This window comes from Notolabrus celidotus, chromosome 5, assembly GCF_009762535.1.
Source record: "Notolabrus celidotus isolate fNotCel1 chromosome 5, fNotCel1.pri, whole genome shotgun sequence".
In the NCBI taxonomy this organism is placed as follows: Eukaryota; Metazoa; Chordata; class Actinopteri; order Labriformes; family Labridae; genus Notolabrus; species Notolabrus celidotus.
The window spans coordinates 23,783,377-23,855,465 of NC_048276.1; the positions used below are offsets into that span (position 1 = coordinate 23,783,377).

A 72,089-nucleotide genomic window follows, 5' to 3' on the forward strand; every position below is an offset into this window, starting at 1 on the left:
TTATTACATAAAATATTTTATGATTACATTCATCCACTAAAATTTGCACTCTGGCTTAGGCTAAGTTAACTTATTCATGTCTTAAAAGTACTTCTACACCTTTCTTTGTACAGATAGTATTTTTACATTTACTTAGAATTTTTAAGGTTAGTTTTTAGGTTTCTATATTTATTGTCCTTACTGTCTTGTTGTGTCCTTACTGTCTTGTTGTTAAGTACCAGTATTCCATTCAACATGTCAAATTCCTTGTGTGTGCAAGCTCTGGCAATAAAGATTTCTTGAATCTTGATTCTTGATAAATACATTTCATACATATATAATAAAGATTCATTTATCTCATTATTACACAAGTAAAAGTGTTAAGAGACATGTTGCTTCAAGATTCAAACACTTGGTTCAACCTGGACACTAGTCACTGATGGGCTAGATGAGTTTAAAGAGAGAGAAATGTTTGGACTGAAATGTGATGACCTATTTGACTTAAACTAGACTAAAACTAAGAAAGACTAAAATGTGACAAAACCTAACAGGAAGACAAAGACTGACTCCAAAATTATCACTGACTTTTTACAGTAAGAGGTCATGTGTATCCGTTAGTTTTCGCACACTTGCAGGTGAGTCATACTCAACAGCAGCACTGAAATGATTCAGTGATTAATCATGTCACAAGTAGGAAAAGATGCTCATATAATAGGACTCACAGCTGTCCCATTGTTAGGTTTTAAAGGATCAGTAATTCTAGAGAACTGTTGATGACTTGCATTTATAAAAGTCAACATTTAATGTGTTTGAAATCTTTTTTGCTCTGACTACTTGAATCAGAGTTGGTGAGGATGTGCATCCGGGTTTTTGTCACATACAAAGAACTATGTCTTTCTTTTTCATTGTTTTTTTTCTTTAGTGACTGATTTATGATTTATTCGAACAGTGGTGTAATATCAGGAATCAGCCTGAAAGTTGCCTGGAGCAGGTTTCTGCAAGCAGATGTTACCAGAACATCAGAGAAAACAGATTTATCATCAGTTTATTGGAACAATGATAAGGTTAATTTATCAAAATAATGTAAATTTAAAAAGTAAAAAAATGAGAAATCAGTATGAAACAATGCAAACATTTTGAAAAAAGGGCAGCATACAGAATAAGAGAGGATCAACTTTAAACAAAGGTTGTCTGGTGGGAGAAATGATTAAGCACTGTTTTTAACAGAGGCATCGCCTCTGTCTCCTGCCTAGGGACTACAGATGTAAATTAGCTGCTAGCTAACTCTGGTACAATTAAATGGCTGTACACTGTCCCTGTTGAAATAAACAAATAAATAAATAAAGTGTGGATAAAATCTGAAAATACAAAAAAGCTTTTCCATAAGAATACATTTAAAAAATAAAATAAAGATCAGAACAAGTCTTGTAAGGTGCTTCATAAAAGATGTAATAAAGATTAAATTTAATACCTTTTTCATTATTTCTAGCATCCTCCGAAAACCAAACACCTGTACAGGCGTCTTAAAAGTACGATTAAACAATGGTGGAAAATGTATGCAATAAAGATCTTTTAATATATGATATGATACATTTTAAAGCCTGTGATGTCTATATTTCAAATCACACAACTTCTTTTCCACTTAATTGGAAATTAGAAATCATTGTTCTCTTGTTTTCTATTTATTGAGCAGATACATTTCAAAAGCAGCGGTTTAAGAAGCCAGCATTGAAGTGCTGAAAGCTGCAGTTTCCTTAGTGGCCACTAGTTGGCGAATCCCCATAGATTGCGGAGACAGCAGTAGCTGCCTACCAGCCCACTTATTCCCTCATGCCTGCTTCTGATAGGTTTCTAAACCCCACAATGGTCCGAGTGACCCTCGTTGCTTGTCATTGCTGGTGACAGAGGAGGTGGAGATTTTCCAGCACAAGGACTCATAATGAGTTGCACATTTAACATTCTAAATATAGAATGATGAGATTGTTCATTGGAGCACCATAAACATGTACAGTACAAGGTCAACAGAGAGAGAAGATTCACTGTTTTGTCCACAGGGGGTGCCATATTCATCCATCCATTATCTTTTGTTGCTTATCCCATTCACCGTCACAGGGGCAGGAACCCAAGCCAGCCGTCTTTTGGCAAACGGTGAAGTACACCCTGAACAGGTAGCCTGTGCAATGTAGTGAAAAAGTTAAGCACTTATCCTTGCAGGGAAAATGAGATGTCTGGTTTTTTTTCAATCAAAGTATGTGCTGTTCACCAAGACCAGTTAAAGTCTTCAGTCCGATAAATAAACAACTCTGATCCACTTTCACTACAAGTAGAGCCTCCTTGTGTGGGAAACACTGTCATCAACTCTTTAGTTATTGCGTTCAATCTATTGTTCACATTGTTGTAACAGTGTGTTCTTTGAGTGCAGTGATCTAATCTTTGTCTGTTTTAATTATCTTTTGATGATGTTGTTTTTCTAAACTGTTGCTGCTCAAAGATTAGAGTGCATCGGACGCAGATTAATGACTGGCATTCTTGGAATTCAACTCAATAAACTGTTCTCATTGCAGGTCAGCGCAACCTCAGAGGGATGTGAAAACAACAGTGAAGTAGCTCTTTGGCTCCCTGTGAGTTCTGGTGCACAGGTCATTCTTGTGTTTACCCTTTCTCTCACCTCCCTGTGAGATCAGATAAGCACTCTTTTGGGGTCTAATGTTGTGAGTTTACTCTAAATCCTACCTCAGATTTGGTTTCCTGCAACACCTCTTCCTGGTGGGGTACAGAACACAACCTGCTTACGTAAATAAGCTGGGGGAGAAGGCACAAGGAGCCAAAGGTGAGACCCTGCTGCCATATTTCACAAGAGGAACCATTGTTTAGCTGCAGACTTATTCCTTGCCATGCAAAGTAGTTTCCGCTCTTGCAAATGGCCTGAGCCAATAAATTTGTTTTTTTTTTGAGTGGTAGGATCTAACTACTTGCTGCAGTGATCATGACGAAACAATGCGGGGGAGGCTTCTTGACAGAGCTGCTTTTCGCTGGACAAACAGTGCTCACCTTTGTTCAAAAGCACAAACAAACATGGTTTCATCAGGAAACATCCAAGGACATTTACGACATGTCTTTGGTTCACAGTTTGACTGATCGACTCCTGAATTCATGGTTTTAAGATATGAGGGAGGCTAAATATTGATATTATTATTGTAATTAATTAAATGAGATGCTGTTAATAGACTTTGCTTATTTGAATCGCTACTTAATGACTCCATAGGGTGGTGCTGATGACATGGATGAGGGGAATGTGAACGGCCGTTTCTTGACCGGAGAAGAAGTTGACAGCTAATTATAAGAAAGAGGCAGCGGGATGTTAGATACCGGTGGATAAGAGCTAAGAGATGTTGTAGCAGCTCTTAAAAAAAAATTAGAGCTAAAAAGCTATTGCAGCTCTTGATGCAGACAAGAGAAGGAAAGAGGATGCACTCAACCCCATAGGCTGTATAAAATATGGACATAGTATCCGTGACGTCACCCATCTGTTTCTGAAGGGCTGCTTTGAGGCCAATCGTCGGCGGCAGCCATACTGTTGCTGTCGAGCGATTATGGCATAAAGAGGCAGGCTTTTAGACTCCTAGCCAACAGCTTCAGTGTTCCCGCCTGCAAATCAAGCCAGCTGTGCCTCTGATTGGAAGACTCATAATCTCAATATCTTCAATATTGCCGGGGTTTGAAAAAAATCACCACCCGTACAGTGTGAGCCGATCAAGAAAATGAGCTATCCAGACTACACTTGTCTTTGTATCAGCCTGTAAACATGTTTATTTCTGCTTTAAAGATCGGCTTTTTTGAATTGGTGTGTATGTGGTTTCCGGTACTTCTGGAGCCAGTCTCAAGCGGATCCTCGATGAATTGTAGTTTTTAGCACACTCATATTTTTAGACCGGAGGTTGCCACTTGCTCAACCCCAATTTGTACAGGATGCGCAGTGTCGTGTTACGTCTGCGCCGCGCACTGTGCAGCGGATACGTTCCCATTCGAGTCAATGCTCACGTTCACATAGGGAGCGTCGCAGCGCGTCTCAGCTCCATCTAGGGAGTATACCCTCGCACCTCTCTGCTAAAGATACCAGCATGTCTAATTTCGTTGTTGACAGCTACAAAACAACCACGTATCAGTGATCCATGTTGACCATAACAGGACAACTTTGTCGGAAGGAAACAGGACAACAAAGTAGAGCACAATTATTCATATTAAACTCGTCTAAACCTGCAAAAACTCAACTTCATAGTTATGCAGTATACTCAGCAATAATAAAAGCACCAAAGTAATGGAATACTATCCATCCTAAATGAGCAGTAACCACAGAGTTGCTCTGTAACCTGTTGTTTTTATGTTGTTCTTTCTATACTGGACCCAGCTGATCATTGCTGCACTGAGCTGGCGCTACGCTTCAAACACGCATCCAGTGTTGCAGGGTGCGCGTCGTTGGATGGAGCAAACCCATCTGACACAATGCAGGAGACTTGCAGCAGTGCTCATGTGGCAGCAGATTGACTGAAGGTTAGGCCTGGCTATAGTTACTGACGTCACGGTGAATTAGGCTGTAGCTGTCATACAGGTTACTATAACAATACATTTATGTTTTAGAGTTTGTGCATAAAATGTGAACATTTTACAAGCTGGTTATTTTTGTTCAAGCACTTAGTGTTCGTTTTTAAATATGCCATCTCTTAAGTAATCAGTTCAGGAGAAAGAATAACTTTTAACATCAAATATCTGTTTTTCATTTGCCCCTCAAGGGCAAAGACGTCCGTATATTAGAAAAAAACAGCAGAAGAAGACAGACTTTCTCATCCAAACTGTCATTTTCCACATGTGATAACACGCACTGGGCTAAGCATATCAAAACATCAGCTCCTGACACTTTGTCTGTTAGCGGCTGCTAAGACCGTCTTTGTGTTTGAGGTTACAACAACAGTTTCCTTCAGGAGAGAGTAAAGGTGAGGCCTCTCGGATGGACAGGCCATGGACTTCCCTCACAAATACCCAGCCTTCAAGGATGTCCGTTTGTCCACCCTGTTTTTTCCATGAAAAGATCTGACAGCACAGTCACCCACTGTCATCCCCACTCTCTCCTCTGGTCTTCTGCCTCTCATCTATTATTAAACACTTGTTTTTGTGGTGTTACTGTGGGAGCCATGGAGAACGCAGCTCTGCATCATTAACAAAACAAAGTGTTAAACTTATTCTAATCATGGATCAAGTTACTCTGTGAAGTAGTGAGGTCTTTATCTGTCTTTTTTTCCTTCACTAATGCAAGCTAAGGAACAAACTGACAATGACACTGCATGTAAATGTTTGTTATTCAAAGGTAGGATTTAAAAGCTACTCTATTCCCTCAAGAGGAATCACTTGTGCAGATCAGAGGAACTGAGGAATACAACAAGTTTTAAGGCCACCAAAGGATGCTGAGGAAATACCATGAATTCTTTATAAAAACATGGATACTGTGCTACCTCTCAGCCAAGCTTGTTAAATTGCCATGTTGTTGATCATGAAAAATTGAAAAAGCATTCTCCCTAGGTACCGAAAATACAGTGAAACGTCTTTAAATAGGCTGACCGGACTCCTTGTTCCCCCAAACAAAGTGAATTATGACTCTCTCATGAAAAAGTCATTCTTTGAGGTTTTCCTGTTTGTCAGGATGGTCCATTTAAAAGTCTTGATCTCATCATTATGTAACATCAGAGTCCAGCCTGAGAAACACGTAATCAAAAGTAAAAAAAGGGTGAACCTACGTTGAACATATGTTGATGTTGCAAAAATGTATGGGCGGCAGTAGCTCAGTCCATAGTGACTTGGCTTGGGAACCGGTCGCTGGTTCGAGTCCCAGTATGGACAGAGTCTGGCAAGTGGACTGGTGGCTGGAAAGGTGCTGGTTCACTTGCCTGGGCACTGCCGAGGTGCCCTTGAGCAAGGCACCAAACCCCAATCTGCTCTGGGTGCGCTGGTTGACGGCAGTATTCTCACTCTGGCATCTAAGCATGTTCACTGCATGTGTGTGCATTGGTATGGATATACCAAAAAAAAACTGTATGCGTAGCTTGTCCAAAAATAGCATGAGTGAAAAAATTTAATTTCTCCCCTGGGGATCAATAAAGTACATTTCTTCTTATTATTCTAAAAAGTAGACATCTTTTAGTGTACAGGTCTTAACATTAGGAGGATGGATGCTTTTATTTAAACTACTGACTAGTGATGTGTCGGTCGCGAACGATCCGGCTCTAAGAGCCGGCTCTTTGAAGTGAACGAAGGGAGTCTTTTTTATTTTTCTCGTCTTTTTCTGTTAAAGCCTCACGTGATTGGTCAAGACATGGTGGCGTCTTGACCAATCACGTGTCTACATTGAGCAGAACGGGGAGGGGAGGGGTTACAGACACACAGCAGTGAGCACACCAACAGGAGGGAGACGAGAGGGAGAACATGCGCGACACAGAGAGAACACTGGAAAGGTGAAAAAACGAGTGACTGCTGTCTGTGAAGGTTCTCAGTCATCCAGGTCATGGACATTAGAACTGTTTATCCATCAGTGCAGTTAGAAGAATAAAGACAGTGAAGGGAACCTGCTGTTAATGAAGGTATTTCAAAGTTTATAAATAATATACAGACATCAGAGATTGGACCTTTTTGTTTAATTGAGATGAGTCTTGTTTTTTGTACTTTATAATTTAATTTCAGTGGAACTCTGCTCCATGTTGAGTATATAAATAAAGCCTTTAAAATGATACACATTTGATATAATGTATGTTTGTTACATTAGTAATTCATTTGACATATAAATTAACATTATTTTAGGTAATACATTCATTCAAACATGAAAAAATCTTGGGAGCCGAAAGAGCCGGCTCTTTGTTGTGAGCCGAGCCAAAAGAATCGGCTCTCTAAAAAGAGCCGCAATTCCCATCACTACTACTGACTGTCTGAACCTGGACTGACTGTGTGAAGATTTTGGATGTTTACAAAATATATTCATTTTATTTAAATTAGATTCTATTAAAATCCTGTGTGTGCTCCTGGAAATTCAGATTATCAGTGAAATGTCATATGCCAAAAAGCGCACTGCACTTCTTGTAGTCAAGGGACGTACTCATCGATTCTGCAGTGGGATGACTGCAGGCATATATTAAACTAAAAAATACCTGCAGCCAGACCGCAATTAATCAGGATTTTAACCAACCAAACATCTTGGACCCAGTGATTGAGTCACTTAAGTTGCTAACATTACACAGTAACGTAATCAATAGTCTCAAATGACTATCATCTCTCTTACTTTTCTGGGTTCATGCTAGACAAATGTCTGTTAAAGTTTGAGTTTGTCCCGATTTTCTACTCCATAGTTCTTTTACATATCCAACATGTTGCTCTGCTCTTGCTTGAGTTACTGTAAAATCTTTGAAAGAAAAACGCATGATTCATAACATCTCTTTCTCCTGGCAGGAATTGTAGCTGAACAAGATGGTGTGTGAATGCACATGCAGGTGGACTCGAAGTTGAGTTCTAATAGTTTTTAGTATTTACATTTGGTCTAAAATATAATAAGTAGAACGTTTTTGTTGATTTGGGTTACCAGAGGCTTCAATTGACTTGCTGCGACTGACACTGTCATCTCAGGGTTCATGTGGCAACAAAGAAAAGAAGAAAACTGATGAAACATTTTTTATTTTTATGTTTTTTTTAATTATTTTGAATTTGTTGTTTTTTGAAGGGCATCTTGCAACTCCCTCATGGGTGTCTAACAAACCCCCTGGGGGTCACACCCCTTCTTTGGGAACTACTGTTCTAGTGTATGGGAGCAGTACACTTGGAAATAGGACTGTAGGCTCTGTTGCTCATCAATTTAATGGAAGCCCGCAGGAAAATGCTCTTTTCAGTCATAATGCATAAAACAAATTTAGATAGGACAAAATACTTAGGTCAGTATTTGTATGGTCAACAGACTATTTTTATTTCTGTTAGAATTAGGCCTGAAGGTGAGGAAATTTTCCATCATACCGTGTACTTCTGTGTCATTGGTTGATTGGCAGAGATGCTGAGAGTGCTGCTGTTATGTTGCCGGGTCGAAGAGGCCGGGGGATGTGCTCAAATAAATACAGACATTCAGGACAGACGAAACCTCCCCTGTTTTTTTCTCACTATTATATGGACGTCAAAATGGTTTAAACAAAGGAAAACAAATAACCCCACAGGTTGGGATGTTTACAGTCTCAGTGGCATCAGGCCAGCAAAGACCTGAGCAAAATATTTATATCAGTGTCTCCACCCAGGGCAGCATTCAGCACAAATCAAATGTCTCAATATTTAAAGAAAAAGAACAGCAGGATGCAAGCTTTCTGATAACTCTGAGAAAAGACAAATTATTTAAGAATTTGTGAACGTTTATTTGAAATGATAGTCTCAGAAATAAACAATATTGAACTTCCTGCGCTGCAGCTCGAGACAGATGATTAAATATGACCGTTGATAACGAAACAAACAGGTTGGCGTGTCTGCCTGGTCTTCTGGGGAGCTGAGCGGGCACCGGCATGCAGGGCCACGCACCTCCTCAAGGCTAAATAAAGATCCACTTGCTGGATAAACTGGGATAACATAAATCAGGATATCCCATCAGGAGTGACGAAGTGCACCATTGTTTTGGTTCAAGTGGGCAGCCATCCTGACAGACAGTGTACAGTGGACATGGGAGAGGACAGGAGGTTCTCTATTTATTCTTGTCCTGATGGGTCATGTCAGAACAGGTCGTCAGTAAGTGGTTATGCAATGTGACGGCTGAGAGGGACACACCTTGACCAAAAACATCTAGATGAACCTTCACGTTCACGTGTCCCTCGAATGGTGAACAATAGAGCCCGAAACGATGAGAAGTCAACCCAGAGTTACCGTGAGCGTGTTCGCGTGAAAGGACACATTAACCAGCAGTCAATGGGCAAATTATGACTTCAAATGTCACTTTTCTATCATGGCTGCACAACAGATTAGACTATAATAACGTTATACTCTTTAACTGATGTTTTTTTCAGATGAATTCTTCTAAAGGCTCTGAGGTTAGACTGTTTCATTCCCTGGTGAAGTATGATGTGGAGAAAGCATAATTAATAACCTTCGTATGTTGAATCATGCAGGTTGGAGATTTGTGCTCCTGGTGTCTCTCAGCCCTCCCCTCTCAATGAGCTCACAGTTTTCTATAAACCAATCTCCCCTCCTGGAAATAATCTTCCCCAGAGCAGGTAAGGGAACCACCTTCGTAGGACTGAAAACCCAGAATTTACCCTGAAGTTACCTCGACTAACCACAAATCCTGCTTCATAATCCCCTGCCCTCCTGAGTCCACCATAGGACAAATATATCTGATCTTGATGGGACTGCAACAGCAGAAACAAAATAGGTACACAAGTTCCCAAAGTTTGACCAACAAGGTCAAAGGTTTGGAGGATTAAAATATGTTTGGAGGTAAATGTTTAACTTCCATCTTGTCTTCCAAAGCTAAGCATTAAAACAAAATAGACATCCAAGCTACTCAGATTAGCATGCCTACACCACCAGTCTTTATTGCAAGTCGAGATGCTCTGAAGCAGCTATTTCTAGTCTAGGTTGGTAAGCTTTTTGAGTCCCAAATAAGGGATGAAATATTTAATTTGGAGCTAAGTGCCACAGCAAAGTAGGTATGATATGATATTATTATGTAACTTTAAATCAGTAAACCCCTCCTTTTCCCAGAAAGGACCCCTAAACGGACAACTTATACCTCAAAAGTGAATGAATTAAAACATCATATTCTGTCACTGTGTTACTTCAAGATGAAATTATTACAGTGGAAATAAATTATTCCACTCTTAACTTGGGACCCCTTGCAACCTTCTTATTGAACTCAGATTGACCTGTGATTGAGAGGTGTCACTTGATGGACATGATCAATGCATGATGGGGGGCTGTCTGTGAGATCTGATCTTGGATCAGTGAATTGTCATCTGGATTTCAGATACAGATCCTGTTCAGGGACATAAATCAAACAAAACAGATACATGAGATTCCCAAAATTTGGATGTTTCAGCTAATAAGGGACAGTTGGCAACCCTGTTCAAGTAATTCTGTTGCTGACTGGGGATGATGAGGTTTCATTGCCAAGTTGGCACAACCCTACAGGTAGGTTAAACCAATTGTCAGCCTGCATCATCCATGCACCACCCTACCTGGTGCACAAGTCTAATACAAAGCCAGATGTGTTGACTGTTTGGTCAGCCTGTATATAACGTAACCAGGTGGATCAAGGTACAGTTATCTGCTCTTATAGAAATGACATACGGTGGCATAGTTCTGAGAGTTTTAAAGTGCAAGATAAGGAAAAAGACACATCATCTGAAGCAAGATGAAAAAAAAAACATTTGGGAAGTCCAAGCCAGACTAAACAAGCCCTAGTGCCCAAAGCTGACCTGACACATGTGCCCCCTCTCAGCCACAACACTCAGTCTCTTTATTGAGATCCCTGAGATATAAAGATCTCGGCATGAGAAGCAAACAAACAGAAGAGAGTGAACCATGAGAGTGCATGTCAGTGTGAACAAAGACAGGGCACGGCGAGCTTCCGAAAACAAACAGCGAATGCAGCCAGATGGATTTTCCATTGCAGCTCTGTGTTAATGAGAGGAAGCAGGGGAGTGCTTCCCAGGGATTGTATTGTGATACTGCCGACCATTCCATCTCGAACAGCTTGATCGAGGGAAACCTCCAAGAGTTTGGCCCCTCAGTCCTACCTGCCCTCCTCAGCCACAGATGGTAATCCCTGCTTGAGCTACCTGGAAAACAGCAGTCCAACATCCGCCTTCAGCTGCTGTAAGAAAGGATGTCTGATTCATCTCAGATATACTTATGACTCAGAAGTCACCCTGCCAAACTTAACATTAAGCTGATGCCAACTTCACTTCATGTTCTTCCTGCTCTTCCCTCAAATTCTTGGAACTTAAAAATAAAAACAAGTGCAGCCCAAGGTCAGAGATAACTACAATCTATTGTTGGTAACAGAGACACAACTCAAAGAAATATAGGCTATAGGATGTTGGACATTTTTCCGAAATTGCTCATCCCGTGTTTTATTTCAAGTATTCTAGTTTATTTAACCTTACATCAAAACACGTCAGCAAGTTTGAAGGCAACGATTGTGGAAGGAATAAACGGAAATGTGCAATAATATTGTTCTGTATTACGTAGACAGAATGACGTGGGCAAATATTTTTTATTAGCAGTAACTGATATTGCTTCCTTTTTCTGCTGTGCAGCACATTTGCACAGTACCTGCATTCGTAACTTGTTGTCTGTCTTGAATGCCAAACAGAACAGCAGAATATATAATGCTTTTTATCACATCATCTTCATCAACAACAGTTTTAGCTCTAGTTCAAACTAGCTGAAATGGCAGTCACCACTAAATTTACACCATATGAACACTGTGGAGGACTGGAGTCAGCTTGAAGTAATTCACATCGCATCTAATGACTGCACAATATGAATTGTACGATGGCCGACAAGGCAGCAGATCTGCAAGGGCAGTAGAAACACCAGGAGAAACAAGCTTGTCAGCAGCACCCACATAGGCCTGGAGCACTTCCATTTTCAAAAAAAAATTTGAACCGCTCTGTTTTTTAGCAGATGTTTTATGATCAACCACCTTAGAACTGACCTCTAGAGAAACCACTGTAACCAAGATAATTGGATTCCCAAATCAAGACTCTGGTAAGAATTTCTTCACATTGCTCATATTGACTGAAAAACTGCAATTAATCACAAAAAATTTTTTTATTTGCCCCAACAGTATTAAATATTATTATAGGACATTCTGCATTGTAGGGTAATTGTCTTCTGGTTAATCCATATTTGATATTACACTTGTACAAAGCTGTGCGTAGGCGTCAGAGTTCTAACTGTGATTTGTTGAATTTTTGTTCAGTCGTTCCTAAATGTAATTGGTTACGTCGCTGTGAATCAAAGTATTAGATGAGTGGTTTCCTGCAGCGCTTAAGACCCGCCCCTGCAGACGGGAGACGATCACCGATTGCTAGTTGTGTGTTTTCCTAGAGTCAGAAGTTTTAGTACTCATCATCTTGTGCCTTTTGGTATGCGTCCCTTGGTATAAAAACAAACACACACCTGTACAGACCTACCCACAGATGATGAAATTTCCTGCCCGTTGATGTTCCTGTACCTTCAATAAAACAAGTTAACCTAATTCCTGCCAGCGTGTCCTGACCGACACCCCACAGAGACAGCCAATCTCATCTAGCCTCCTTTTATCTCCTACAATACTATTATTTCAATATGGTTAAAGTACAGAAATCACTTGTAACATGAAGCTACATCTCTACACTAGCTGATACAACTACTTTTTTAAGTAATTTATGATTATTTATTGTGATGTTCTCACTTTCTGAAGACTCACTCAAGTCTGACCTTATGAACTGGATGCTGCATTACTTTCATGTTAAAACATTTTACAAAATGGTTGATGCTTCGCTAAACGCTTCAGCAACATGGTGAGACGCACTGCTACCTTATGCTTGAATGTCTGTGACTTTTACATGCCGTTCGGAAACTATCTCACAGCTTATTTTGGATGAAACAATTTCAGAGAGAGGGAGTGTTTGCACATGTTGCACTGAAATATGATTATTAATTTGTGGATATCATGAAAATTATGTTATTAAAATAAAATCAAAGTGGAAAAACCCCTGTCATGTTAAAAAACATTGAATGGGCATGACGCACCAGCTGATGGTGGTCCAAAGGGGAAGGCGTGCCATAAGTGCATTCCATGTACCATTCTACACAAAGGCAGTCTAATTAGGATAAAAGTTTTACTAACAAGAAAGGCATCCAAGGGTCAAACCCAGGAAGCCAGTGAAACTTATCCAAAGGGGTCAATCATAAGTCTGTGGATCAAGCAGAAGGTCAGGCAGGCAAACAAAGGCTGGAAAGCTAGGGCGGATATAATCCAGACATTCTGGCACTGAGTGGAGAAGAGAGGCTGGTAGAAGAACTGATGGGGTGATAGGAGACTGAGATGTAGGTAGGAAGATCAGGTGTTGGGTATGGCGGGAAAGAGGTAACTTCAGGGCAGAGGGGGAGTGGCTGGATGTCAGACTGTTTGAGCAGTTTGAGAGCCCCGCAGTGGACAGGTAGAGAATAGCAATAAGAGGAATCCTGGAATGGATTGGATTGGAAAGTCTTTATTTTTCCCAAGAGGCATTGTGGCAATTATATGATTTAAATACATAACTCCCATCATTATGAGATCATAGTTGTGCAGTGAGATATAACACCAAGTCCAACATTCTTTAAAAAGTCCTACAGTTTGTTTAATAATCTGGCTGCCGATGGAACAAATGATCAAAGGTATCTGTTTGATTTGTCCTTCCTAGTGTAAGTGAACCTCCTCTCTGTTGGCTGAAGTCTAAACTCGGCGTAAAGAAGGTGGTGAGGGTCTTCAAGGACGACGTTTGTCTTCAGAGTGGCTCTGACTTTACAGAGATCATTAAGGTTAATGCAAACTATCTTTTGACAAAATTTGAAGTAGGTAACATTTTGTGAATAAACCTTATCATATGTGAAATTAAAAAGGGTTTCTGCCTGAAGGAGATATTGTTTGTTGAAAGCTTCTCTCTCTTTGTGGTAAATCTTAATAGACCTTCATGTCTTTAAAAGTACTTCTATACTTTTCTTTGAACAGATAGTATTTATATTTTTATTTAGAATTTTTAGATTAGATTTTAGGTTTCTATTTTTATTGTCCTTTCTGACTTATTGTCATCTACCTGTGTAATCACCACGTCAAATTCCTTGTGTGTGCAAGCTCACTTGGCAATACAGCTTGATTGATTCTTTGAAAAAGGTCTGATTTGAGACCATATTTATGAAGCCGATGTTATTGTATTGGCTTTTTTGAATAATATTTTGAAGGTTCAGTTTGGCGTTTTGTTAGTTTTTTTTTTTTTTTGGAGTCTATTTGTTTTGAAATGACCATCAGTGGTTGAGGAGATAGATCACACGTCTGCATCTTGTTTTCTGGTTGACAGGTCAAAACAGCAGAAACTTTTCAATCGCCCCCAGTGTTTTTTTAAAAGTACCATAATTTAGAAAACAATCATGTTTTTTTGAAGAAGACTTGACTAGCAATTGAGACCATAAATTTTTCAACGCCATAGGTTGCCACTTGTTAAGCACCCGTTTTTTGCCCCTGCTGATCATTTGAATAAATAAAGGTTTAAGGTACGTATGCACTGGCCTTTGGAGACAAAGATGCTGCGGTATGTATAACAACACTAAAAGTGAACCAATTTAATACTGAATCTTGCTTAAACTTACTGTTTCGTAACTGTAAAGAATATATTACATTTCCTTGGGAACAGAGATAGGCTGCGTGGTGACAATGAGATGTGCAAATACATGACTCAGCCTTAACCTTGGTGAAGAGACATGGAAAACTGCTGGTGATACAGGTCAGGAGAAGATAACCTTATTCATATTCCATGTCTGTGTGACAAAGTTGAAGAATTTGGGACAAGATGGTCCGGCCCTCAGTCTAGATGAGAGCTGACAGGAGGAGCATCATCTAGACAAATATTTTTAAACTGGTTTTCTCTACCCACATGGAGTGCTATTGAACTGTGATGTGCAAAATATGTGTGAATGGAATAATATATTTTTTGTTTCTTCTGGTTTTGCAGCAATATATTTGTTGAGCTATGATATGATAAGATATCTGTGCCCACTGCTTATGATATACGGTATTGATGACCTTTTGATGCAGGTTGTAGGTGGGTTTTGAGTTGGGGGTTTGAATACTTTGTGACACCTTTGATCAAGATTCCAGTTATTTCCAGATTTTCAGAAAACTTGCTCAACATGTCTTTAAAATCCAACAACCTGACAGCAGACTCTTCAGAGATATTTTTACATTTTGGAAGCAGCCAACTGGTCCTTCAGTCCAAGTCCATGGACTCTGAGAGATCATTGGGCAGAATGAACCCCCACTGAGGCCGGCTGACTTTGTTTTGAGAAGCCCACGAGCAGCTCTGACATGAAAAAGCGCCGCTCCTGCTGCACCTTCACTGAGAACAGCAGAGGGGAAGTTCCCTCCTACTGCACAACGTAAACTTGGCTCCAATAAAAGCATCCGTTGGCACCTCGCTGGACAACAGGAAATCTTTGTTTATCGAAAAACATCCCGTTGTTGGCCTCGGGGTGTATGACCTCTCTCCTTGTGAAGCTACACAGCCTCACATAGCAGCCTTGGTGGAGCCTCGTATTTCACTCTCAGAGCTTACTGAACAAAGCTGCCATATCCTTAAGATAAACAACCACTTCATAATGTATGTGTGTATATGTACTAGCTGCAGTAGTTCTGCGTCAGACTCTCAGACCCTCGTCGGTTTGTTAAAGTGTCTTTTGGTATGTATTGTTTAACTGTCACTCCCATGTCCAGGGGCCCAAGCATCTAAAGTTAGAAGAAAGCACTTTACAATAACATTTCCATTCTCTCAAGAATGGACATTACCTGTGACAGCATGTATTTCCCCCTGACAAAACCAACACTGTATACATACCCAGAATAACAGAGCAGCTGAATCTCTTTAGTCGACCCAGTCAATGGGCTTTTATTACGTTTCCAGCAACAGATCCATTTCATTCACAGTAAGAGTTCAACACATTTACATTTCCAAACAGTATATCCCTACATACATATGGACTATATACCAGAGAATGGGTTTATATGGTTGGGTAAATACAGTTTAAAAAGAAATACTTCTTAAATCATATTGAACTGTCTGTGGAAATTGATTTCTGCAAAGATGATGAGGAGGAAAGGGCTGGAGAGAAAGAAAAGTTACATTTGGTAGATACCATTGCTTTGGAGGGGACTGGAGAAACATGTAAGATGAGATGAATTACAGAAACAGAGGGCAGCATGACGGTTGATAGCTGGAGGCACAACACTATGGGCGACTACAACTCTCTAATAATCGCAGATCCTGCATAAGGATGAGATTTTAATGCCAGGATATGATTTCCATCAGTATAATTATTTTCTTTATCCAAGGTGTTCTAGCAGGCATTTGTTGGGTGCAGGAAAACAGATAGGTGAACACATTAATTGTAATGCGATCCATGAAGCCATCAGCAGGCATGGGAAGTAGACTTTATAATACATCTGTAATGCCAGTGCAGCTAAAACCTGCTTTTAAATATCATTTCTGAACACAAACTCAATCCTCACCCTTCAAGTGGCTTATTGGACTATAAACAAATATACTGCAGCCTTAGAGCCCACCTCCTCCATTATAACAGATACAACATGGGTTTAAAAAAATAAAATAAACAAATGGTTTCTGTCAAGAGAGTTGTTTTTTATTATACTGATTTATGTGTAAGCGCTCATTTTTGTAAAGGATTAGTTTTATTTAGTTATTTGATGTTAAAAAAGGGGAGATGACACCATGATTGACAGCTCTGTTGAACAATGAGGCTCCTGCAGCATTCTCAACTGGATTATCAGACTAGAGGAGGAACAGCAAGAGAAATAATAACAAACAAAAACTCAAGTGTTATTGAACTTTCCAAAGCCATAAGTGTCTGCTTCAAACCAACTCAAGAATCTATTCACCTGATGGATCTATGTCATCTTATCAGTAAGTTAAATGTGTTTTTTGATTGGTGTGACTCCATACCAGACCTGGCTTGAACAGCCTGATCCCTTCTGTGCACCCGCACAATTTGTTAGCACCCATCAGGTGGTATTTTGGCTTCATGTCTTACAATGGGAGGAGAGGGAGGTGCTGTCTCTATCATTATATAGTCAGTGGCCCTGATTGTTCCAGGAAAGATGGATGAACAATTTTTTGATTATACTGGTCAAACTGATACACTGAACTGTGCTGCTAATTTCTGAATGAGTACAGCCAGGATGCAGACTTCCTCTTGTTTGATAATGCAAAACCCAAAATCAATACCAGCCTTCGTTAATCGACGGCAGAGCGCATTTATTTCTGTCATTATACAGAAATTAAGCATTGTGTTAGTTCACGCAGGACACAGAAGTCATACGCCCCAACTGTAATCAGCCAACAGCCTGATGATGGATTCATCATTTCTACCAAGCAACACGCCAATTCCAACACATTCACACCACAAGGCAGTCCCTCTAAATCAACTTCCTTCTCACTCAGCCCTGCTGCACCAATTCTCCACACACAATGCTGCTCCTACTGCTGGCAAAGCTTTGCCTCTACCACTTCAGCCTAGTCTGAAACTTTTGGTCACTCTGTAGATGTGGGGTGGGGGTCATTATGCTCCCCAGAGATCAGTACATTTATTTCAGCTCTAGTTGCTTTTGGTTGCACTTCAATGTATTTCACATATGCCACCGTAGTGTGTGCAGAGCCAGGAGTCTGATCAGACACATGTGAACTAGTTTTTTAAAACTCTTTTTAATGTCTATTTGCACTCAGATTTTTGCAGATGCTCGATAAGATTCCCAACTTTGTTGTATATGCATCTGTACTACCTCTTGCCACATTTCTACAGGCCTCAAAGTGTGAGTCACAGGTAAATGAATATAAAATTAAACGATATCTTCATATTCATGAAATATTCCTGAAAATGAATGTAAGAGGAGCAATGATAGAGCAAAGACTGGGATTACCTTGTGAGTCCTAGTTATGGACACTAGCTTCGCCAGTTTGCCATCAATTTATTTTACACCACTTGTCTACTTCTAAAGATCAACATTAACATACTAAAGCTTGTGGTGAGCTATTAAAACACACAGCCTGTTTCACATTTCTGTTAAAGATGCATATCTGGAGATGGAGAAGGATCAGTAAGTCAGAGAGCGTGTACAGTACGTGCAGTACCTGAGGTCAAGTCTCTTTAAGTGGCTGGTAGCAATATTTGGTACAATCAGTCTTTGATCAAGGTGCATGTACATCTCATCAGTATCTTCACTCTGAACAGCACAGCTAGTCTTCTCTGTGCAGTTTATTCATGTCCTCCATATTCTGACACTCAGCAGGATGAGGTGCTGCATTTCTGGCGTTGGCCCTCCGGTTAATCCTAAGACGTTGCTCTGAGAACCAGTTGGTGATGGTCATTGCGAGGCGAAGAAGACCCAAGCTGATGCAGTGAACCTCCGAGGTGATGGGGATGTCAGAAAAGAGGGCGTGGTCCCGGCACATGAGGGCACTGCGGCACTCAAAGTCTTTGACGATGTTGAGGATCTCTTGGCGCTCCGCCTGCCGCATCATGCCCCGTATGTTGAGCAGGGTGGAGACATGCTTCTTCCTGTGGGGAGGAAGGATGCAAAGAGGAAGAGGGGCAGACTGGTGTTAATGGAAATCAGGTCTGTTTGGTGTCGTCAGAGGCTGCCATGACTCTGAGTAAGAGTTACATTTGAGTCAGAGCAACTGTTTCTGGGAAACAGAGGAAAATTTAGTTCCACTTTCTAAACCACAAACCAGGGTTTTTTTTTATTGTAATCATATAAACGGTTAATAAGACAGAGTTTGAAGCCTGTAATAACAAATTCATGTATAATAATACTTGTGAATACACTTTAAATGTGTTACATCTTTCTGTCTGTATTTTCTCTTTTTCTATGTTTCACTTGAGCCTTTGATAAAACTTAAGGATGATCTCACAATGCTTTACTCTGCATGTGTTATAACTCTGCAAGTGGAGTATACTATCTGAGTCCAAAATCCCCCAACACTCCCCATAAAGGACACTAAACACTGGTTTTAGGGCTGTCATAATACACCCATATTGATGAAAACTGTCTTTTAAATAAAGAAACATAGATATTGTGCTAAAAGTAAGCATACTGTAATACTGTGTAACTAACTGCTTCATAGTGGGGGGGATAGTGGCTCTTCAGCCGCCATTAAACATAGCAAGACTCTGTAACCAGCTATCTAGCTAAGCTTTACAGCAATGTGTGGCTTCTACTACAGAACAAATCATGTCAAAGAGATGATAGACGAAAGCAAGGTACTCTACCAGCATTATGTTTTTCTGCTAGTTTGAGAAGGGTTTTTTTGCGTATAAAAACAGGGTGTTTGTGTTTGTCTAAATAAATCAGATGAGAAGTAAACTCATTTCCATGTAGGTTTGCATTTTGTCCGACTCCATCTCTTTCCTCCAAACTCTTTTTTTATTTTGATTTCAATTTTCTCTTTTTTTCATTTGTAAAGCACTTTGTAATCATGTTTTGAAAATGGCTATATAAATAAATTGTATTATTATTATTATTATTATTATTATTATTATTATTATTATTATTATTATTATAGTTAATATCATGGTTAATGTTACTGGTATACACAATAAATAGGCCGCTCAATGTGCTGTTAAATTCATCGTACTTAGGCAATTGACTAAGATCTTTGGGGTCACCAAAGATGAGAATAAACTACTAAAACGTGAGTCCATCTCCTTTAAAATTGCTGAACAAGTTGTGAAAATTTAAGACTGTAACAGAGGCAGGAAATTATAGTATAAGACTGAAAATGTTGCTCCAGATTGAACCCAATGGGAAGGATTAGGTTCAATTCAGCAGTAGCTAGTCTTGATACATTATTGCTAACTCAGGAAACAAAACCTAGATTAAGAGAAATCCCCTCATGAGTGTGTGACCTGATTCTTTCAATGTTACATGACTTCTAACTTTTCAACAAAGCTCTGGCAGAGCTGTGTGTTTTGAGGATTGATTGAATGCCCATGTGTAGGTACAGTCATGTGTTCATGAATGGACTCAAGGAAGGTCAGCAGCCTTTGATCTCCTAAAATACCAGCAGGGGATGCCATACAGTAAACAAAAGGGGGTGAGCCAAGCAGTGAGTTAGCATGTCTGCAGGTCTGAACTACTATGTTTTGCTCTCCTCTCTACACCTCTCCCCCTTTGATTCCAAGTGTGGCACCAGTCTGTCTCCTGCAGGGTGGCAGGAACAGGAAGTACTCGGCAGCAGCTTCCTGTCTGCTCCGCGGAGGGTAATGCGTCACACACGGTCGTAGGTTGCCGACCGTCACCTGAGTCTTAATCTTTAACACAAACAGCCCAAGCGGCTGGGACTCCCCCCTCGAGGCCTCTCAGCCTCATCTATTCTCAAAACAGACCCGCACTCCTCTCCAAAAATAGCAAAGTTAATGTAGATATGTTTCCGTGCTTCTTTTCCTTGTTTTGATCCATTGTGACAAAAAAAAACATCCACGGTCTTACATTTTTCTTCACTCTGGCTATCGGCCAAAAACAGCACTATGAATGTGTGGCAGTAAGCAGAAAAGAAAATGGGACCTTCGGGGCAACAGTGCAGTGAATATCTGTTTTTATAGACGCATCCTGGTTGCAATAAATATGTCCCAACACTGATAATTTGTGTTAAAGCCCTCACCGAATATCTGGAAACTCTTTCACCAACACAGCCACCTCCATCTGGATGGAAGGAGTGTCCTCCAGCAGGATGATGTCAGCCAGGTGGATTATGACGCTGTCCAGCCAGGATGAACTTGATTCCTGTAGACAAACACAAGACAGAAAGCACAAACAATGACTATTTATTATAAACACACTTTAAACCTGCCATTGAATTTGATTTTCTATTGAAATGTATGTAACTCATACATCTGGCCACCATGTCACCTACAGTTGTCAGGTATTATTAGGACCCTGAAGACCAAGACTACAAGATGCCACCAATTTTGTCTGACACGTATGCTAAATAAGTTCATAGCTTCAGGTTTTACTTCCAGGAAATGTAGCTCTCTAAAAAAAAATCACAGTTGTTTTGTTTGGCACAAAGTCTTTATATCATGATGATGTTGAGGAAGTCTAAGTTACGTTTCTGGGCCTGAGGAAAAATTTACAAATTTGAAACCTCCAGGGACCATGGGTTCATTAGAGAAAGGGTCTTACAGCTCAAGATGTCCTGTTAACAGTTTTCAAATCTGTTTGAAAGAGGAAAATCCTCTTGGACTGTAAGCAGTGTTTTAAGAGGGTCGGGCCACTTCTATATTCAACAACTTGGAGTATCGCTTTTTTTTTTTTTGCGTAAAAAGATTTATCACCAACTGCCAGCACCCTTTCCTGCCTTCTTCATGTTACAGTCTCTCTCTGTGATTCATAACAGCACCTAAAATACATTTCCTATGGCGCACTACCTGATGCTCACATCCTTTAGCGGACGTCAACATGACCCTCAATCATCTGTTTTTGCTGAAGAGCAACTTTAAATAAACACTGAGTCCCAGATCTCTACAGAGTTTGATATATGAGAAAAAGACAGTAATGATGGCTTGGCTCCAAAAAAAATAAAAACTGGACAGGATCATGGTGGTGCAGAGGTGCAGAGGCTGGAGTAGTTATTTTCAACAAATGCATTTTTGTGAATATTAGCATTATCTTGTGGTATCTGTTTTTAACCATAGAAATATATAATGCAATTGTAATGCTTCACTGATACAGGTCACACAATACACACTCCAATGAGGGAATAAGGGGAAAGCTGGAACTTCTTTTTCCACTTAAAGCGCTGGATGTGAGAAATGTATTTATTTAAATACAGTGAGTGGCTGCAGGTCAAAGTTGTAAGCAATGCCGGGCTGCAGCATTGTATTTTGGTCCTAATGTAAAATTAATGCCATCAAAATTCTGAAGCCCATTGTTTGTTGTTTTGACTGACACCATGTTGTCTTTTAGAGCGCACAGTCACCATATTTAGACTATTAGGAAAATACCCATTGTTATGTCCCTATCCTGGTTGGCAGAGCACTGTGGAAGCAACATGTCAATCATAGGTAGCTGTGCCCTAACGCATAACCTGCTTCATGTGACGGACAACATCCTGAGAGAAAATCTCACTTTAATAAGAATGTGATGTTAATGTGTTGCTGTTTGAAACAAGACCAGAGCAGGTCAAGAGAAAACAGACATGATGCTTGTGCAAGGTCGCCTAGGGAATGTGCCTTTAAAGAGGTGACAAAGGTAGAAACCATGGGTCTGTCCAGTAACCGGAGTCAGAGAGAAGAGCTGAAAAAGTGTGACTGATTTGAAGAACATGAAGAGACAGGAGCTGGGGAAATCCCCTGCTGTCTGTTACTTATTTGTGTTAAAGAATTCACCACATGTATCTACTATTTTACTCTAAATGGGACCCAAGTTACAAAAGTAACATCCTTCTGTAGTAAAGAAGACTTGAAACTATTATGAAACTACAAGCTCATACAGAAAATGTTGACTGAGATAAAAAATCAAACGAGAAGCAGGCTCAGTTTCTGGTAGACTTACATTACATTTTAGTACAACCTGAGGAGTCGCCCCCTGCTGACCGTTTGATAGATTAAAGGTAAAATAAAATTTTAGAAACAATAAGGCTATATACATCCTTTACATATAGTCAATGTTTGTGCAAAAAAGGAAGATCACTGATCATATTATATATCATTACACATCTTTCAGATCAGTTCTTCTGCTGATAAAGGCGATTTTAAGATGAGCCAGGACTAACAGTGAACAATCAAAACTTCAGGGGAGGCACAGATTAACGCCTCTCCAGGCCAGAGGCCAAACACTAAGGTAGTTTTCTAAGTGAAAAACAAACCCCACCTCTGTTTTTCTAGGTCCTGTTGTTCCTTCACACACAGCAGAAGAAAGCAGGATTCTTTGGCCTGGCATTCTCTAAAAATAACGACGACTTTTTTAGAGAGCCATTAAAAACTCAACCCCACCCCCCCACCCACAAGCTTCCAGTTTCCAGAGACACTTCTTCCCTCTCCTCTGCAGAAAAAAGGCCATCAAGGCCATCCCAGAGCCAGATCAAAGCCAGCCAGCTGACAGGAACAGGAAGTTCCTTCTGAACACAGCGGCTTCCTGTTGTCAGCCGAGGTGACGGACACTTGTTTGAACTCCTTGCAGAAAAGGGGGCAAATGCCAGGCTGTCAGGCCTGGATGTTTTACAAACTCTTCCCCTCCTCTGGCAAGTGCTAACGTAAGCGTACTCCATCCATCTTCATCTCACTGACGGCAGCCATTTTTCAGAGCTCACTGTATCAACACTGTCGGAGTTACTCCTGACCTGGGAAGTTTGAGGGTCAGGCTCCATTCACAGCCTTCACACTCTGCATCCCCGGCACCAGCTTTCAAGGAGCAGTCATTTGAAATAAGTGATAAAGCTTTGGTTTACCTAAATGTGCGAAAAATACTTAATCTAGCTGAAGAAACTAACTGTGTCCTCTTAATGACGACACCTGCTCCAAGAGAAGAGACTCACCAGATCCTTAAAGAGTCCTTTCAGCTGTTTGGCCTCATCTTGCAGGCGGATTGCCATCCTCTTCCTCATCTTGGAAGATGTGCAGATGACCCGTCCTCGCATTATGGCCCTGACGTACTCCACCAGGACCCTGCGGTGCACCTCGCCCACTAGAGTCTGTCAGTCATAGAAAAAGAAATCACTGAGTGAGAAAGTGCTGAAAAATGTTTGAAAATTTAAATCAGAACATCTGCTCTGATGTACCTGATACGGTGGACAGTCCATCCGTCTGAACTTCTTGAAGTGCTGTTTGATGCTGGCTTCAATGGCCTCAAACGCCTCCGTGTTGTTCAACCATTTTCTCTTGATCAGTTTGTCAAAGAAGGGCTGCAATGAAAAAAGACCAACCACTGATGAACTTCGGCACTACACTAACAAAGTACATTCATTCACTTACTGTGCTGTAATGTTAAGATACCTGATCATTTTACTTATTGCACTGGTCACTATTTTTACTGAAGAAATTTGTTTAAAGACCCTTTTAGACTATTGAAGACAGGACTGTTAGGCCCATGTTGTGCCTCACAGAGACAGGTTATGGTGTGACAAAGTCATCTCAGTGTTCAGACAGCATCAGAGGTAGTAAGGCGTGAATGCAAACAGCTAAAATGATCACCCTGACTTTGTCTGCAATCTTTTCTGCCAACCTTAAAGTAAAATTCCTGCAAGAAGTTGAGGTTTAGTCTTGTGGTTGTTTCACACAGAGGCTATACTTAGATTCAAGTATCCGGCCCGGGTTCGATTAAAACCTTTGGCCCCTTTATCCTCATGTCATCCCCTGATTTCTCTCCTGTTTCCTGCTCCTTCCACTGACCAATCCTCTCTGAATAAAGGTAAAAAAGCCCCAAAATATTGCTTTAAAAGAAAAGAAGGTGGGATTAGCCACTGTGAAAAAAACAGCATGAAATATTGGGCAGAGGTGAAGTTGTTTACATCGTACGATGGAGAGGAGTGTTACCTAACAGGATGCGTAAAACCATCTGCAGTTGAAGAATGAGGATCATTTTTTTAGTTAAAACAGTGAAGATGTCTGCACAACTGTACGCAAAATCTGTCGACATAGAATTGCTCTCTGTTGCTTCATCTGTCATCATGCTGTAAAAATGAGCGTGCATGAGAAAGCTCACTGCTGTGACATGTGTGAATAAGCAACATTGGAAAAGAGCTCCTGAAAACTTCAGGTGTGCATGTGTGAAAGAGGCTCCAGTATGTGTAAGTTAGTTTACATGTCATACCTCACGTCCTTCCTAAACCCTTAGGGCCAGATCTACTAAAGGTTTGCGTGTATCAAAACAAGCACAAACTTGATAGCGCACGCAAAGCTGGTGTACTAACCGGGAGCACCGAGGATTGCGTCTGTCAAATGAGCAAAATAGCACGCGCAATCCATTTAGCGTGTTTGCCATCATGAATATGCAGAATACAGGCAGATTATCAGAACGTGCAAAACTGGGAAGAGGAGATTCAAATGTAATCGTTTAGCACCCGCAATGGGATTTTTCAAACCTGCAACCGATTGTAGTCTGTGTTTTAATGTCTTTTTTTAGCACGTTTGAAAGGCAGGTGCAAACTGGCACAGCGTTACGCACAAATGGCTGCGGCCATTGTGGCGAGAAGGAGGCATAAATCCAAGGACAGACGACCGAGAGAAGGAATCTTCTGTGTGCGTGTCAACATATTTGGAGTGTCAGAAACAAAAATAGTAGAGACAAATCGTCTATCCAGCAATGCCATTTTTTAGCTCCTTGCAACACTGCTTTTTCTTGCGTCTGGATTATTCCAGCACGCCATTGCAGTCCGCTGCTCTCCCAAACTATCCATGGTGACAGCCGGTAGCACACGCAAAATCCTCATTTAAGGGCGGACTGCACCACTTTTGCACCTGTTATCAATTGCGCATGCAATCATAGTAGATCACCTGCAACATGCCCCTAAATAGCACGTGCAATTGTTTTGTTGGCACACGCAATTTAGCGCTCTTTATTTAGGATCTGGCCCTTAGAGTCTTAAAAAAGGCCTTCATTGAATATAGTCCAAGAAAACTCTCTGAATGATCCTGCGTACAATTTGAGTCTAGTTAAAGGATGGCTGCATTAAGGCCTGAGATGAGGCCTACTCACCCTGATGTGCTCAAACAGCCGGTCACACAGCACCCGCACTGACTGGTTGATGATCCTGTCCAGGGACGAGTTAGCTCTCTGGGCCGACTCCTCACTGGCCTGTGGGTCACACTGCCTGCAGCGCTCTACCAAGGACCTAATGGATGCACATGAATTATTAAGCTAAACTTTCAGCAAATCCCTGCAGGACATTAAAATAAACAATATGTTAATTAATCCAGTTGTATAATTGTTTGTTGACCTAAGAGGAGGGCAACAGTTGACAAGAGCGATGGTCCTGGAAACATATCCGTCCCCTCGATCTCCAAATTCTGCCTGAGTCTCATGAAACATCTCAGCCTTCCTCTGGAAACTGAAAACACACAATTTTTATGAGAACAAGCGGTTTGTAAAGAGATTGTTTACAAGCAAGACTAAAATCCCTTGATTAGTAGTGCTTCCTGCAAATCACATAACTAACTACATTCATTTTTTGTGAAATTTCCAGTTATTTCAACGAAGATATCCTCTCATGCAGCAAATACTTACTTGTAAAGAAAATCTGCTAGCCCAATGAGACTGCAACGAGCCACTCTCGCTCCCAGAAATTGGTTCACAGATGTAGATCTGTCCAAGTCCACCTTTATTCTCTGGAATCATAACAAGCATGATGGAATTGACGGCTGCATCCTCTAATAAGTTATTTGAAAGGTGAGTTTCTGAGAACATGAGGTGACCATGTACCTGGATGACTGAGCGTGCCAAATGGGTCTGAAACTCTTCTATGTGCAGAGTTTGGGCCCATCGCCTCTCTTCTTCATCCAGAAGCTGAGTCAGCTCCACCGTCACCTTCTCCTGAAAGTCACAGCAGAAAATTTTAATTTTCATCGTATAGACTTTGTAAAGAAGTGGACGAGCCAAAAGTGTAGAAATATCCTAAACATGAATTCCTTCTAGTGGACAGCAGGGGTGACTCTCCTTGTTGCCAAGAAAATCACTTCAATCAGAGCTATGTTTCCACCACAGGATCTTCCCTCAGAGACTGAAACCTTTAAGGGGTACTAAGTGCATTGCTACTGTAGGGACCAGGGTCTAGATATAGTCTCAGGAACTAACTTTTACCAATGAAGAAGCCACTACCAGCGGGCGGTACTTTCTGAAAGTTCAGGGACTTTTAGGTTTGGGTCTCATCATTTTTTGATTTGTCGATGTCTCGTTTTAGTCAGAAGACTCTCTGATATGGCAGTGGACCATTTTGCCTTGATCTATAGACCTCGGTAAAAACACAGGCAACAACAGGCAAGAGGAATGGGAGTAATTGTGTCTGTTATTTTTCTAGAAGAAACACAGATTAAGTCTACCAGAAAAAGATCTAACTTTTAGGAGGTCATCCTGCAAATCAGGACAGATGCATAGAAATGCATATTCATACTAGATTAAATTTATTTTGGGTTAAAAATAAATAAATTTAGCTAAAAAGTCATACCTGTTGCTTGAATTTAGTCCACAAACTAATGGATGATATCTCAGGTACATTATCTTGTTATACATTTAAACATGTTGCCGAGCGCAGCCACCGTCCCCCTCAAACCGGCCACAGTCCTTGCACTAGCACATTTTAATTTATTATGGTCATATCAACTTTTTTACCCTACCTGTGCCATAGTATTGTGTTTTATGTCGTTTTTTTAATGTTTTATCTTTGCTGCCGCTGCCAAAGAGCTTCAAAACTGCCTTTTGTTGTATGCACATTTTCCTAAAGAACCCTTTTGAGAAATCTCACCCGAACAATACTGATGCAGTCTTGCTCCAGCCGCCCCACCGTGTTTTGTAGAAGAATAGGCTCCAATGAAGAGTAACTGATGGGTGTTGTTGTGCTAATGGTTCCAAGGACATCCCTGGTAGAGAATTATGAGTCATTATTTAAGAAGTTCAGATTTCAGGTTTGTTGGACACAGCATAGAAATAAAAGTATACCTTACCTGTTGTAGATGTTGTAGAACCAATCCAGTAGTGAGTAGACGTCTGTGATCTGCAGCGGGCCACTGGTGATGGTCCGAAGACGTTTGCCTACAGCTCGATGGTAACTTTCCACATACACCTGGAAGGCAGCAAACTCCTCTGGGTAAATGGACACAGCATTCCTCCTTGCTGCATCCAGGTCATCCACCATCCGACTCCTCAGGCGCTCCAAGTACGAAGCCAGCTGGCCTGCCTGGGTGTCAACCTGATGGGGTAAGCTCCAGTCTGCAGCCTCCGCCACAGCCTGCCTCCACTTCATCTTCAGTCGCCTGGGACGATTGCTGGGCTGGATCTGCGGCCCCTCTAGCTCTGGTTTTGTCTCCTCTCTCAGAGCCCAGGCAGCGTCAGCATGCTCCTCCTGTTGGATTACCAGCACCACCAGCCCAAGGTTGGGACCAGCGCTTGGTTGGCGGAGAGATTCCCGCACTACATCCCACATCTCCCTCTGCAGGGCCTCATACAGGAGCTCCACATCCTTGGCCTTGCGTCTGCTTGAATCCAGAGTTGCATTTGAGCTGAGGGATTCTTCTAAGGATAGGGACGATAAGGGAATGATGCCGGGAGAGGGGCTTGGACAAAGGGTAGGAGTGATGCTTGGAGTAGATGTATTTGGCAGGAGAGACAGCAGCTCACACTCTCGCTCCAGCTCCTGAATGTGTGTGTCAGCCAGTAGAAGGTCTCTGTGATTGACCAGCTGCAGAATCTCCAGTACTGTGGATAGAAAGTTGAGAAAATTGGTGATTTTTGTCATGAATGGCTCACAAGTATCCATTTGGATGTGTATTAAACTGCTGACATGTGCCTGATGGATAAACTGTGTTATTTGTTGCTCGTTCTTCTATTCTCAGCGAGCTTCCCCGTGGAGTCTGTGAACAGTAGCTTGGTTGAACTTCTATCTAGAGGAACCTCATAGGCTGGAGGAAGTGCGGTCATTTCCTGATTTCACAGTCTGGTGGTGATTGAACCCAGTGACTCAGGGACCTGGGGACCTCTCAGCCTCATCAGAGAGTTGTCTAGGATTGAGAGGAAGTGCTACCAAAGCTTAATCAGGAGGCACACGTTTCCCTAATGTAATTGAAACTCCTTGCAAAAGAGGTTTTCACATCATGTGGTGTTTCAGAGGTACCTTGATTTGGTTGCCAATGTTGCTTTGAAAAAAGTATTACAGATCAGCTGACTGAAAAACATAAGATTTCAAATGTTAGTGGCTTTCTGGAAGTCTCTGTACTTCACTTAAGTTTGTATACTTCTGTCACCTTCCACCTTTCCACTACATATCCAAATTAACACGTGCAAGTTTACTTTGACACATTTCCCCTGAGAATCTCCCAAGGAAAAATGTTGTGGTCAAATGATCTTGGAGTTTTCTGAAAATACAGCTTCATGTGAATGAGACGATAAAAACTAAGGGGGCAGTAATGCAACATTAAGGGTGCCAACTGATGTGAACATTTTGAAGAAGAAGAAGAAGAAGAAGAAGAAGGTAGGCCTAAATCAAGTGCAAACTTGTTTCTGGAGAGACATTTTGAAGCCCAACTCTTTAGTATCTCAAAGAATACCTAATTAAAATTCACCACCACTCCCCTCATAAGGTGTGTATGAATACATAATGAATATATTTAATTCTGATGTATTAACTGTCATTTTAATATGGACTCCAATTGGGATTACTTGGTTTGTGGAGGCAGCCTCTAGTGGATGCATAAGGAACTGCAGTTTATTTCACTTCCACTTTTGCTAAATTTTTCAATTTCCAGATTTCACTTCTTAAATAAATAACTGGTTACACTGTTACCTGAGAGGGGCTCTCTGGTTTTCACCACTGGCTCCTCCTCCATTGTGTCCTCTTCAGTCTCCTGGGAGGACGCCTTATCTGACATTGACTCCCTCTTCAGCTTGCCCAGATTGACCATCCTGAGGAAGGAGGGCCGCCTTGATGCCTCCACCTCGTTGTCGATGCTCAAGTTTCCACAGGGCAGGCTCTCTCTGCGCTCCTCTTTACGTCGACCTGTAAACCTGCCCAGCAGAAAGAAAGGACATGAACAACTGCAGCCAGTAAGATTCACCATGGACTTCATGTTATGCATTCATTCTTAAACTCACAATAGGACTTGAGGTTTGCATTGTACCAGACAGTATGGCTTGTTAGCAGCTATGATTGGAATGCAACACATTCACACATCTGTTTAACTGTGCCTAAATATAGTCCCATTCAGCAAGTACACAACACGTCAACGAATAACAAAAGAGGTTCCGTAAGTCAACAAGTTACTATAACACATTACATAACTCTGCAGGAAATAAGCACACTATAGGCTGTTCTATTATGGACCAAGAGTGAGGTTGTCCCCTCCTGTACTCAGAGGTTGACTCCTCACATTCACAGATTCCAGCTTTACTAACAGCTCTCCATTCTCTTATTTATATAGCACTTTTTCAGTAATTGTAACCTAACTGAACTTTTGATTTCAGTGGATGTATTTTTTGTATTCATTGTCTATGGATTCTAAAAATGTGCTTTTGTGCATCAAGAAGATACATTTTTTATCTTTAATGCAAACTTTTTCAATTTAATTTAATTGCTTCTTTATGATCAAAGATAGGTTACAGAAATACAGTTAAGAAGGCATTTGAACGAATCATGGTTCTTTAAAAAAGTAATCATGCAAAAATAATGAAATCACATGGTTCTGTGGGCTCTAACTATATACTGCAGAGTAAGATTAAACTGTTCATTCATTTTGTGATCTTCTGCACTTGTGTACTTGATGCATGAGTGCAAATTGAAGTGGCAATTGTTCTAAGCGTCATGCACTTTAAGTGCCTGAATGATGTAATCAAAACTGTTTAAGGCTGGGTGAGGTAACTAGACAATTTTTACTCCAATACAGCCAAGCAAAAACCTTAGTGTTGAAAAATAAGGCTAATGCAAAGGGGAAAAAATGCAGTTCCTCGACTGTCCACTAAGGTCTGGCTGCAAAAGCCAAGGACACACTGTTGGACCTTCTGTCAAAAAGCCTGGATTTAAAGTCTGGATATGGAGTTTACAGCCTGGTACAAAAGCAGTATAGCTTCTGTTGCTCATTTAGTTGTAACGATTTCACAAGGAATGATTTTTATTACTCTGTTCTTATTATATTGAGTCTGAAAGCTCTGCATAATTTAACCTCCTCGCCAACAGCAACAATGAGCCCTCCTCTATACACGTCTTAGTGTGCAAACCTTGAAAAATGAGTCCCATAAAATTGACCCTGTATAGTGCATACAAATTAAGACCCAAACAGTTCCATGTAGCAGGTTGTTATAATGTTTAAACCTGCTCTAAGGATGAGCAACATGGGTGTTCATGGGGATTTCTTGATTTTTGTAGCCAGCCACTAACGAGCACTTTTGCATTGTCTTCATTTTTCGGAGGTTGCCATTTGGTTGGAGTCGGTATTTTCAATATGGCTGCTACCATCTTTTGCCTTCATGAAGCCTCCTCAGAGACCAATTGGAGATATCATACCTCTATTTATTCTACAGTCTATGAATGTTAGACTACAGCCTGTAACTGAATAACAGTCTGGACTACACAAGTAAGTACAAAGTGTGCACAAATGGCAGTGTTCTCATTAAAGAAAGTGAACCGAGACTTATAAAGTCTACGAGAATACCATCAAACTGAGAAGCCTCTAAAATATTCACTCTTCAGAAATCACAATCTCTCACAACTCATGAGACAATTTTTCTCCTTTCCTCCTCAGTCTTCCTTACCGTAGTAAGGTCATAATTCCTTCAGAGCCCCTGCGTAGTCCTTTCTTTTTCTCCTTCTCATGTGGAAGCGTGTTTGAGTCTCCTGGACTGTAGTGGGGAGAGTTATTCCCCCATACATTTCGTCCTGATATGCGAAGCCCCTTCCCAAGTTTTCCGAGGGTTTTTAGAGGTGACGATCCACAGATCCGCTCCAGAGTTCCCCTCAGCGGCTTCCCTTTAGGATTCCCGGCCCCATGCCTCTCTGCGTTCACCTCATTTTCCTCCTCTTCACCATCACGGGAGGACCTGAGCTGGAGGGTACCCCTGACCTCCCCCATGATGAGGCCCATGTCACCTGCATTCCTCTCATCCTCATCAAGATCCACATCATCAAATGGGTTCAGGCTCTTGTTCAGGTCCTTCAGCTCCTTCAGCTCCTTCAGATCATTCAGGTCATTCAGGTCATTCAAGTCCTTTAGGTCCAGGTCCAGCCGGGGGAGGATCAGTTCTCCATTTACTCTGGGGAACTCGTGGCAGCTCTTAGACCTTCCCGGGAGTTTCTTCAGAATGGGCATGGTTGCAATTGATTCTTTAACAAGCTGTAACACAAGAACAATATCACATTAAGCAAATTATCCAATCAGATAACAGCTACTAAAAGGTCAAACACATCAGCACCTGATTATCAAAACTATTTTAGACTTAGACATATAACAGACAGGACTCAATCCTCTCAGTGCAAAGGTCTGAAATGTGACACAGAAATATGAACTTTTTTTTTTCTTTCTGGTGGCTCATCATCCATCAGAAAGTTTATATAACCAGAATCTAAAACATCCTCTCACATGGTTATGTAACGCACTTCACTACGCAAATAGGAAACATGTGTTCAAAATATTATTGTGTTTACACGTGCTGAGATATGTACAAGAATTACATAAAGCTTGTATCAACAATGGAGAGACTCTTCAACAGTTTACTCAACAAAAAATGAATCTCTTTGACGACCTGAACTTTAGATTTATAGGATAGGAAAGTAGTCTGCTTCTCCGACCACCATGTATCATGTTTGTAAAGTCCAGGACGTCTGGTTGATGTTTTTTCTTCTCTTATTGGGCAACCAGTCTTATAAGCAAATTATAACTAACATGTTACTTACTTTGCATAATCTAAGGAAGGATATTTCTGATCATTTTTTTTTTCAGTTTTGGCAAAAATGGGCAAAATGCACACGCATAATAACTTCTTATTTTGTTTACCTCCATCTTAAAAATGTCTGATGTGCTACCAAACATTTTTAATAAGGACTTTAGGGGAATTAAATGGTGAACCCAGTGTTTGTTTCAAAATATTTAAGATGGAAGATCTTCTTTGTTTCATAATTGTCCTAAAAATCCTAAAAGCATGTCCTCTGAGTGAAAAAAAAATCTGCTGTAATAATTTATATCTGCAGAAGCCTTTCTTCAATTACCTCTATGACAATGAGCCCACTGTGTCTCTCTTCCCTGCAGCTCAGCAGAGCAACATTCTCTGAGGAAATGCAAGAGGAGGGTTTTTCACAAGTTTGGATGCTGAAATCTTACATTTACTCCACATCTAGCACAAGAATAAATTGCTGAGTTATTTCTACATTAGACACTAATGTTTGGTACACTCATCATTGCTGCCAACAGTCAGTAAAATCTGAGCATGGATTTGAATGATTTGAACTTATCATCCCATTTGTGACACATCCCCTCTCCCCTTTTAAGGCAGTTCCTTTAGTTTTGATCCAGTGAGCAGGGTAATGGTCTCTCTAGCAGACCCTCAAAGAAGAACGGATTGAAACCTTCACCTCGTATACGGGACAGGATTTGTTACATAATTTCAGGCTTTGTACACAGGACACGGTAATAACTGTACTGCGGCACAGTACAGTTATTACCACGTCCTGTTAGGCACAGCGTACAGTCTTTACATCTACACCAAAGTATTCCAGCTAATCTTACATTTTGAACTTGAAATAAACATGAGGTACGTGTGCTCAGTGAGGAAGCCCAGGATGACCTCTGTCTTGCACCAGCAATGTGACTTGTTTAATGCCTAAGTTTGCTTTCCTCTGTTACTATGTACTATGTCTGCAGGTGAAAACACTCCTTTCTGAAGACTAAATCACCATGAGCATTATTCAAAAAAGAAAAGGGACACCCTGCCCCTACAAGGGCTCTACACACAGAGAGAGGACAGTCAGTGGTGGACTCGGGATGCTGCCTAGGTCAGTACAGATTGCAGACTTAAAACCTTTTCTGCAGAGAAGATGTGCTCTTATGGACACAGCTTTAATTTTAGAATACTCTGTGCTTTTGTTCAAATGTTCATGTTCTTACTTTTCTCATATTTCTATTAATTAACTTCTATGTTCATTATAAGAGCAGCTGGGAGGCCAATATGCTCTTGACTTGTCGATCAAAAGAGAATCTCTCCTCTAAACCTCTCCTCTCTCAAACAGAATTCACATACTCTAACACAGAATAAAGTATAGATAATGTTAATTATTAAATTGTCTTACTGGGTGATTCAGTGATTAAGACTCTCATTGTAAATCACTGCACTTGAATAACTTTCACACTCAAGCTCTGTATCTTTCAGCATCCGTGAAAGTTAATTTAATTTAATGCAACCTTCATATTACTACCAGTTTCTATTTCCCAGTCAATTTTAGGTTTGTGTTCTTTCCTCCCTGTGTAGTAACATTTGCACAACTCTGTGTTTCCTGGTATCAGTACAGTGTCCTGCTGCTACCTGCTGAGCAGACTGAGTCTGGATAGTTAAGATAACTGACTGATTTCAAGTGTTACGCTGAAATAAAAATATAGACTCTGCTTTCTTCTACTGATCTCATAAAAACACTGTAATATCATGGCATTAAGATTATTTTGTCACCATATAAAAAGGTAGACAAATCATAAGAAAAATCTGATCTAAAATCAGATCTTTTCTAAAGAAACTCAAAGTGATTTCCAAGTTCACATGCCTGGTTTCCGTAGTTCTGGTATACATTTTTTGGTGATTCTTTCATTTTTTTCTTAATCAACACTTGAGTTTGTGTGTAGTAACTGTAACCCTCCAAAACTAGATGAGTATGTGCATCACACATTCATGAAATTATCTCTACCTCTTACATTTACAGTTCCATGCAGTGATTTATCAATAAAGCATGGTCTATGTGCTTTTTGTGTTTCTCTATGCTTTTATGCATGAAACTTGTGTTTCATGCATTTTTAACCTCTCTCCCTCTGACATCTGAATGTCAGTCTTAGACATTGTGTGTGGAGCTGAGACTTCTTGTTAACTCCACTTTTACTGTCGATCAGATATCTCAGAAGAGTGCACGGCAGGAAAACATTTGCAAATGGCTGTGAAGGAGTTTACGACCCCTCCAAAGTAAAACATCTTCATGAGCAAACAATAGGTGATATGAAGAGAGCAGACATCATTAAGAGGTCTTTACACAACAGGATGCTGAGAAAGTCCCACAATAAGCTGAGTTTGATTTCCCTGCATTGCAAAATCAACACGATTACACAATATTCCCAAATTCTTTCAGTGACAAAAACATTTCAAAAATCAGTTTGAGGAACAAAACAAATGTCCAGGCCACCGATCTCTGTAGCTTTAAAGAAAAAATGTGCAAACACAACCACTTTTGCAGACAAATATAAAAATAGATAAACACTGCTGTTAATTCAGAAGGTAGCCACAAGTATTAAGAAACACATTAAAGCATTTGAACCCAGAGTCAGAGATATTTTCTGGATTCAGGGACTGAGACTTACCTGATGAGATTTCCTTGCAGTGTGTCAGTACAATGTCATCCTGGAGTGTGCTGTCTGTGCGGGCTGCCAGGCTGTGAAGTGTGTGCATGTGTGTGTGTGTGACTGATGAGTGTGAGAGCGTGTCTGAAAGTACTCGGTGACTCAAGAGAGCAATGTGGCTGCCTGTGGTTTCCTGACGGGCTCTATTGTGGTGGAAGGTGATATGTTTTCCTGAGGAAAGGCCCGTCCCGTCCTCTCTACCCCATCCTACGCCACTGACCCCCCCAAAACCCTCCCACCAACACACACACACAAACACACACAAACACACACACACACACCCGCACTCTGGGGACCTTTGTAATTGCACTAATTGCACTGTACCAGAGGAGGACAGAGCATTCCCCTGCAGTGTTCACATTTTTATCTGCTATTAAACCTTACTCTGTGTCTACATGGGTGTGTATGTGTGACTTATATTATAAGAAAAATGACTACAAGGATGATTCAGTGTCCGTGGCCTTGAGTCCAGATTCCATTCATACAGCAGCAGCAGTGGATTTTTCCTCAGCGGAAGACTTAAGGTGCTTTGACCTGAGCTGAAATGACGATCCACGCTGCTGCTGCCGCTATATTGTCTTTGCTTTACAGTGGCTCCAAGGTCAGTGCAGCCATGCAGGACTTTAATGGCACACAAACAACAGATAAAACAACTGACGGATATATGAGGGCAGTGTGTGTGTGTGTGTGTGTGTGTCTGTGTGTGTGTGTGTGTGTGTGTGTGTGTGTGTGTGTGTGTGTGTGTGTGTGTGTGTGTGTGTGTGTGTGTGTGTGTGTGTGTGTGCAATGTGTGTGTGTTACATACAGTTAGAAAATAACCAAGCAGAGCAGTGTGTCTATAAGATAAGGGGCCTTTTGGTTAAACATCCCTGCATTCAGTGTGTGGCTTCCCCTGCCCCCTAGTGGACAGTCAGGTGTATGAAGGGCAGTGGAGTCTCTTTCTTTTGGTTGACAGAGCTCATTCAGCTGCATTTAGAGAAGTTCAAGGGAATCATAGTGGGGGAAAGAGTGGGACTGATTACCCTAGTGGAAAGAATGCTAAAATGTTCTACTTCTGTAAATATGCAGCTACTTTGATGGAAATGTACTTAAGTTGAAGTATAAATACCAGTTGAATCTACTGACTGGAAACCCCCCAAAATGTATTGTTCCATTAAAAAAATTATGCTTATGTTAAATTTGATGCCAGCAACATGTTTAAAAAACACGTTTCGGGACATGTTTACCGTTATGTTGCATGAGCTCTTCTTTTAACAACACTCTGTAAATGTTTGTGAACCCAGCAGGCCAGTTTCTGGAGTTTCAAAAGTGAATTATTGTCCCATTCTTGCCTGACATAGGATTTCAGCCGCTCAACATATCAGGCTCTCCTTTGGGTTTTTTTTCATTCCATGATGCTCCAAATGTTTTCAATGGGTGAAAAGTCAGGACTGCAGGCAGGCCAGTTTAGCACCTGGACTCTTCTACTACAGAGCCATGCTGTTGTAAAATGAATAAGGTTTGGCATTGTCTTGCTGAAATATGTAAGGTCTCCCCTGAAAATGCATTGTCTGCTAGGTAGCATATATTGCTCGCAAACCTGCACATATTGATCAGCATTAATGGAGTCTTTACAGAATGTTAAAGCTACCCATGCCATGGACACGTATGCATTGGGATGCTGGCTTTTGAATTGTGCACTGATAACAAGTGGGTAGTCCTTTTCCTCTTAAGATAGATTTAAAAAATACCAATTCATGTTACTTACTTGTTGCAAATCAACTGTATTAGTTGGGAGATGTTCCTCCAGGTGATATTTTGAGCACAAAACGTTTCCTCTGTTTTTTTCCTCTGTCTGTGTATCAATTACTTAAAAAAATGTTCTGGCATCAAATGTAAAACTAGCATATCTTTTTTACAAAACCAAAACATTTTTCAGTTTTACATATGTTGTGGTTATACTATTTTCAATTTTTAAAAGGGTTTAAATGATTTACATACCATCAAAATCAGTTATCAATATTTTACACTACATTGGCACTTATTCACAGGTATACTTCATTTGATACCATTCCTTGTTTTTCCAGTGTTTGCATTTATCAAAAACAGGAATAAAGGTAGCTATTTTGCTTATCAAAGTTGTGTTTTTCTTAGTGGTTCATTTTTGTATCAATGTCTGCCTGAACCTGAAAAGGCTTAAGCATACAGTGGCCCTGAAGTGCAAATCACAACAGCAAATCAGAAAACACTAGGGCATTTCAGAAAACACTACGGCAAATCAGAGGAAGGACGGAGAGCAACACAACTCGCTCTTCTTCAGTTTTTTTTTCTTTCTTTGGATTAATTGAAATATTTAACAACTCAAACAGTTATATTTCATTCGTACTTATAGCAGGGTGATAACTAACAGCATCACTGTGGTCTTCACCTGGCTCCCCTGGAAGTGTGTAGTGTTATCAGCTCAACTCAGTGCTGCCCTCTTGTGTCTCCTCTTGTAACTCTTACCACAACAAAATCCCCTCAGCAGAAAACACTAAAAAAGTAAAAACAAAAGCAAGTTAAAATTTGAAACACAGAATGAGTGATTGAATAAAAAATAAAAAATACTGTCCTATTTTAGACTTTACAAACTTCTTATTCGTTTTTTGGATAATATAAACAATTACAATTCAACATGGGTGACATATCAATGCAGCATTCCTGGTGATGTAGCAAAAAAAAACACATCTATGTCATACGTGTCTAAAATGTAACTCTGTGGATTTATAGAAGAATTGAAATTATCTTAAATATAATAGTTACTTCAGTAAATGTAGTTTTACCACAGAAGTATAACAAATATATGGCTGGCAATTGAAGTCTTTAAAGTTGTAATTTAATTTTGTCAAGTTAGAATCATATTTTAGATGCTTAAAATAAGTGTAAGATATGGTTAAAGTGGTAAATATTTACATTTCTTATTAGAACAAGAAAGAATGGCATTTATCTGACCTTTACTGTAGCTTGAGGGGAGCTCGAAACATTTAGCTATCACTTTTAGGGAACAGTTCAGCCATCCATCCTCTAATACAGTGTGTGGTTGTTACATGTTTCAAACTAAATTGAGATATTCTCCAGATCTATGAGTCAATTTGCTTCAAGAAGGAAAAACTCTTGATTGACAAAATTAAAAAAAAAACATACAAAACAACATCCCTATGAAAAGTCTCAATTTTAACTAAAGACTCATTGCTGCTCAGTGTAGCAAAACTGGACATTATAAACAAGGATGATTGTTGTCCTTAGCTATTGTGTTGGAGCATAAAATCGTATATAAAACATGGACACATGATGAAAGAAAAGTTTATTAGCACTGTCTGCAAAAGGACTGGTATCTCTCTGCAGACTCTAAATTAAGTGAACACAAAGAAAACAAATGAAGCAACAACACATCACCATAACAGAAAGACAGTGAAATATTACAAAGCCCTGTTGTGTTTCAGTGCAACAGTTTCCAGAGTTGCATTGCTCTCTGTTTACTGCAACCAGGACCATTAATTATATTAATTTCCACTACAATGTAACAGATGTTTAACAAGTCTTTCACATCCATCCAATCTAGCAGTGTGGTTTAAAAGTGATGCAGCTAAGACTCCTGTGGAAGGTGGAGAGTACTGTAACTCTGACAGTATGGTTCAGTGTTAAAAGTGTCATGTTGAAGTAATATTAAGACTTTATTCAAAGTAAAAGGCTGTATGTTATCTGTTGTGTTGCTCACACTTGACCTGATATATTCTCTGTTATTAGCTGTTGCCATAAACTGGCACATAACTTATGTGCACATGGAAAGAGTGACAATTAAAAGACTTACAAAGGTTCTTCTGATACATTTCCTGGTTAAACAATAAAACTTAAAGTTCACTGTTTTCACACTGAAATCTGAGGTCTTTCTGGGATACTGAATGGAAGACCTATGGAATGCTTTTCAGTAATATTATTTGCCAATATATTAGTGTTAAATCTGTAGACAGAAGCTGGTCAGTTTAGTGTGAGGACTGGGGCAGCCTGAATGAGCAGTTCATAGCTCAATAATTAACACTTCATGACATCATGTTTGTGAATCTTTGCTAAAACTGTGAGGTGTAAACATTGCATGTTGTGGTCTCATGGCAGCATATGTGCGAAACATCTTCATGTCATTTAATCAGAGCAGAGTCTACTGAGATATAACATGTTAATGATTCAACTTTAAGGTCTGTTTAAATATTAAAGACATGTTTTGCATGGCCCTACATTACAGTCAGGTTTTAGTTTGTGTCTTGTGATGCAAATACACATCATTCATGTGTTCCTGCAAGTTCATTTTTTTTCAACCACATTTAATATGCTGCCTTATGAGAAAGTGTTTCAGAGTTTTCCTGATGTCAATCATAGTCCATCAAAAATAACATACACAGTCTTGCCTCCTCTTGCAGACAGACCTGACAAAGTTTGAGTTTTTACTGGACTTCCACCAGTTCCATGTCAGGTCCGTCTCCACTCCGCTGTGGTTCAGCTCCTTGGTCTCTAGTCCGTCAACACCCACCGGCAGGAACACAGCATGAAGCAGGACCACTGGACAGCTGGAGTCTCTGAAAACCTCTAACATGTTGATTCTAGGCCTGGCTTCGCTCATTCTGACGGTTTGATGGTTTAGTTAAGTGAAATAGGATTTAGTGATAACACAGAGTGTTTTATTCTGAAAATCGACAGTATGTTTTAATTTTGTTTCAGTGCCTGACTAGCTGTCTCTAGCATCTGAAAAAAATATACAAATCTTTCGTATCTGCTGTGGAGAGAGCTCCTGATTGCCGGAGATGAGTGGAGCGAGTGAAAGTAAATACATTGACTAGAATTGAAACCTATCAGCTACGGTTTCCTGACAGAACGGAGATGGACCAAACACCTATCTGGTGGAATTTAGCCGTTACGTTGAAGGTGATGATTTTTTTGTCAGTCACTAACCTAAGTAAGGATCAGCTGATGGAGCTACTGTAATGATTTCCTTCCTCTTACACTTACCAAAACCTCCAAGATCCCTCAGGTCAACACAGTCCACAGCAGAGTAGTTTCTCATGTCAGTTTGAAACAGACACTGATAGTTATGGAAAGTTTAATGCTAGTATCCTACTTGTTTTCTCTCACCACTCCTCCTCTAATCTGCTAATCCTGTGAAGATCGTAGAGCTGTCCATCATGACGTCACATTCCCTCTTTACAGCAAGTAAAACTAAACCTCTCATAAAATCACTCACACAAAAATGTTCATGTTAAAAACTTGCTAGACCGTCAGAAACCATGTTTGACAAATATTTATTCAACATATATTAATTATGGTTTTATAGTTTGACTTAACTTGTCCCATTAGTTAACATGGAGGAGACAGCTTTATGGCCTATACTGCAACCAGTCACCAGGGGGAGCTTTAAATGTTGGCTTCATTCTTGAGGAGCTGTCATGGCGTCCATCTCTATATGTTATATCATATGAACCACATCACCTGTAGTTGTAGTCCCTCTATAAATATGAGCATCACCTTGAGGTGTGCCTCAAGGTGATGTTATGCTACTGAACCTGCTGTGTCTGGAAGTGCAAATATTCTCAGGTTGAGTTTAACCAACATGAATGCACACAAGTTAACTTGCTGTCATACTTCTGCATTTAACATCAGTAATATTTGATTCATGCCCAGTCGGAACAGAAGTTAAGAGAGCTGCTCTAAAAGACAGCCCTCCTTGCTGTTTCAAACGTTTTAGCCTTTATGCTAAGCTAGGGGAATTGCCCTTGGCTGTAGTTTTATGTTTAGTGTAGAGATATTTATTTCTCCCTCCACGGTGTGTGACTCTGTGTGTGTGTGTTTGTTTGTGTGTGTGGTAGTGTGTGTGTGTGTGTGTGTGTGTGTGTGTGTGTGTGTATAGTGTTTGAAAGTGGGGCTGTCAGAGGGTCTGGTTCTGTCCTCGGGTGGTGTGCACTTGTTGGTGTGGATTGTTGAAGTGGTACGGCTCGTGGCGGTAGTGGCTGTGGCAGATAACTGGATGCTCGATGCCCTCACTCTGCAGCTCCTCCTGTTTGTGAACGCCCTCCAGCTTCTCCACTAGCTCTCTGATGAAGGTCTGAGGAGGAGGAGGAGTACATCATGCAGTGTAGTTTCATAAGGCATTATCTTGTCATTTATGCTTCTTGACAATGTGATCAATGATTCTAATGATTTCTGACCTGAATTAACAGAACCTACAGATAACTATTTGCTGCTAGATTATGATTAATTGATTGTTTTTTTCTTGCATCACAGCAGCTCTGAATGCAACATTCACATGACTAACAGGATAAAAAAGATCACCAGGATCAGGATTGAATGCCCTTCAGCGTACTGTTAATCCAGGACTCAGCTCCATATTTAAGTCTAGAATAGACTGCTTTACAAAGAGTGTTAGCCTGACCTATCTGAGTGATGTTTTAACCTTAGCTATAATTTCATGTAACTTGTAGTTTAAGTGTAGTGAACTTTTTCATAGTTCTAGAAACAGTTAAAGCCCTCCATTTAGAGGGAGAATGAATATTGCTCACACAGAAAACAAACAAAGGCTGACGATCATTCTGGTGTGAGCTTTCTACTTGTGAAATACTAGCATTATTTTTCTCTCTGAGGTGAAGGACAAGAATATTGTAGTGAGCTGAAGTCCATGTGCAGGAAGGAAAACTTTGTCCACCCCTTAGTATTTCTAATTTCATGTAGCAGCTAACCAAATTACATTATTCTACTAAGCTAGTTGCCAGAGAGCCCTCTCCTCACTTTGCCAGAGATTCAAGTGTAGAGAAATCCCCCCTTTCAGACATGTCTCCAAAATAACCGTCATCATTTCTTGGTTCTTTACACTCCCTGGAGAAGGGTCCATTAATTTGTTTATGGTGAGTCTCAGTTTCACTGTGAATAGAAAGTTTCACAGAGTTTTCACGGGCATATTCACTCAGAAACAGATTATCTTTTGATTTATTTAAAAGAGGAGAAGTAAACAACTTTTACATGTTTGTTGGGTGCTGGTTTATCTCAGTTGATAGAGCATGTGCCCCATGTACAGAGGCCACAGTCATCTCAACAGGATTTGGTGCATGTAAGTACATCTGAGAAGTGGAGTAAAATCCTATCCTCTGCCTGCACTTTCTAAATGTTCATGTAGAATCTATGGGCCTGATCTACTAAGATCCCAAATAACGAGCGCTAATTTGCGTGTGCAAATAATAATTTTGCACAGGCCATTTCTGGGCGTGTTGCGGGTGATCTACTAAGACTGCGTAAACGAGTGCAAAAATGGTGTGGACCACCCTATTTTACGAGGATTTTGCGTGTGCTATCGGCTGTCACCATGGAGAGCTTGAAAGAGTGGTCTAAAGCGATAGATGAAGTTTGAAGCCATGGAGTTGGAGGTCTTTGTGGAGGAGGGAAATAAACACATCGGTGAACTCCAGCAGAGACATCGCAGCGTCAGAAACGCGATTTGGGAGGCCATCTGTGAAAAGGTGAATGATGTGAGAAAAAAAACAGAAGATCTGCCCATGAAATAAAAGCATCTACTCAACTCCAAAACGCAATCAGTGTTTTGATGGAGTTTAGAGAGCGATTTGATGAGGCTTAGTCTGCCACTCTTGCTCCAGAAAAGTTAGGCGTCACTTGGATGAACACCGTCGCCTCACTGTCCCAGGGAGTAACTTTCGGGTGAACGTGTTTAATGCCTGATATCATCATCCAGCAACTGTCCCAAATATTCACCAGCTTAAATGGAACTGGGAACATGTTTGTTTCAATTCACCCCAACACTCTGCTGCAAGCACGAGATGAGGAGTTATGCAGAGCTGCCTGGCGCAGCTCAGTGAGCCCTCATTTTCCAAGTTAAAACTAACTAAGAACCCCTTGATGAGCACGATGGGACAGAATAGACTGAGTGGACATGTCATGTTATCTATTGAGAATGACAGATCAAAGAAAATGGACATACAGCGCATCGTGGACAAGTCCACGGAGCTTAAGGCTCGTCCAAACAGTTGTGAGTAGGCCGAGTACTTCATATTATTTTTTTGTTTTTATGTGAACATGTGGGCTGTGCCAATTTTACTAAACTTTATATCTGTTGATACAGTGACCTACTGTGCTCTCATTATATGAAAAGGTTAAAGTGGGTGTCAGAATGTCGCTATCCGTGGTGCTGAACTGCTTTGAATTTGAATTGTTTTATTATTATTATTATTATTATTTTGTTCTCTTGGTTTGATTGACTAAAACATTTAGTAATGCTTGTAAGCCCAGCTGTTGCGGGCATGTTGTAAAGCGATGTTATGATGAGCTTTACAGTGACCACAGCCATGTGTGCGTAACGCTGTGCCAGTTTGCACCTGCCTTTCAAACGTGCTAAATATAGACGCAAATACAGCGCGCGCTATCTGCTTCAGGTTTGATAAATCACATTGCGTGTGCTGAATGATTACATTTGCAGCACCTCCTCCCAGTATTTTGCGCGTTCTGATGATCTACATGTATCCTGAGTATTCATGAAGGCAAACACGCTAAATGATTTGCGAGTGCTATTTTGCTCATTTGAAAGACGCAATCCTCGGTGCTCCCGGTTAGTACGTCAGCTTTGTGCGCGCTATCAAGTTTGCACGTGTTTTTATACACGCAAACCTTTAGTAGATCGGACCCTATGAGTACAGATTACAAAGAATGTACTTCTGAAAACAAACAGAAATACAAACAGTTTACATCTGATTAATCTCAGTCGTTCACATGGTTAATGAAAACATCAGTGAAAGTCAGCTTGTTTTACATTCCACCGTTTCATGAATGAGTTCAACACCCTCGGCTCTGACCTTATCTGAGCTTTGAACAAACAGCAATCAGGATGTAAGTCGCAATAATATTTCCAAATGAGTGTAACGTCAGTCATTCTTCAGCTCTTTTTGTTGGCTTTAAAAGTGTTTCCATAAATTTAAAACAGACCTTTGAGAGCAGAGAGGTCCCTGAGTTCCCATCACTCTGCTGCTGTTTTTGTGAAAGTGTTGCACTTCATTTTCTGTTTAAGCATGACACATAAAAATGCAATGCCAAAAATAAGTCAGCTGACAGGAATCTGGTTGCCAAACATCACATTTAACAACCGCAGAAGACAAGGTTTGTTAAACAACCAATAAATACTCACTGACTGTAAGCATGCTGGACTCTGGACTAATACGCCCTCCTTCTAAAGAAACTTATCAGCAGTATTTGTTTAGGTTAATTCCTGTCTTGGCTGCAGTTGTTTTTATTCAGAACATTTCACAATGAATAAAGATTTACTGAGAAGTGGAGAGCTGCTGTGCTGAAATCTCTCATAAGTATGATTTCTCAGAAACCTAATGCAGTAAGATGCAAGAAGCTTTAGAAGGAAAGCTTTACACATTTCCAAGCCTCTTTGAAAATCATACTTACATGCTCATACAATGTTTATGATTACCCCTTTTCATTACTCAAAAATAAATGACAATGCTTATCTGTGATGGAAATCATGCTTCAGCTTGTTGAGATGGAAGATCAGTTGATCATATTAAAAGTTTAGAGTTTTTCTGTGGAATAAAAAATGCCCTCTTAAAGCTCCTTTCTGTTCGTGTTGATTTTGGCGCCCCCTGAGGACAAATGTATACCTTGTGTCACTTTGCTGATTTTGTCTTGTACATGTATTGGTTGTGTTTTCTGTCAAAAAGTCTGCTCCTGCTGTCTTATAGCTCTCAAATATATCACTCCCTGTGAATATTTGCGGTGGGAAAAGTGTCAAAAGAGTTTTTCTTCACTGTGCTGTGATCTGACACCAACCCCTTTGCAACTGTTACAGCCATTACAATTCGAATCAAAGAAATTGTGAATCTTTTTGCTCTTGGTTTAGTTTGCTTTTGTAGCTCACACAAAGCATCACTGTAACTTACAGTCTGTCATAGCCAGTTAAAAACTCCTCCCGGGAGCTTTAAGCTGTATTCACACATTCACAAAACTCTTTCTGAAATTTCGGGGCGAGCTGCAAACAGCTGAATTTTTCACCCTGACTCTACCTGGGACTTTTCCTACCAGCTGAAAAACTACTGCAAGAAGTCAGAGTGATTTGGTGTGAGAACAAAGCAGGAAACATCTGTGTCAGTGCATTACAAGTGAAGGTGCAGGGTGATATCTATCATCATGCGACACAGAACGACACATAACAGGATTAATAAAAACATTTTATGTCTTTAAGAATCATTGTCATCTGTCTGTGTATGTGTAGCATTGATATTATTGCTAAAACTATTATCATAGTGTCTCTGTTGCCTCGTCCACCATCATGTTGGAAACATTACACCGTGGCTTTCACAGCATGCTTTGGATGTCATGTCTTGCCTCCAGAGCCACATCTCCCTTAATTTGATTACTCAGGCTGCTAAAGCCAACAGAGAATTATCAGGACCAACATGAGAGGGGAAAATAAGAGCAAACGTTTTTTTAAAGTTAAGTCAGAGGGTCAACGTTTCAGAACAAATTTGAGGGTGCAGACTTGGCCTACTGGTTAAGTTGCGCACCCATGTAGAGGTTGGCCCGGGTTCGAATTCAGCCTGCGGCTTCTTTCCCGCATGTCATTCCCCCACTTTCTCCCAGTTTCCTACAATATCCACTGTCCTCTCCCTCTATCAATAAAGGTGTAAAAGCCCCCCCCCCCAAAAAAGAACAAATTTGATGTTCGTTTGCTCAACTTTATGTGTGAATCGTTGAATATTAATAACATTTCTCTAATTATTTCTCCTAACTCCTGGCCCAAACAGTCCTCTGTAGCAGGCTCACATTAACTTCATGTAAACTTTGATTTATTATATTATGTACAGGAAAAGACAGCTGATTTCTAACCATGAGCCATGAAGTATATTAAGAAGAGGTCTGATCAGTGCAAGCGTAAACACAGTTATGTTTAATATTGAACAGTATAATTGCAATGCATGAGGGAAGAAAACACAGTAAGAAGATTATTTTATTGCATTTTGAAAATAAAGTGGAAAGATCTGGGATGAGGTCTAACCTTCGGTTTTAGAATGTGAGACACTTGCACTCCTGTGATTTATTTTTCCTTTACTGCTCCCTGTAGATTTTATTTTTGAATAGGATGATATAAAAGCATTTGTGTAAAGACACGCTACATCAGAGAATAACAAACCCAAAGTATGAGTTGAAGGCAAACAGCAGCCTCTCTGACCCTCCCTGCTCTTTTGCCTGTGTTTGCATCTCTGAGCAGACCACAGCTAGTTCGACGTCTGAGTCCAGAAAGACTCTTTGTTTCTGCTTTCAGAAGTGAAGACAAAGCAGAAGAGCACATAAAGCCTTTGTTGTGGTATGTGGAGTGACTCTGGGGTGAGAGGTCAGAAGATCCAGCTACAAGTCTATCTCCACGTGACCCTTGTGTGTGTGTCAGTGTGTGTGTATGTTTATGTGTGCCTTCAGGTTCACTGTATATTTGCATGTGTGAAGTGTGAACCATAACTCAGGTTGGAAATGTAAAGTCTGAGTTCAAACTTACCTCTGTGTTGTTTCTGCAGTTTCTAAGAAGCTCCTGTAAGAAAAGACAATTATGTCACTAACATCACTTATTTTTTGATATTTTATAGAAACAAACAACTTAAATATCTGCACTTGTCATTATAAGTGATAAGCTGTGTGCAGTAAAATCAACTCCCTCAAACACGTTAAGGGAACAAATGGAGAAAGAGGATTTTAGTGGCAACAGAAAATGTAATAATGCTGCACAATAGAGAAATAAAGTTCCTCCTAAAATAATGTAATCTGCACCGTCTGACAGTGTGACCATGCAGGTCATGTTACCTGTAACTTCCTGACTCGTTCTTCATCGTCAGGCAAATCAATCAAACCGTCAATGTTCACCTCCTCTGGCATGTCGCCCTCCTGAAACAAACACACCGTCACTCAATAATGCACACAGAGTATATATGAGTCAGTATATACACACTGAACACTCATCTGTTTATCAACTGGTTAAACAGATGTATCACTTGTTTTACTCTAAAGCCCCACACACACACACTTCTATTATGTTCCTATCTTGAGTGAAAAAAAAAACTTAAATTAATAAGTATATGAAGAATTAAAAACTTCAGCACAATTATTCCAGAAATGTTGTATATGTATGAAATACCATGCTAGCCAGTACACCATTCACAGGGCTTGCAGTCATTTCAATGCGTAGTTTCACTTTGTAGGAGGTCCACATCAGGCTACGTGCATAGGCTTCTGCATAGGAACAGGGCTACATGGACCTATGGCGTATGCTACAGCGTTGATTTGACACAGAAGCATAAACAAAGCTTCACAATCTAAACCACGAGATTATTCAAATTCACCATCAAATCTCAAACGGAGCAACAGCTGTGAGTTAGTCCAAGAAGGACAAACTTTATTACCCCCAGAGGAGAACTTCAATTTCTCCACTTTGGTATTGAACATGCTACATACTCACAGGCCAGAAATACACATGTGCACAAACCCTATGAACATGCATGAATGGAGAGATGTCAGACCCAGGTGAGTGTCCTGAGTTTAGTGATTTTCTCAAAGGCACATCAGGAAGTGCACAGGATGGCCAGGGGACCTCTCCAGATCCCCGCCCAACTTCCATTCTTGAACCAACGATCCTCTGGTTCCCAAGCCAAGTCCCTACAAACACACCTACCCTACAGTTACTGCTTCCCCAACTCCCTCTCAAAGTGGCATTGTCCACAATCACTTGACAAAAATACTGCACTCCATTTTCAGTCCCACCACCTCTCATCCCAACTGCAGGCTCTTTTGGATAGTATCCCACCACTCCTCAAGTTTCTGCATGGAAAACTAAACTGTAAGGAGTGATGAGGTCGGAGTCTATGTGCAAAACACAAACAATATTCTGCCACTGGGATAAAAAATATAACATAAGTTTCTGATTGAAACTAAGTTCAAGTGAGTTCAGTGAGGAAAACTTTATTTTGCATTCACTGTTTTGGATTATTTCTCCAATGGATTAGATTATTTTCTCAGAGCTAGCAGGGGGGCAACTCCAGTGGTTGCAAAAAGAAATCAGACTTTATGTAAGTCTACCAAATGACAATGCTGCAGATGAGTTATCACCTCACCAAACATTTACCAGATGAGTTTATGGTCCTGTTCACTTGTTTCAAGTCTTCTCTCAAGTCTAAGGTGCAGTTTATGTTTTGTTTTCACAGTGCTTAACCATAGATTGTATGGAAGGACGGAGGACATGACAGTCAAAACACTTAGAGATCCCCTTACCAACTGCCTGCAGTATAGGTCATGAAGTCTGTATCATCCATGTTAACAGATGGAGCATAGGTCAAACTACACAATCAAATTCATGTTTTTACTTCTAAGTTTAGTTTAGATTGATTATCTGATGATAACAGTGTTTACAAATGAGGTGTCTGCAGCATATTAGAGGAGGAATGGTGAGACGAAAGGTAATGACTGGTTCCAAATGTGGTATCTGTCAGCGCCTTCTGTTTGGGGTATTTTGGCTTCACTTTTGTACAGCAGGAGGAGGTGGAGATGTGTCCTGCTTCTTTATAAACAGCCAACAACAACAGTTTACTGTGATGTTTTACTGCCCAACTATAAACATTCATGACAGCAAACTTTCAGATCCCTATGGGGATGAAACTCTTTGGGCACACTTGGAGCAAAGAGATACTGCGCATGTGTGAACTAATACCAAATGCATCTACACCCAGTATTCCAAAAGCAGCTTCAGACTCTGTATCCAGCCTGCACACATTTAATGTCCATCATTTGGAGGCAGAACAATGTTCACGTAACACTGAAACAGTGGCTCATTCTGTTTGGACAAACAGCCATTGTACCAGCTAAATGCAGGAACAAGCTCAGCCGCCCATCCACAGCACACCATACCTCCACACTGCACTGCTCTGCACAGCCAGTATAATAAATCAAGCCCCTGACACAAACAGGACACCACACTCAGAAAAACTTACCCCGGCAGGTCATTCTCTCCTCAACAAGACTTTCTAGTGTCTGACACGACTTTGTTCAACTTCTACAGCTATTAAAAGACACTACAAGATAATCCTGATTTTTACATCAAATTCTCCAGTTCAGTTTTCCACCAGGCTGTATAAAGTTTATACAGCAGCTTTGGCTTCTTTTGTTAGTATCTTAATCTCCAGCAAAAACAGACAAATGAGCGCCTTGAAACACCAGTAAAAAAGACACAATCATCCCCTAGTGTGCCATGAGTAATGTATTTTGGGTGCTATTTTGAATTGACAGGAGAAGGTGCTCGCAGCTGATAGGAAGTCCTGCTGGGAAATTCAGAAGTGGCAGTACTGCTTATCGCTTACTTAAAGCACTGACAGCATCAAAACAAATCTATACCTTTGAAATAATATTCTGAGTTTGGACTAAAATGAATACTTTGAATATAAGGTTTGTGTGCAACTGGTTTGGAGTTAAACAGAGATCTGAATTCTACGGTAGCCCACAGTGGACATTAATTTATGCAAATTAATGATCAATAAATGTTCAATTGTTCATTGTTCAATAGCACACACCGGCAGATAAACCTCTGCCTGCTCATTTGTGGTGAATTTTCCTGAATATTACCTGCCGGGTTCTCTGATCATCTCACCCTGATGTCTTGCAGATGCAGTATGTTACAAAGGCAGGAAGAAATCTGAGTAAAGTCAGGGTGAAACTTTCACTCATGCAGTCAACCTGGTAAATTTCTGCTTCTACAGTACGTTAGCTTCAGCCGCACTGTTTCTGCTGACTTCAATGGTTTACAATATTGTCTTGTTAGTGTGGCCAATGGCAGCTTGACGGGTCATTGTCTGGCCTACCACAATTTCAAACTTATTTGTTTGTTTTCTAGATCAACAGAAAATTCCTCTGCTCTCTTGAACTCATAAAATAAGTGACAATCTTAATAAGAGCCCTGATTCTACTCATTATAGCAGGACATGGCTTATATAAACCCCTGTTGGGGCTTTCACAAAATGTCCTAATATTAAAATATTTGGCTCTCAGCACAATCCTGCACTCCTCCTCCTCCTTGCACATCTCCTCTTGAGACACCATAACCTCTGGCAGCTGCCTGAACAAACAGATGCAAAGTGTTTACCTCCTGGGAGCGACAGCAGCAACTCCCTTCTCTGTTGTCATCCATCCCCTCTTCCTTTTCCTCATTATTCATTCTCCTCTCCTTCCCACACTGCCCATGTAAGGCAGAAACAAAACCCCAAGACAGACATGCATCTCTGAGGGGGGACAGCTGTAGACCTCTGGGTGCTTGGCCTTGTAGGGAGAACGGACTGCCCCACTTCTGCTCTTGAAAATATCACACTTTTGATCAAATATAACAATTTTTATGTCATGATGAAAGAATTCAGCCTGAAGTTTTGTGTTTCACTGCTGAGAGGGACCTCTACAGGGTGTTAATCTAAGCTTTTAACAGGCTGTTGCCTTATTTATCAGCACAGTGTATTCAAAAAATAAGACTTTAGGAACGTATTTACTCTCGTGCTCCAGAACTGACCTGTCCCTCGTACAGCTGGTCCAGACTGTCGTCGATCCACTTCTCCACATCCAGCCGCTTCTGCAGCTCCTTTCGGTTGTACTTGACAGTGACTCGCGCGTGTCTCTTGGGGATGTTACCGCTGAGACCCAGAGACAAGTCCGAGTCTGATGACTGAACCTCCTCGTCGTCTTCCATAAGTGTCGTCTCGGTCCGGTCTGTCGCCATTTCTAGTCTGGAGTGGTCTGACTGGTTCCTCGTCTTTTTACGCACAGCTGATACAGAGAGAGATAAAGAGAGAGAGAGAGAGAGAGAGAGAGAGAGAGAGAGAGAGAGAGAGGCGCGTTCCTTTCTGTAGGAATGTTTAAGCACGAGCTCTCTATGTAAATATTGCTCCTTCTATTTCTCAATTCACTTCATCCTGTAAAAACAAGACTTGAAACTGCGAAAACTGAATTTATTATATATTTAGTAGCAGGGGCGGAGCTAGACTCTCAGCGCAAACGGGGCTAAGCATCCTCAAGGGGCCCTTCTGATAGTCAAATTCACAACTGTGAAACAGCTGATATATTGTCTCCCCTACTTATCAATAAAAAACACAAAGTCTCACTTATTGATCCAAGACAGCCCATAAAAGGCACCAGGTTGCTTATCAAGTTCAAATGTTTCAGCTGCACCGAGGACAGCACACAGCACTCTACTGCATTGATTAATGAATGGTTCAGCACAGACGCCGATGGAGAGCGACAGGCAGGTGCATTGTCCAGCACTGTTTTTATCAGGAACAACATTAACATGAAATAGACACAGCGGTTTAAATGCAATTTCAAAGGCCGTCTACAATACCTCAGGAGAGGTAAAAAACGTAAACATATTCCATGTCAAAAACAATGCCAAATGATTTTTTCCCCTGAAGCAAGTTTTCCTTCATGACACAATGTATATAATTGTCGGTATTGAGTAGCTACAGATTGTATTGAGGTGTTCAAAATGTTAAACACGCTGAATATCAACTTGTGGAGTAGGCTCATAATCTTTGCAGACACAGTCATGATAGTGATGTCTCAGACTTCAACATGTGGATTCCTGCAGCAAGAGAACAGAACAGAAACATATTTTAGACTCAGAGTGTCCAGTTTTCTGTCTACTTCTGTCCACACTAACCCTAATCACAACCCTAACCCCAACCCTAATCCCAACCCTAACCAAAACCCTAACCCTAATCCTAACCCTAACCCTAATCACAACCCTAACCCTAATCACAACCCTAACCCTAATCATTACCCTAACCCTAATCACAACCCTAACCCTAATCATTACCCTAACCCTAATCATTACCCTAACCCTAACCCTAATCACAACCCTAACCCTAATCACAACCCTATCCCAAACCCTAATCCCAACCCTAACCCTAGCCCTAATCACAACCCTAACCCTAATCACAACCCTAAACCTAACCAAAACCCTAAACCTAACCGAAAGCCTAACCCTCTCCACAACCCTAACCCTAATCATAACCCTAACCCTAATCATAACCCAAACCCTAATCACAACCCTAATCCCAACCCTAACCCTAAACTTATCCCAACCCTTACCCTAACCCTAATCCCAACCCTTACCACAACCCTAACCCTAATCACAACCCTAACCCTTGTCAGAACCCTAACCACAACCCTAACCCTAATCACAACCCTAATCCTAATCACAACCCTAACCCTAATCATTACCCTAACCCTAACCCTAATCACAACCCTAACCCTTATCAGAACCCTAACCACAACCCTAACCCTAATCACAACCCTAACCCTAACCCTAATCATTACCCTAACCCTAATCATTACCCTAACCCTAACCCTAATCACAACCCTAACCCTAATCACAACCCTATCCCAAACCCTAATCCCAACCCTAACCCTAGCCCTAATCACAACCCTAACCCTAATCACAACCCTAAACCTAACCAAAACCCTAAACCTAACCGAAAGCCTAACCCTCTCCACAACCCTAACCCTAATCATAACCCTAACCCTAATCATAACCCAAACCCTAATCACAACCCTAATCCCAACCCTAACCCTAACCTTATCCCAACCCTTACCCTAACCCTAATCCCAACCCTTACCACAACCCTAACCCTAATCACAACCCTAACCCTTGTCAGAACCCTAACCACAACCCTAACCCTAATCACAACCCTAATCCTAATCACAACCCTAACCCTAATCATTACCCTAACCCTAACCCTAATCACAACCCTAACCCTTATCAGAACCCTAACCACAACCCTAACCCTAATCACAACCCTAACCCTTATCAGAACCCTAACCACAACCCTAACCCTAATCACAAACCTAATCCCAACCCTAACCCTAACCTTATCCCAACAACAACCCTAACCCTAATCCCAACCCTTACCACAACCCTAACCCTAATCACAACCCTAACCCTTATCAGAACCCTAACCACAACCCTAACCCTAATCACAACCCTAACCCTAATCACAACCCTAACCCTAACCCTAATCACAACCCTAACCCTAATCATTACCCTAATCACAACCCTAACCCTAATCACAACCCTATCCCAAACCCTAATCACAACCCTAGCCCTTATCACAACCCTAGCCCTAATCACAACCTTAACCCTCTCCTCAACCCTACCCCTAATCATAACCCTAACCCTAATCATAACCCAAACCCTAATCACAACCCTAACCCTAATTCTAACCCTAACCCTAATCACAACCCTAATCCCAACCCTAACCCTAACCTTATCCCAACCCTTACCACAACCCTAACCCTTATCCCAACCCTTACCACAACCCTAACCCTAATCACAACCCTAACCCTTATCAGAACCCTAACCACAACCCTAACCCTAATCACAACCCTAATCCTAATCCCAACCCTAACCACAACCCCAACCCTAATCACAACCCTAAACCTAATCATAACCCTAACCACAACCCCAACCCTAATCACAACACTAAACCTAATCATAACCCTAACCCTAATCACAACCCAAACCCAATCACAACCCTAATCCTAACCACAACCCTTACCCTAATCCTAACCCTAATCACAACCCTAACCCTAACCTTAACCCTAGTCACAACCCTAACCACAACCCTTACCCTTACCCTAACCCTTATCACAACCCTAAGTCTAATTTAAGACCAAAAGACTCACTTCAATATAAAGCACTAAGAACCCAAGAGCTGAACCCTGAAAACTGTCCCCTTAGTCAGCTGGTGAGGAAGCTAATCAGCCAGACTCCAGTCAGCACTGATCCAAAACACAACCAAATTAAACTCATCATGAAGCACTACAAAGATCTGTATTATAAATTCAGTGATTCAGTGATTCTAAATTATCTGAATATCTGTAAAGTGTCAGAGATACAAAACAAAGACGTATCCTGACCAAATACAGGCTGAGGGACCACCACTTAGCTGTAGAGACAGGGTGACACAGGCAGACATGGCTACCCAGAGAGGAGGGTCTATGTGCTCACTGCTCTACAGGGGACATAGAGACAGAGATGCACTTCCTCCTCCACTGTAGCAAGTTCTCTTTACTAAGAGATTCCCACTACAGGGACTAAAATGGTACCAATCTTCCCAACATTAACCTCAGAAGAGAAACTGTCAGTTCTCCTGGGGGAAGGGTCAGCAGCTCTTCTGGCTGCTAAATATGTGTCTGCCTGTCACAGCCTGAGGTACACACCATCCTATAATATTTGATAATAGGTGAAGGTTTTATGAGCATACCACATCAAGTGAGGACATTGAGATATGCTGTATTGGTAATCATTCATTAATGCGTATAAAATATGTAAATATATAATATGTAATTAAAATATATGTAATGAATATAATATGTAATGAATATAATATGTAATGAATATAATATGTTATGAATATATATGTAATGTATGTGTATGAATTTTATGTGCTTTGGCAATAACATGTCTTTGTTGCCATGCCGATAAAGCAAAATTGAATTGAAATTGAACTCAGATGGTGATTATGACATCATCGTGTGACTCCCAAATAGTCCTTTGATGTGGAATATGACATCATAGTAGGACCCACAAAGAGCCACATACACTCCTATAAACCACACACTCCTATAAACCACACACTCCTATAAATCACACACACACATCATTTCAGTCAGGTACGATCTACTACAGAGACTATCTACTACACTCAACTACAGACTCTACTTGAGATCACTACTGAAAGAGCAATGAACACAAACATGTCAGAAAACCAGGCTGGACGTTCTGCCCCTCAGTGGGATCAAAGAGCCGATGTTGAGCAGCTGTCAAATGACCTGCAAGGTGCTAGGAATGAGATCCAGCAACTCAACCGGAAGCACAATATCAGGACCAATGAATGGCAAAAGGAGAGGTTAAAGCTGGGCTACAGGATCCACAATGGGAAGTACAAGGTGGACCGTCTGGAGGGACTCATTGACCTCAGACAAAATTCGTTTGCAGAAGAACTCCAGAGTAGCATCCAGACCATCTCCAAACAAGAGTCTGAGATCTCCGGACTCAAGATCAGCCTCAGGATCAAGGAGGAGCAGATGGAGGCCGCCCAGCGCCTCAACCAGGAGCAGGTGGATAAGTTGTCTGCTGCACTGCAGGCAGAGAGGCAGAATGTCTCTGAGCTCAGAGACCAGATGTTCAAGGCGTCTCTAGAGAGCCAGAGGACTGTGGCCCTGAACAGAGAGAGACAGATGATGCTGGAGCTTGTGAAACAGCAGCTTCAACAGAGGGACAAAGTCATCCTGGATCTCAGGAAGGAGAAGGAGGGTCTCTCTCAGAGACTCATCCAGACCTCAGACCAGCTGAGGAGAACAAACAACGAAATCCTCCAAAAGAATCCTGGGGAGGAGAAACTCAAAGCTCTGAAAGAGCAGTTCTCCAAAGAGATGGAGGACAAAGAAAAGGAGTGGACCTCCAAAATCAATGAGGTCCAGAAGGAGAACAGAGACCTGGAAGAGAAGAACCAGACTCTGACCTCCAGAGTCACAAAGGTGGAGAAGGACAACCAAGATCTGGTCAAGAAGCAGGACACCCTGAAGACCAGAGTCCTGGAGGTGGAGTCAGAAAACATCCGACTGTCTGAGCAGGAACGGACTCTGACCTCCAGAGTCAGAGAGGAAGAGGAGGAGAAGAAAGAACTGATGCTTCTCTTGACTCGGAAGAAGAGAAACTTCTTCACCAGGACCTTTAAAAGGGAAACGAATGAGGAGAAGATACTGAGGAAAAAACTGAGCGAGAAAAAGAAGGAGCTGAAGGACAAGCAAAAGGAGGAGGAAAATAGACAAAGAGAGGAAGCAGAGGAAGAAAAGAGACGTAAGGTAGAGGCAGAGAAAGAGCTGAAAAAACAACAGAAGAGGGAGAAGGAAGAAAAGAAACAAAAAGAGAAGGATGAGAAGAAAAAAGAAAAGGAGACCAGAGAGAAGAAAGGTTTCTGGAGGTTCAGGAGGAAAGGAAACGGGAACACAAAGGTGGAAGAGGCTGCTGAAGAGCAACAGTAGCTCCCTCTTTCCATGCTCCTCTTCTCTTTCTCTCTCTCTCTGTCACTTTCCTCACCTCCCCATCTTACCCTGCCATGCCACGCCACACCAAGTGGTTTTCTCCGGGTCACTCCGGTTTATCCCACACAAAATAAATACAAAATAATAAATCAATTATAAACAAATCAATACATTCTTGCAAAGATATGTTCTTCCTAATGGTTTTATTTCTGTATTTATCATACTGATTTAGAGAGAGTCTCATGTAGAATCAAATACTGTGTTTGCAGAGTGTGTATGAACCGGATATTGCCGCTGGGTATCTTTCTGGATCTGGACCACTGTAAAAGAAGAATAAGAAATAGTATAAGATAGATACCCGCGGTCACTTCCGGCTCTCTTTACGACGGAAATACAAACTTTTTTAATTTTTTATTATAACGATGTTAATATTTGTGCTCAAATTTTAAAAACAATTTATATTCATTTTCAGCTTTTTATGGAATTGTGGCTTTAAGTATTTTTGTGTAATAAAAATTATAAAATATTTCTTCTATCTGTGTACTTCCGGTGAGTAACGTTCGGCTGGTGAAGGCCCGAGCTTGTCTCCTTGTGTCTTTCTGCGCATTAAATACAGAATTCCCTGCAAAGTTAACATTTTAAATGAAATAAATAAAATCTAGAGCCCATTTAGATATAGAGTATTAAAAGGTAATGTGCCAACAAGTCTGTTTTTAAAGGACAAACGGCTGTTATACGGCTCGGCATCTGTGACCTGGTTTTCACAGAGGAGTCGGCGAAGAAGAAACAGATTCTCTAAATACTGATTATTTATTGTTTATTTGTTTCAAACTGGTGTTAATGCTTAACCCTGTGTCTGTTCTGGGTCTAAATTGTTGTTTTTGGAAATTTGTTTTAAATTCCAAGGATTATTTATTAATCTTTAAAACGTTTTACACAATTTAAGTCCAATTTAACGTGAATACCATGGCTACCAAGGTGAAGCAGCGGGGATGAGGATCAGCACCTCCAAGTCTGAGGCCATTGTGCTGAGTCGGAAAATGGTGGCTTGCCCTCTCCGGTTCAGAGGAGAGTCTTTGCCCCAGGTAATCAATTTAAAAATAGAGGTAGAAATAAAAAATAAGTACTTCTATAGACATTTATTTATGTAATTTATTGAAATTTCTTGTATCAGTGTTTACATCTGAAAATCAGTTTTACTTTTATAAATATTCCCTGGTTCTTTAACTTATCACACCTATATTGATCCTGTATTAAGCACTGTTTTCTTGCATATAACCCTTGTCCTTTTTATGCTTTATAAAATACTCTTTTAATTTCATTTTTATTTGATATTCCTTTATGTTAGGCAAGGTTAATTAAGTTCCACCATATCCTCCAATCTGTATAAGAATGGTAAACATCTCCTGCTTTGCTCTCCCCAGAGCAAAATCTAGGATCTGAAACACAATTTCAAAAACCTGAAGTTTAGATAATTTGACTGTAACCCTCGTGATGTAAAAGGTTACTTCTTAAGACACAAAAAAATACATTTGTCTTTTACTTTAATCAAATAGAGCTAAAGTGGCATGATGATTTGTGAGCAACAGAAACTTCTGATCCATCCTGCATTTAATCATTGTTCAGTAGGTTTTATTTTCCCCGTCTCTTACATCAGGCAAAAAAGGAAACTTCATATTCAGTCATAATGCCAGCTTTTGCGAAATTTACGAACGCTGATTCTGAAATGTAAGGAAGCCTTTTCCTGTCAGTATGATGAATACATTACATCCTCCAGATTAATTGAACTAAAAATAATGCAAAAATGTAGTCTTGCTTTTAGATACTAATTCAAAATGTCCACAGAGAATGACTTGTTGGTTTTACCAAAGTTTTTCATGATCTTGAAACTAAAAGTCAAAAGTGAAAGTTTCATATGCTTCCAAATATTTTATAATTATTTTAGCAAGTCTTTCTACTTTTGATAAATTTCTTATTATGGGGAAAATTTTAATTGTATCTTTAATTATTACAATATTAATGAGGGCACTCTGAACTGAAATGAATTGACATTAAATTGTTTATTTTAAATATGCAAGAAAGAGGCAAACCTACAGAGAGAAAGTCCAGCCCTCATTTGAGGAGGAGGCTACAACCCTCATAACTCCATTGAAATGATGTTCTAATCAAAGTGGAAGAAACAGGCTTCAGTAACAAACTTGGAGTGAAAAACTGTACAGAAGAGAAAAACTTGAAGGCCTCTGTGAGATATTTGGCCTTATTAGGAAGCTCAACATAAATAACAGAGATGGTGTTGGTATAGATATGGAGTCATGGAAGACAGAGGATAATTAACTGGGCGTGTCTGTTTAAAGCTCAGTTTATCAGTCAGACTGATGATGTTACCAAAACACAAACTGTTTAAGGCAGAACACCCACACAGTCTGCCCATCCTATAAACAGCTTTACTCCTGCAGAAAACTTCATTTCTGCTTCTCTTAAGAGAAGACTGCAGTGCTTCCTCTGATCCCTGGAGCTCTGAGAAACAGCTCTGCTAATCCATATTCTGGTCCAAGATGTTTTATCTCCTGCATTTGTGACCAAAAACGTGTGGAATAAAAGTTTCTGCCTTTGATAGTCTTTGAAACAGTTTAACCTGTTTTGCTTTTAATTATTTATTTCAATTCTTTCTGAAGAGTAATACAGAGAAAGTTTGCCGTTGTTGTTTTTCCTTCACTTTTGAAAACATGTGAGAGAGAAACATTAAAGCAGGTGATAGTTGTTCTGTCACATATTTGATGTGTTTAATGTAGTACTAAATTGTGCCACTAGAGGCTGCTTTTCACAAGCACTCCATCATCAGGATGAGACTGAAAGCACTGATTTATTTGCTGTCAAAGGACTTTTAATTTGCTTTTTACTCTAAACACAGAGCTTTTATCCACTAAATTTAGAATTTTTGTCTTGGATATCACTGTCTTATTAATGACTGCATCTATTTAGTCAATAAGGTTTGTCATTTTGAAATAATAAAAGAAATTCCAGCAGTGCTAGTCAAAAATCTCAGAGCAGTTATGAACGTGATCTAATTTAGCAAGATTTTGACATCACAGATGTTCTTATTCAACCCCTCTTCATTTGTAAAGCTGCAGAGGAATCAGGATCTGCAGCCTCTCACTTTCTAACCTCCATTGCAGGGATTTGAGATGATATGATAATGAGGCACTGTGCTGACTGTCTGCCTTAAAGTTGTCTGACCCTTGTTGTTGAAACAGTCTGAGGTTAAGAAGTTAGCACAAACAAACAAATTAGCCCCAACTTCAGCTGCACATTCTTTAGAAATAAAAAACAACCACTGTTTACTTTGGATCTCCAAACAACTACAGAGCAGTTAGGGTGTCTGGCTCTGACCTTTGACATCTTGACTCTGCATACAGAAGCAATGCCACAACAGTGTAGGAGGGAGTGGAATTGCCCAAGGAGTGGGAGTTGGACTGGTTATGTATGTGTGCATTTGAAAATCATTCAACGTGTCAAGATGTCACTACAGGAGCAGACTCAAATCACCTCATAGAAGCTGTTTTCCCAGTTAAATGGCCTATGGAAACAATGCAGAGGCCTTTCTCAGGGTTGGATGGCTGAAGGATGAGTAAAGTATTCATGTTTCGGCAAGAAAAACTGTGTTTGTCATGATATGGGACGTTTTCTTTCCACAAACTTAAGTTCTGCGTCTGTGGATGAAGGCACATGAATGAAACACTTCAATCTAGAATCGCATTAAAACAAATATTTATTCCACATCACAAACACAACATGATGAAATTAAATTAATGACAATGAAACGTAACATAAACTTTGGCATGAACACAAAATGGCACATGAAGAGCAGTGTGATCAGTAGTAAATAAACTTTGAATATAAATAACATACTGGCTGACTTCTTTTCTTCTTTATATCCCTGCGCTGAATCTCTTTGGGATATTTCACACAGCCTTCACCCTAACACATCATGCGTCGGTCTTCATTCAGCATCAAATAAATAAATCTCTACATCTGTGACAATCAAAGTGTAGCCATAAACTCAGGTTTTACAATAAATAAATAATATAAAGAATAAAAAATGATGGTGCGCACAATAAGGAAAGAATGGCCAAAGGAAGATTGAAAAGCGAAACAAAATATCCGGTGAAAAAAATGAGAAATAATAAACAAAGTGGATGTATCAAAAACAATCAAAAATATTTTTGGGCAGTTTTTCCAGAAGTTCGTCTGAGTTTCGTGCTGTCCTGTATTTGGTTTGTGTTGTAGGTCCTGAAAGTGTTTCATATTTTTTGTTTCTTTGGGTCTTTCATATGGAAGAGCTTTGCCCCGTATACTTTCACAATAATCTTTGTTTGTAATCTTCATCACAAGAGTTCATCTGTCATATTTTGTTTCTTTTTTTTTTTTTATCCTCAGCATGAGCAGACAGTTTCAGCTCATGGTTTTTGCTCCAGTCTTCACTGTGCATGAAGAAAGAGGAGCAACAAGTGCTAATTTTATTCTACCCCACATCAGTGTTCTGTCTGTTTCATCTCAGTCCTGGAGCAGAGCCCAGCCCAGCCTCGTCCCTCCACATAAAGTCCTGACGCTCCCCCCGCACCAGACTGCTCTCCACCGGGGTGTGTCTGAACCCGGAGCGACCGTCGGGGCACAGTGAGAGGCTAAGGCGAGCTGTGCTGTTACTGATCTTAAACAGGCCGTTTGGACTGAGGAAAGCTTCTCTTTCGCTTCCTCCCAGGTTATTCACCGTCTCAAGATCGTTGTAGACGGCAACGTCACTTAGCTGCTTCCTCCCTTGTAGCCTCCTCCTCTTCAGGAAGATAATCCCTGCCACCAGAACCAGCACCAGGATGGAGAGGATGCAGGAGACAGTGAGGGTGGCTGAGGAGGGCTGGGAAGATTGACGCAAAGCTGGTTTGAAGCTGGGCTGCAGGGTGAACTCACAGCTTGGACCCATGAAGCCTTTGGGACACTGACACACAGGCCCAGTGAAGTGGGTGAAACAGGTGCCGCCATTCTGGCACGGTCGGGCCCCGCAGGCATCAGAGCGCACACTGCAGTTTTTGCCAGTGTACCCGAGGGTGCAGGAGCAGGTGTAGTCGTTCACACCGTCCTGGCAGGTCCCAGCATTCTCACAGGGAATGGATGCACAGTCATCGATGTTGACCTGACAGTTGGCACCAGTGAAGCCGGCCTGGCAGCGGCACAAAACACTCTGACCCAGATCCAAACATTCACCTCCTGCAAAGGAGAGAAACTCAAGTCAGCATCCAAGAGATGAGAGAGGAGCAGTGGGCCCAAAGTGTGTCAGTGTAGACAGTTAACAGACAAAACATTCACAAGGCGGACATTTTTCTCTCACATCCAGGGTTAGAAAATTTAAGGCAGTGAAATCTGGTGTATATTGTGAGTAAAATAAAGCCTTAACTTTGTATTTGCAATGTCGAACAAAGCTAATCAACTCTCTGGTGAAAGCATTTGTGCTCCCCCACTGGAGAATGATTTCAGAAAAAAATGAATGCAATATGAATGTGGTTAAAACCTCTTTACAAGAACATGTTCATAGAAACTGCTGCTCTGCACTTCAGCCACAAGGTGTCCCCAGCGGGCGGAGGAGCCTCTCACTACACTCACCGTTCAAACAGGGCCTATTGCTGCAGCGGTCCAGCTTCTTCTCGCAGTTTGATCCCGTGTAGCTGGGCGGGCAGCGGCAGGTGTAGCCTCCCGTCATGGTCTCCACACAGGTGCCGCCGTTAAAGCAGGGGCCGTCTGCGCATGTCATGGCGATGATCTCACAGTTTTTACCGTAGAAACCTTGAGGGCAGGTGCAGGAGTAGTCGTTCTCCAGGTCCTGAGGCGAGAGGGAGGAAAAGTCTGCTGTTAAAGAGGCGACGTGAGGAGTTGAAGCCTGAACAACGTGCAGCTTATGATGGCGTAACTAAAACGTATTCAAACTTGTGCAACTTTAAACAAAACACTGTATACTCACATTACAGCTGCCTCCGTTCTTGCAGGGGTTGCTGTCACACTCGTTGGTCTCCAGCTCACAGTTGGTTCCCCCGAAGCCGGGCCTGCAGGAGCAAGTGTAGCTGCCCTGCCCAGTGTTGGTGCAGGTGGCTCCGTTTGCGCAGGGCTTGTGGTTGGTGCAGTAGTTTAGGTCCTGGTCGCAGAAGAGGCCTCCCCAGCCCTCCTGACAGTTACACTGCCACGGCTGGCTGCAGGTCCCGTGAAGGCAGCCTGGGTAGCGGACACACTCAACGCAGGAGGGGCCCTGCCAGCCCATGCGACACGTACATCCCCCGGGGGCCTCGCAGTAGCCGTGCTTCTCGCTGCAGTCCGCTGAGCAGATGGCTGCAGAGGAGAAGGAGGGTGTGTGATTACAATGGGCACGCCTTCACTGCATATCTCACACAGACACACACAACACAGCCCCCCCCCCCACGTCTGACCCCATCACCGCTCTAGACTTCACTGCTGTTGGTTAACTATTAATCCAAGCAGCTGGCAGGCACACTGCCGGGGAGAAACGCTTTCTTTTATCCTCGCATGTTATCTAATACACACACAAACACACACACACACGCGCGCTTACACCGATCACCTTGAAAAATGATGGTGTGAATGTGTGTGTAATGGTGGTCCCTGCGGTTCTCTTATTGTACCAGACAACAAAAGGCGGATGGAGAAGCGCAGATGGACTTGTAAAAAGTACATCACATCACTACAGAACTTTAAGTCAGTGAAAGAAGTTTGAAAGCAGCTCTGAAAAATCCCCCCCTTCATTTTTGTGCATGAGATCGAATGATTGTTTTAATCGTCTCTTTTCTCTCAGTCTAACTTTGGATTATGAGCATGATTATAAAAAGCAGTTTATAGAATAGACTACTTTCTTTTTTAACCACTGGTAATGTAAACGTACGTTCAGAGCAGTAGTTTCCCTTCCATCCCTCCAGACAGATGCGGTTTCCCTCCTCGTCGCAGGTGTAGTGTCCCAGCGTGTCGTCCCTCGGCCTGCAGTAATCCGCGCAGCCGTCTCCAAAGTAATACTCGTCGCAGAAGACGTGGTAAGAGTAACGCAGCTCGCTCTGTTCACCAAAGTGAACATCCTGGGACCAGTCCTCTCCGATGGCGAGTCTCCTCCGGGTCGCAAGGCGACTCACGAGGTTGTTTTGGTTGTCTGTGGAAGAGACGGGAACATATTAGATAGGATAAAGAAGCTGAGTGGGCTCGGTGAGCCTTTGCAATTGATGAATCTTGGTTATAAGTTTCATTGACATAATTGAGTCCAATGTTTAGACAATATACCTGTGTATTCAGTCGGAGATTCAGCGTTCCAGGCTTCAATGATCAATGAGAAAGTTCCCTAGGAGAAAAATAAAGAGTTAGATAATAAATTCCCGAGACGCGTAAGGACAGTAATACTTACTTAAACTTTATATGGGTATTTGTGCACTATATTCACTAAACAAAAGATAAACTCTTGTTTCCAGCAACTACAGTTGAAAGTGAAAAGATTCTGAAAGCTCTAACAGTAGAAATATCTCGTAATGGCCGTATTTCAACATTCAGCTAACTACCGCTGGTATGAATGAATTTCCATTTACCGGCCACTTGAAGTGAAAGGGCACTCTGATTGGTGCGCTGCTGGAAATTGATGTGTGATCGGCTCTAATAACGTTGGTGTGTCCGGTGCCAAAGGTGCAAGGTGGCTCGGCGGAGATAACATCCTCCGGGTGTTTTAGACAAATCCTGAAAAAGATGTGACAGTCCCTGTGTCTCCTGCAGATCCGCTGTGCCGTGTGAAAGGAATGAATCTTCAGCTCAAACACGCCGGAAGAGAAAACCTACGGGCACAAAGCTCAGTTAGACGCGCCGTGCGTAAAGACAATTCAAAGATGCTGTATCACTAAAAACAGTTGCAAACTTACCACATTCACTAAGGCCAATGCCAGGAGGTATCTTATGTGTAGATGTGCCATTTCCTATCAGAAATCTGCTTCACAGCTTCGAGTAGATGTCTGCATTCGTCGTGCGCAAAAAAATATTCCCAAAAGACGTTAAAGAAAACTCAAAATATGTCTCATCACTTTTGACCTCGTGTTCCTGTTGTTTTAAAATCCGTGTTTTCTTCTGATGGTCTTCGCCTCAGTCCTTAACCCTTCTTGTTTTGTTTCTGGTGCGTAAAGACGCGGAGAGAGTTTTATACCCTCTGTTGCCGCGCGTCATAGGCCATGGGGAGTAGGCGGAGCAGACCTCAGGGGAGCCTCCTGACACAGAGCGCCTGTCTGGGGATTTAGACTACCCACATTACACCTGGTCTGCCTCCCTTATAAGAATATGCATTAGAAGCTGTTGCAAAGTAGATATGTTTGTATATGAATCTTAACCATCCGGAAAAATGTAAACAGCTGTGGATGACTGAGCAGAATCACCACATAAAGCATGACAACACACACTCAACAAGAGGCCAATCTGAGACAAGGCTTTATAGCAAAATATCTACGTGAAGTGATGCCAAGGACATTTATATTAATTTCATGACAAGAAAATTTGGTTGCGGGTTTTAAAAAGACTAATGTTACATCAGAAACATTGGTGAGAATATAAAACGTTGAAGCCAGTAGATATAAGTAAATAAATCAAACAATGGGCCTGCCGGAAGATTATTGGAGTAGCTTTCTGCATTTCATCAAACTTCAATAAACTTGAAAACTTCTTGGGGCCTACAGATCATTGTTCAGAAAGTTGTTCATGGAGCTACCCCGCACACTGAACAAAGATCAGAAGGAAGCGGAGAAGAATAGCAGCAGAACTTTTCTTTCTTACACCCAACATTGTAATTGCTTTGACGCGTGTGGGGTGACAAAGAGAGGGCAGCTAAGATAAAACTGCATTGTGCTTCTGGCTGCTATTCAGACTTCTTCTGTGCGCCCTCGGGTCTTTGCAGGCGGGAGGGGCAGAAGAGGGGAGGAGGGTGTGTTGCTCGCGTGTATGTTTTTAAGGGGGGTGGGGGTCCTGCAGAGTTTGGACTATCATGTTGCTTTTGTCTGGACCTCATGCGAACAGCTGTATGGTAATCAACGGCACATGGTCGACCGTGCGCGGGGCCCCAAACCCGGCTATTGTGTCCCAAAGCGTCCATTCCCCGCGCGCGCGCGCACACACACACACACGCACACACACAAAAGCGCACGCTTCCATTAACCGCTAGCCCCTCATTGATTCAGAGAGGACTCTGCAACACCTGTCGCTGGTAGGGACGTAGTCCAGAGTAAACACACCTTAATTTGTATTTACACTCCAGAGACGGACCAAGAGTTTTCCCCAGATAAGAACCTGAATAATCTATTTTAATAGAACAATAAGACGTTTAAAATGTAAGCTGTTCTGAGTTTTACAGCCTGAAAGTTAAAATAGTGATGCAAACAAAAAGCCGGTTCAGTTCTTCCGGGATATTTCTAGAACTGTGAAAAATGTCAGTAGTTTTCATAAAAACTATAACTGACCGACATGTGCCTAGTTTATATGCATGTTTATGGGGGTTTATGTGGGCGGAGCAGTGGCCCTATTCATATTATAATGAGGAGTGAGGACGCGTGCCTGCAGTGGCCCCTCGTACATTCTGGCACGCCTTCCTGCAGATCAACAAGAAGCGAGGGAGGAAGCTTATTTCACAGTTGCATGTAAAATAGAAATATTGAGCGACTGATTGTGGTCAGTTCGTTAACCTATTAGTCAACCTTCACCCAAGGAAGAGTGCCGCCAAAACTATCACCAAGGACCTTCAAGGAATTCAAGGGGTTCACATTCAAAGAGTGATCAGTTTTACATTTTATTTAATCAGTTCCTCAGTAAAGAAGATGCATTTCAATTAAGTTAGACCAAAGTTTAACAACATTTGTAGAGTCTTAGGAAAGTGCACCGGAGTTTAGAAAATGGGTTGTCAATTTAATCATCTTATTTTTTTGTGTATTTGGAAAACAAAGAAATGGAAGAAGCTGAGGAAGAAGACAAGAACAAGAAGAAGGAGAAGAAAACAAAGAGCAAGAAGAAGCTCTCAATGACCTCGCACCTTCATATCGTAAAGAGTTCATAGTGCCCTATTATAGTTCTATAACTACGCTCCCAACATGCAGACCTGCTCGAAAGTAATATCGGAGGGGGAGCCTGTTTCTATCATTATTTGTCGATCTCTTTCTATCCCCAACACGGTTTCATCAGTTATCTTTCTAACATGAGTCTGGCTCTGTTTGAGTCTTCTGCCCGTTAAAATATGTTTGTCCTTGCAACTGTAACTTGCTAAATGCTGCAAAGTGCTCTGCTCATGGTGGATTAAGATGAGTTCTATTTGAATCATCTCTGTAAGATGTGTATGGATCTATCCTGTCTTGATGTTGGGTCTTTGTTAGTGCTAATGAGTATGCTCTAGACCTGCTCTGTTGGGATAACATTTGTTGTGAATTGGCGCTATGTAAATAAAGATTGATTCCAGTACAAGAAGAGAAATGTACTTGTTAAGGTGATATTTGATTTTTACTCATGCTACACACAATAAGGCCAATATATACAGTATATACACAAACTGGACCCTGTGGACATATATCAGTGGAGAGGTAGCAGAGTGAGGGAGCTGTACTCTGATGAGCAACCTGAATCAGGAGCAGTGCCTACCCCAGGGACACCTTTGCAATGCCCAGGAGGTGATCAGGTACCTCCCCAGCAATCAATCCCAATTTCTATATTATGGTCCATACCAAGAGTGGTAACCCTCTGGCTAATGAACCAAGTCCCTGAGCTACTGCTGTGCCAATGAGGGCTGCTTTGGAAAAATAAGGTCCTCTGACCCTGTCATGCATTTTCCCCCTATAGAACCATCATGGTTTAAACTTTCTAATAGGCCTGTTGGTGTGAATATTGAGGACATCCGTTCTCCTGCATCACAAGTGTGTTAATCGGACTCCTCTGGTGCTTATTATCAAGTCACTTTGCTGGTAGATGTTCCTGCCCTGGCAGATTCCAAAAGATTTAACATGCTTTTCATTCTACATATGAATGGAATTGTGGTGGCCATTTTCCACGTGGACGTTCAAATGCTGTTGTAACGTTATTGCTGATTCAGGTCATTAGCCATATACATTTTCAGTGTCCAACAAAGTACTATTACTGGAAATATTGGTTTGTAACTGAACACAAACAGAGGAAGGCTATTGTTATGTAAGGAATAGGATTTTACTTTCTTTCTAAGCTAACGTAAAGTTATCCACTGTTAATAATATCCCGGCTCTTATCAGTGGTAATCTGATGACTATTTATTTATGTCTTACAACAGCAGCTTCATGTAAGTTTAGCTAACAATCTTGCCTCAAAAATCCGTAACTTGAGCAACAAATCTGCCTTGAGATTACCTGACTTCCTGGAATGCATCAGAGATGATCAATCTTATCTCCATTAAACAAACACACAACTGGACAATCAAATCTGATTTTGTTATTATGCTAATGTACTGTTAGCTAGGAATAAGTTCAGTGTTTACATCATCTGTTGGATTATCAAATATGTTGTTTCATTTAAAAAAAACTAAATGAACCTCTAGATTTCACTATGAAATGTTGTCTCAGATTAATTTATAACCATTGTTATGTACCCCACGTTACAACAACGTACAACCTGAAATATAGTGCACTGTTCCAACATTTTAGCTTTAACACTGGGTGAGATCAGAGAGACGTTGCTGTCGTGTGAATATAATTAGTTCAGCTGGACACAGGTAGCCTATAGACCAAGCGACAACCTCCGGCCGTGGGAAATGAAGCCAATGCTGAAGTGTTAAAAACTGCAGTTCCTCAAGTGTCAGCTTGAGGAAACCACATACACACCCATTTCTAAAGAGACGATCTTTACAGGTAAATTAACAATGTTTACAGTCTGGTTCAAAAAATCACTTTGTGTGGAGTTTGTTAAAATGAGCTAAATAACGTGGCAGGGTTGACTCATTTTGTTGGTGATATAAAGCCAACCTCCTGTTCCAGTTCTCTGGCTAGTTACTCAACAAAGGGGTCGAGCTGTCCAGCATTCCCTGTAGGTAACACATTACTTTACAAGTACCTCATACTCCATTTGAAAAAAAATAACTATCCTCCATTGTTAACTGATATGGTTTTTAAACAGAACTTCTCCAAAGAAGGTAACAGTAAACAAGGTGAACAGAATTCTTATTAATGTTGACATTTCTGTCCTCATCCAGCTCTCCTTCTACTGAATGCTTTGCAGTCGACACACCTTTAAACACAAATGATGGAAATATCACAACATTGCTGTTATCACAATCACTTACTGTTTAAGTTACCCTGTAGAGATGAGCAGCTTATGTTTGGTTTGCACAAAATGTTTCTTAGCAGAAAACAGGAAACTATTGTTGTGTTTTGGCCGTTCATTTAAACAGAAACTGTGCATTGGGTGACTGTGTCTTTGTTTTTCTTTTGTCTTTTGAAAATAATAAGCTGGCTGATGTTTTAGTTTGACCGTGAGTTGAACTGCTCAGTTTAATGTTAAGTCATAATGAGGCTGATAGGAACCTGCTTTAAATCCTCAATGAGCAGTACCATTGAATGTTAAAAGACAGCAGGAGCAGACTTTTCATCAGAAAAAATCACTTGCACCTGACCAGGACAAAATCATTGAAGAGATCCCAGGTGAAGTCTTGTTTACAGGAGACAGCACAAAAAGTGACACAAATTTAAATTTTCTTGCAGGACCTCACATTATTTTTCAGTTTCACACGTTTCACACAGCCATATTTAAAAATAATTAACGATAACCCAGTTATCAGATCAGTGGTCATCTAACCTGTCGTCTCATAGTGTGTGTGTGTGTGTGTGTGTGTGTGTGTGTGTGTGTGTGTGTGTGTGTGTGTGTGTGTGCGTGTGTGTGTGTGTGTGTGTGTGTGTGTGTGTGTGTGTGTATGTGTGTCTGTCACATGTTTGTGTACATCATGTTTGTGTACATCTCTTGCACAATACAACCCAAACACAAGGCCCCTACATTATCTTTTCTTTTAGAAGGGCAGAAGAGCTTCAGTGTCCATCTACAATACTTGCTTTCTCTCTGTATATGGGTGTGTGCGTGTGCTTGTGTGTGTGTGTGTGTGTGTGTGTGTGTGTGCGTGTGTGAGCGTGTCATTGTGTCAGGAGAGCAGATGGACAGTGCACCCTCATCTGTATTACTTGCAGGAGTGTGACATGAGTGTGCCACGGGGCATGGGAACCAGAGAAGAGTCATGTCATCCCCCTCCAGACCTCCCATTACTCTAAGTGGTCAGCATCTGCCTCTTCTTCCTCCTCCTACTCCTGCTCCTCTTCAGCTCGCAGCAGCTTGGAGATCTTCTCCCTGAGGACCAGAGGAGGAGGAGGAGGAGGAGGAGAGGGGGAGCTGCTGCAGATCTGACCCCTGCAGGCCCTCGGGGGAGAAGTCGGCCTGCTGTGTCGTCCTCTGCTGCTCCAGCCTGCTGCTGTCTGAGTGAGGGACAAAAGGAGGTGTGGAGGGCTGTCTGGTGGGTGTGATGTTCTCTCTGTATGTGTGTACATGCAGCCTCATATGTATGCAAGTCATTTGGTTGATTGGTTGATCTCATTAAGATGCTGCATGCTGAAGGGTACCAAAAAGGCACGCAGCACATCCCCATTAAGCAAATTTATGGGCTGAGACAAAGAGGAGTGAGGCGTCTGTGGGAGCATTATCAGGCAAATCACAGAATAACAATAACACAGACTGAGATACTGTAGTTTAAATGTTTTCTTACTGTTTGTCCCAGGCAGTGAAGTCAGTGATTTGAAACATTTCAGGCTGGTTTTGTTTCCTCTGACCATCTGTGCCTACTCAGGCAGCCTACCTCATGCTATAGTCCTCCATTAAGACAGCTGCTTTACAGTAATGTACAGATTGTTATTTTGTCTGTCTAGGTTGTGAAATCAGAGTTTATAACCATTTTGGCCATCTGTTACGGATGTTCCTCCTATTGCTTATTGTCACAAAAATGCATATGTATAAACTCATTGCTATGCCAGTAATACCTCCAGTATTATAAAACCCCAAATCCGAATATGTTAGGATTTAGGAATTATATTTTTGGGGTGCCCAGACTCTAAAGAGATTGTGATATGGAGAGTTTCTTGCAAGTGTTGGAACCAATCACTAAACCACTCATTCACTGAAAAACAACATTTATTTTCCTACGTATGAGATTTCTATTCACAACAATATTGCAAAATATTGAAGAAAATAAGAGAGAGAGAGTGTGCTGCTTTTGCAAATATATTGAATTTGTGTAAGTAATATTATTATCATGGGTATGATTATTATTTTTACTGGTAAGATGAGGTTGGCGAGAGCACACATTAATGCATCAGTCATTGTGATACAGTCATTAACCATATTATAATTCTGTCACTTTTTCTGATTAAAAGCAATATATTTTCATGTGTAAGTTATGAAAAATTATGTGTTATGTAGTTATGAAAAAAATCTGTTATCTGTTTTCTTTCCCAAAATAACCAGACATTTGTGATTTTTAAACCTCTGGGTTTTTTCAGAGAGGAGAGATGTTCCTCTACACCCTGACATGATAATTGGAATTTAATGATGAGCTACCTGTTACAGTAATTCTTCCTTCAGGCCTTTAAGAAAGGTATGGATCCAAAAGGCCTCTCTCTGAAGGAGAGATTTAGATCTGTTCCCACCTGTTGGTATTACTGTTAGGTTATTTTCTATGTTGTTTATTATGTATATATTGCTCTTAATGGTCTATGCACACAAGCTGTGACGCCTACATTTTCACACTTGGGATTTTTTTTTAAATCATTAAAAAAGCTAAAAGCAAAATGTATCAGTTTTTTTTGTTGATAAAACTGTACTAAAAATCATAAATAATGTTTCTTAAAAGATCCCATTTGTACCCCACACTTCCAGTGTGTGATTTGTATGTAAGTTTAAAAATGTGTTACAAATTTTGCTTTTCCTTCACAGTTCTTGGTTTCCTTAAAAACGTTTAAGACATTTTAATCCGTATTAAATTTTGGCAAACAGAGACTTCATAAAATTTGAAGTTCTATGATTATACGACCCTAACATGTCCATAGATTATTTCATTTTATACTCCGTCTCTCACCCAAACGTTGGTGTCGTGAAGAGCATGTCTGAAGGAGGAATCCTCTCAAGAGGAGTAAAATATGGAAGGAGTGGCTTCCAGGTGTGCCTCCTTTTACCTTACCTGCAGATGAACCCTGACCTTCAGACAACAGTTGTTTCTGAGTTTAATGTAAAAAAAAAACAGCAGGAATGATGTCATTCCAGCAACCATTGTTTCCAATAAATGGCCATCAATATGACCTTTGCTCTGAAGGGGCTTTCTGTGTTTGGCCGCACAGCCTTGGTGTTCATGTTGGTATGTAGGAACATGTATAGAAAAACAAATCTTAATCTTACCTTGAGTGAGTTTGTGAGTGTTGACTGATCTCTCCCATTTTACATGCTTTAATCTGTTAAATGTTATCGTCATTGACATTCCTGATTTTGATAGATCCTCAGAGCTGCTGGGTGTATGGGAATGTGCTGTTACTGATTTAAAGATATCTGGTCTGGGTTTTTTGACCGATCATCTGTTCAAAAAGCTCCACACTAACCCTAGTTTTAAAACATCTGTTCACAGTACATAGCATCACCGTGAACACCTGAGTGTTTTATTGAACTTAAAACAAAATCAGCTGAGGTGAGACATTTTGGTGACATGAAGGATATTTGTGAGGTTTGGTTGACGTCTTCTCCATGGAATCCCAGAGACAGAAGGCATCCTGATAAGGAGAAGG

General features: G+C 41.0%; 3 protein-coding genes across 3 annotated transcripts; all 3 read right to left on the reverse strand.

Annotated features, from left to right (window-relative positions):
• Positions 1 to 15,642: 15,642 nt before the first annotated feature.
• On the reverse strand, positions 15,643 to 35,217 carry exoc3l2a (exocyst complex component 3-like 2a). Its single transcript, XM_034682833.1, has 13 exons — positions 35,044 to 35,217; positions 31,250 to 31,827; positions 29,289 to 29,509; positions 27,454 to 28,204; positions 27,255 to 27,369; positions 26,216 to 26,326; positions 26,021 to 26,121; positions 25,734 to 25,844; positions 25,493 to 25,628; positions 23,577 to 23,699; positions 23,334 to 23,489; positions 20,460 to 20,581; positions 15,643 to 18,354 (listed from the first exon to the last, which is right to left on the reverse strand). Exons 2-13 carry the CDS (start codon positions 31,801 to 31,803, stop codon positions 18,033 to 18,035), a joined length of 2,823 nt encoding a protein of 940 aa, XP_034538724.1. The 5' UTR covers positions 31,804 to 31,827; positions 35,044 to 35,217; the 3' UTR covers positions 15,643 to 18,032.
• A 5,157-nt stretch (positions 35,218 to 40,374) lies between these two features.
• Positions 40,375 to 51,073, reverse strand: ppp1r14aa (protein phosphatase 1, regulatory (inhibitor) subunit 14Aa). The gene is made up of 4 exons (XM_034684632.1): positions 50,678 to 51,073; positions 46,942 to 47,022; positions 46,640 to 46,672; positions 40,375 to 41,191 (listed from the first exon to the last, which is right to left on the reverse strand). The coding sequence occupies exons 1-4, from the start codon at positions 50,882 to 50,884 to the stop codon at positions 41,015 to 41,017; spliced, it is 498 nt and encodes a 165-aa protein (XP_034540523.1). The 5' UTR covers positions 50,885 to 51,073; the 3' UTR covers positions 40,375 to 41,014.
• A 9,507-nt stretch (positions 51,074 to 60,580) lies between these two features.
• dlb (deltaB) lies at positions 60,581 to 64,469 on the reverse strand. Its single transcript, XM_034682829.1, has 7 exons — positions 64,158 to 64,469; positions 63,834 to 64,073; positions 63,535 to 63,592; positions 63,149 to 63,406; positions 62,219 to 62,580; positions 61,864 to 62,080; positions 60,581 to 61,470 (listed from the first exon to the last, which is right to left on the reverse strand). The coding sequence occupies exons 1-7, from the start codon at positions 64,206 to 64,208 to the stop codon at positions 60,758 to 60,760; spliced, it is 1,899 nt and encodes a 632-aa protein (XP_034538720.1). The 5' UTR covers positions 64,209 to 64,469; the 3' UTR covers positions 60,581 to 60,757.
• Positions 64,470 to 72,089: the final 7,620 nt, after the last annotated feature.

Excerpts from the sequence above, each read along its gene's own strand:
- ppp1r14aa (XM_034684632.1), bottom strand. The coding sequence starts at position 50,884 with ATGGCGACAGACCGGACCGAGACGACACTTATGGAAGACGACGAGGAG. Across the intron at positions 46,673-46,941 it reads AACGAGTCAGGAAGTTACAG|GAGCTTCTTAGAAACTGCAG; the intron begins GTAACATGACCT and ends CTTTTCTTACAG. Across the intron at positions 41,192-46,639 it reads ACTGCAGAAACAACACAGAG|ACCTTCATCAGAGAGCTAGT; the intron begins GTAAGTTTGAAC and ends CCTCCTCCTCAG.
- exoc3l2a (XM_034682833.1), bottom strand. The coding sequence starts at position 31,803 with ATGCCCATTCTGAAGAAACTCCCGGGAAGGTCTAAGAGCTGCCACGAG. Across the intron at positions 26,122-26,215 it reads TGGCACGCTCAGTCATCCAG|AGAATAAAGGTGGACTTGGA; the intron begins GTACATGGTCAC and ends TTATGATTCCAG. Across the intron at positions 25,629-25,733 it reads AACTGTTGCCCTCCTCTTAG|GTCCTTGGTAGAGCGCTGCA; the intron begins GTCAACAAACAA and ends TGCATCCATTAG.
- dlb (XM_034682829.1), bottom strand. The coding sequence starts at position 64,208 with ATGGCACATCTACACATAAGATACCTCCTGGCATTGGCCTTAGTGAAT. Across the intron at positions 63,593-63,833 it reads CCTTTCACTTCAAGTGGCCG|GGAACTTTCTCATTGATCAT; the intron begins GTAAATGGAAAT and ends TTTTTCTCCTAG. Across the intron at positions 62,581-63,148 it reads GGGAAACTACTGCTCTGAAC|CCATCTGCTCAGCGGACTGC; the intron begins GTACGTTTACAT and ends TCTCCTCTGCAG.